Below are 72,089 nucleotides of genomic sequence, written 5' to 3' on the forward strand. Positions count from 1 at the left end.
CTACGCCGATAAACGACGAAAACCCTTGGAATTCCAGGTTGGAGACCGTGTCCTGCTAAAAGTCTCGCCCTGGAAAGGCATGATACGCTTCGGAAAGCGTGGAAAGCTAAATCCAAGATACATAGGACCTTTCGAAATCCTTGCTATGATCGGTCCCGTAGCCTACAAACTTCGTTTACCGCAAGAACTTAGCAACATTCATCCTGTCTTCCAAGTCTCGAACCTTAAAAAGTGCTTATCCGACGAGACTCTTACTATTCCTCTCGATGAGATTGAAATCAACGAGAATCTAAACTTCGTGGAAGAACCAATCGAAATCATGGATAGAGAGATCAAACGAACAAAACAAAGTCGCATCCCGATAGTGAAGGTTCGCTGGAATGCCAAGCGAGGACCGGAATTCACTTGGGAGCGCGAATATCAGATGAACCAGAAATATCCTCATCTCTTTCCTAATTCATGATTTGTATTCTATGTTCGAATTTCGAGACGAAATTCCCTCTAACGGGGGGATGATGTGACAACCCGAAATTTCTAACTTGTACATTTTTTTTATTTTTATCAAAGTTAGCCTTCATTTTTCTATCTTATAACGAAATTATGGGTCTATATGAGTGTTTTAGGCTTAGTATAACATGGATATGAGTCTTAGGAAGGGTTAGAAAGTGTGCAACATCACAAAATCGGGCCAAACACACCAAAGAAGGTGTGTGTGGCCGCACACCCGCGTGTGCGGCCAGCCAGCCGCACACCCGCATGTGCGGCCAGCCAGCCGCACACCCAACCGCACACGCCCTCCAGCCTCACACCCGACCCTATATATTGGAGGAGACCCCCCTTTATTCACTCTTTTCTTCTTTTGGCTGCATCCTACTCCCTCTCTCTACTTTCTCTCTCTAGAAACATCATCCAAGAACACTCTAAGGGCCTAAAAAACGTGAGGCACTCCATCATTCAACTTGTTATATTGGTAAGACACCTGAATCTAAGCCTAAAACTCATAGTGTTCTTCATGTTCTTCATCCTTTGAAGGTGTACGGCCGCACACCTTCATGAGGTTGCCGCACACACCCTAAAACTCTCCAAAGTGAAGAGTTTAGCCTCCATTCAATAGTAGAACCTGGTATTAGCACAAGAACACCTCAAGAACACCTCAAAATCGACATTTCGGACACAAATGAGGAGTGTACGGCCGCACACTCCTGTGTATGGCCGCACACACCCTCTGTACGGCCGCCCACTCCTGTGTGCAACTGCACACATAGCCTGGCCGCACACCCTGGCGGCACACCCGGCCGCACTCACAGAAAAGTCGAGTTTGGTGGCCTTACACTCAAATCTAAAGCATTACACTCATTTGGGGACTTTAATAGGTGTTTGTAACACCTAATTAAAAGTGTTTTCATGTCCCTAAGATGTGTCCATGTGTCTAATAGTGGCTATATGCCCTAAGTATAATCACATATGTGTTATCACATGTTAATAGGATCCACTCGCGTGCGAAACATCGGTTGACTCTCAACACTCGTAATCAATTGTGCTTTCAGATCCTACGTCAAACAGTGAGTTCATACCCCTTCATTTTCCGTGTTTTTAATGTTTCAGGGGGGGAATACAAGCCAAACTCAAAGTATTTTATTAAGTTCTAAACTTATTAATACAACCTAACGATTTCCATGTTTAATAACTTACTCGGATATTTTATCCCTTTTGTAACCTGTTGAGCATAAGGGAAATTATTATTTTGGAAATCTCACTACATATCTTTCAGAAAGGTTTTTACAACGCAGCTTTATATCGATTCTAATAAACTATAACGGGTATAGTTTGGGATAACTCTCTAGGCAGTCTCTACTTAATCAGATTTCATAAATGAATATATATAAACTATGGCAGATTTAGTTTATGTTATATGTTTTCTCAGAAGTATAAAGAACATTTATTCAAGGATAATTACTGTTTTATACTGATTTCTCGCTAGTAAACTAGATTATACAGAATTGTGAGGCGCTACTTCAATAATGTACCCTTAGGTGTATAGTGATAAATCCTTTTAGTATAACCAGAGTCTCTTGGAGGGAGAGCGTGAGATTTGTGAATAGATCTATTCGGGACTGACAATCCCACACCTGAACTACTAGCTACAGTTAGGCGGGCACGCCTGGGGTGATCAAATGTCATTTAGCTTAACGCCTGAAGAACGTTACAAAGGTCTCTCGGTCATATCAAGTATGGTTATACGACTCACAAAATAAGTATAAACAAACTCTGTTTACGGACTCTACTCTTCACTTGTTTTATTTTGATTAATAAAACTACTCTCATGTATATACTGATAGTAATCGTGGGTTTTCAAAATCTATATCTCTATCTCTAGTACGGATAACCTGCCTCTAGGGAAATTATAGGATTTTCCCAAGGTAACACCGTTATTTCTAAAACTGATGGTTTATTTTCTACTAATAGACACTCCTTCAAAAACCGCTTTTCATAAGAAAATATAGGATTTTCTTGAGAAACACTTTTCAAAGGATCAAAGAAACATTCTCTTCCAAAGATTAAATGCTTATGAACTCACCAGCTTTATGCTGATATTTCTAAAACTGCTTGTATTCTCAGGGCAACCATAGACAAGTATTTCTGCCAACTTTTGGAGAAGACGGAGCATTTTTGGAGTCACGTCTTTTACTTTTGCTATATACTGATATGTATAAATCCTGTTTCTGAACAATGTAAATATTCATATTATAATGTAATGGTTGTGTTTACTTCGCTTACTATGAAACAACTGTTGTGATACTACGCATGATGTAGCTCCGCACCGGAACGTTTCCGCCATCGGTTTCGGGGTGTGACAGTACTCGTTTGAATCCTTCAATTGATTGTGTTAGGTTCCTACTCCGACAAGGGTTAGCATCTCGTGATCATAACGAGAAGGAAGACTCAGATAATAAAGGTAACTTTCTTGAACTATTAAAGTGGTTAGTCGATTGATGTGATGTTGTAGATCGTGTTGTGTTAAAGAATGCCCCAAAAAATGCTCAAATGAAATGCGGTGAAATCCAGAAAATATTGTGCAAGCATGTTCAGATGTAATTTTAAATGTTATTATGGGAGAGCTTGGAAATGATTTTTTTTTCAATTTTAGTAGACGAGTCATGTGATGTGTCATGTAAAGAACAAATGGCATTGGTTTTGTGGTTTGTCAATAGAAAAGGTGAAGTTGTAGAAAGGTTTGTTGGCCTTAGAAATGTTAATGACACTTCAGCTTTGTCACTAAAGGCTACCATTTATGATAAGCTTTCAAAACAGAATTTGAGTCCTAGTAGGATTAGAGGACAAGGGTATGATGGTGCTAGTAATATGAGTGGTGCATTCAATGGATTGAAGACTTTGATTATGAATGAAACAAAATCTGCACACTTTGTTCATTGTTTTGCTCACCAATTACAGTTAGCCCTAGTGTTTGTTGCAAAGAATCACAAGACGGTTAATGATTTTTTTGATGTGGTTTCTCGGTTGTTAAATATTATTGGATCTTCTTACAAACGACGAGCTAAGTTAAGAAAAAAACAAGCAGATAAAGTTATAGAAGCATTAGCTGAAGGTATGGTTTATTTGGTTTATTTTCATTTGTTTATGCTAATTATTCGACTAATTTATTTTTATGTGGTTTATTTTAGGTGAGCTTGAGAGTGATACTGGTTTGAATCAAGAACTCGGTATTAAACGACCGTCTGATACTCGATGGTGTTCTCATTTTGCATCTTTATTAAATATCCAAACCATATATGCTTCCATTTGTGATGCACTTGAAGACCTTGGTGAATTTGATAGTGATAGTGATCGTAGAGATGAAGCAATTCACATCTTAAAGAGGTTAAAATCGTTTGATTTTGTGTTTTGTCTACATTTGATGATTGATATCTTGGGAGTGACGGATCATTTGAATACAATACTACAAAGAAAAGATCAAGATATCATAAATGCCATGAATCAAGTAAGTAGTTCAAAAAAAGCAATTTAAGAAATTAGGGATATAGGACGGGAACCACTTTTAGAGAAAGTTACTTTGTTTTGTGCTAAAAACGAAGTTAAAGTTGTGGATTTGGAAGATGAATATTTTAATGGATACAGTCGTCGCAGAGGTTCACATGTTAGTAATGTTTCTTATTACCAACTACCACATTGATTTATAAATTTATTGTGTTTTATCGTTAGTTATTAATATATATATATATATATATATATATATATATATATATATATATATATATATGTATATATTTTTTTAAGGTTAACAACTTGCACCATTATCAAGTTGATGTATTTAAGGAGGTGATTGATATGCAACTTCAAGAGCTGAACCATCGCTTTAATGAAGCAAACACGAATTTACTTCTTTGTATTGCTTGTTTGTGCCCAAGTGAATCTTTCAAAGCTTTTGATTTAGAAAAAATAATGAAAATGGCTTCACTTTATCCGGAAGAGTTTCCAACAGAATACGATCTTCGAGTTCTTGAAGTGGAACTTGGAAATTACATTAAAGATGTGCGAGAAGATGAACAATTTCATGATTTGAAGAGTATTGGAGACCTTGCCAAAAAGATGGTTGAAGAAAAGAAGCATATAATATTTCCTAAGATTTACCTTCTTATGAAACTTGCATTGATCTTACCCATAGCAACAGCAAGTGTAGAACGCGCATTTTCAGCAATGAAGTTGATAAATACTGATATACGCAACAAAATGAGCGATCAATTTTTGAGTGATAGTTTAGTGTCGTATATTGAAAAAAATGTTTTAAAAAGTATTGGTAACGATGCAATTGTGACAATGTTTCAAGCTATAAGACCTCGTAGGGTTCAATTGTAAGAACTTTATTATAACTATTGAACTGATGTTTATATATTTTAGTCATACAACCCGAACCGTCACCGCTAGTATTTTTTACACTTTCATATATTTTTTTTGTTTTATTTACATAAGGAACCACGTGGTTTTTGGTTTTAGATTCGCTACTGGGTGTGTAGATTTGTGTTTCTGTTATATATTGGTTCGATTTATTTGGGGTTTTTGGTAGTGGATTAATTTCATTTATGGAATGTGATGGTTGCATGTTGTTGTCTGTAATTTTATTATGATTGGCATGTTGGATTGGATTTGGGGACAAATTTATCCTTTAGTAATGGGCAGGGCCGGCCCAACACATGGGCGAGTGGGGCAAAGGCCAGGGCAGCAAGCTGGGAAGGGGCATCATCTTAGGCCTGGTACTTGTAGTATGTATAAAATTTAGCCCAAACTTAAATGTGGCCCAAAGCTTTGGAAATCCTTAATCAGTTCACGACATAGGGTGGGCGCTAGATTTTAGAGACGGATGCACGCCAGCCACTTTTGCACAATAGACGAGAATCGCTTCGATTCTTGAGCATCGATTGATTTCACTACAGCCGCATCATATATAGTGGTTTGGTGGAGTAGAGAGGACGTTAAGACTCAAGACGTCAGGACTCAAGACGAGACTCATGGCTACTTTCGATATCCAGGCTCCAGCATTCAAGATAAAAAAAATAGAAAAATCAATATCCCATCCTCTTTTTCCTTTGATTTATTTTTATCTGTTATCTAATCTGATTTCCTAAGTGCAGTCTTGCTAATTAATTAATTTCTGGAGATCGGATTGTCGGAGCTTCTCTGGAGACTTGAGAAGCGGAGATGGAATTTTGTAAGGTATGATTCATATTTCTGGAAAAGTGGAAATCAAATTTATGAAATATGGACTTTTGTTTCTTACTTCGAAAAATCTCATTTCTTTCTTATTTTTGGAGTTCATTAGTTTAATATTTCTTTTTAATTTCCTGTAAATTAAAGATATTTTTCTGGATTTGAAAGTTCCATTTTTTCCTAATTATTTTTTTGGAAATGAAAGTTACACTGTTTCCTAATTATGTTTCTAGTTACATTTTTCCTGGAATATTGTGTTCATTAGTTGAAGATTTGTAATTTGTCCTAATTACATTTTTCCTCATCTAGAAACAACTTTAGTTTTTAATGTACTAATTCTGTGTTGTTTTGGTTTTAACCCTGTTATTTTTTAGATCGTGGACTGGAGCATTGATGAAGCCAAAGAAAACAAAAGGAAATCACAAAAAAGGAAGAAGAACATTGAGTGTTCTTGATGCTATTTGGAAATCAGAAGGGGCATCTAGTTTTTCAAGGCCAATTAAAGTGCAATAAGGCACATGTGTTTAATTTTATGTTTTTAACAAAATATATTTGTGTCAAGGGACTCAAGATTTTTTTTTTTTTTACTTTGAATAGTGGTTTAATGTTAACAGTAAAAAGAATATTACATACTCAGATTCGATTTTGATAAGTGTTATAAGCAAAAGTAGTTGTTTTTGATTTTGTTACTATTATGGCCATGCTATTTCTAGTTTTGAAGTTATTGTTATTGTTACCAAAACTATTGAAGGTTCGGTCTTGATCCTATAAATTCTGACCTCACCGACTTTTGAAACACAAATGAGTAAGGTCCGGTTAACGGAAAGTGATTAATAAACCATGTTCTATATTCTTTTACCTACATGTTTTCTTAGAAAATATAAAACAGCGGCATAATTTTCTTATCTCGCCCTGGAAAACCATTGGACCGGCCCTGGTAATGGGGTAGTTGGATACGTGTTTGGTTTAGCAGATGGCCCCCCAACTAGCATCTATTAGTTAAGGTTTGTGGTTTACTAAATCATTGTTATTTTTTACACAAAATAGAACCTGAATGTATATTTTTTTTATTAACTTGTCACATTTTGATGGACGTTGAATGAAAATATCACATGGCTTATGTGACATCATTTCAAAATTTGTTGTGGTTTTTTGTTTACTAATTTTTTTAATTATGTGGACATTTAATTATTTTTGTGGATTTAATTACTTTATGTGGATATGTTTGTCGTTGTTACATATGGTATCACTTTAATGAAGTTTAAGTAGTTAACATATGACATTGTAAGATAATTTATATACAAAAAGTGATGACAACATGTAGATTGGTCTAGATTGATGCTTAAGCCGTTTGTGGAAAATGATATAACAAAAGTTTATAGATAGGTGGACGTGCAAAATGCATGTAAGCACATGAGGTTGTTGTGTTTTTTCTTGGTGTTTGCTTTCTGATATTTTTGCTCATCATCTTTGTGCTTGTCATGCTTGGAACTTGGTATCACAACATCGTGGTGTCTGTACAATGAATGGATGTTAGGTTTCTGTTATTAGTGTGGATGAAGAGTTAGATTTTGTTTTTACCTGTGTCATCTGTGTGTGATCGTTTTGCTGGTTCGGGCGGTTTCATGGGTGTCAGCGAGGTTGCACTTATTGTTCCACTTCTATCGATACGTCATGAAGGTGTTGCAGGTGTTTTTGGTGGTGAAACTGTTGTGTCTTGTGAGTGTTTCATGTCACCGAATGAGGTAATTGTGAAGCGTATGTTCTTTGCGGATGATAGTTTTGTGCATTGAATGTGTACATTTTTCATTGATCCTTTCAATTGTTGTAGTGGTCGTGGTACTGTTTCTGTATTTTCATTTAAATATTATTCGATTATTTGTTGGGAAGTAGCTTTCAGTAATGTGCATGCTGCTTCGTCTTAGATGAATATAGTCATTGTATTTGTTTCATCTGTCAGGATAGCAGAAATTTTGTACCCGTGAACAGGATAGTTATTTTGCAGACGGTGGTATTAGTAATTTTGAAAGAAAGTGTGACGGATGTGAAACTTACTGAACTTTTGGTTCATTAATAGAACCATCTAAGACACAAAACCATCTAAGACACAGAACCATCTGTTGCCTTTTCTATCTGTTGATTTACCGCATGTGGTACATGGAATGTGGTACCAAATATCTTTGAAAATAAAATCAGATAATGTGGCTTTGACGATGAAAAGTTTGTCCTTCAAAATGTTGAACATGTAAGTGAGTGGGTGTTAGTTTGAACGTGCATAATTAAAATAGGGTGTTATTTGTTTCCGCGAGTTGAGAATAGCCGAGTGTTTTCAACTGTTGTAGACTGATGGTGGTTGTAAATGCTCTACCAAGACGATTTGGATACTTGACTTCTAGATGAAATATCTTCACTGTTCTGAAAACTTTCTTGTTCATTCTAGCTGTCAGCCAGCTTCATCATTACCATACAAGCCTGTGGTGGACTACACCATACCTTTCTACAATTTAGAAGTAGTATCCAGGAAAGCACCCTGAACTCATAGGGTGAAGGCGATGAAGCTTTCAAAATTTTAGGGGCTCCTCTATACACGAGTTTTGAGTAGGTGGATTTGCCCTTCTATGTCGTTTTAGGTGAGTTCGGATTCAATCATTGACCGGAGATTGGGACAGAGTGGATGGAAACTAGCTGACTTCTTCCTGTTACTCATGCAGATCTGATTGAAGATATTGCATTAGAAATTGATACAAATTAACTTCCGAAGATTGAAAGATAGGTAATCCCAGTACGATACTAGTCTTGTTTCACTTCATCGAGTTAATGGCGGATAGCCCGCTAGGGACTGCTTGGCTTGTTAGCGAGAAAACGCATAAAAGAATGTCATTTCTCGATCGAGAAAATAGGCTCAAGTACATTAGTCCGTCGCTGCCATTTTGACTAGGTGGATTTTTCCTTCTAGTTGTCTTCTTTCTGCGGGATACCCTAGTTAGAGCAGTGAAACCTTTAAGGCAAGAGATGCGGTCAAGTCAGTTGCTAGAACTCCCAGATGCTAATAACTCACTAAAAGGGGTAGCCTTTCTTATCCCTTCTAGTTTAATCCTTTCCTTCCTATGTAACCAAGTCCTCCTATGAACCTATCCCCGCCTAAAGGATAGGATAAGATAGATTACAACTATAAAGTAAAGGTTGTCTTCGAGCAAGCTCTTAGCTTTCATCGTGAATGAGAAAGGAATTGAGGTTGATTCAACTCAAGCAGCTTGCACATGATTGTCTTGTGTAGTGTGTGATATTGATAAAAATCCACTAAAGGTATATTCCAGGAAAAAGAATCGTATGACAGCTGCCAATATGGGGCAATTGAATTCTATTTTTGGGAATTGGCTGAATCCACTAGGCCAAATCAATTAAATGGCAATTGGCTGGAGTTACCCAAATCAAGGGGTGGTTATCAAAGGAAGTGGGGAGCAATTACCATACGTAACCTTAGCAGCTACCATATTTAATATTAAGAATAGGGTATTATAAATAATAGGTTTACTTATCAGTTGATCATCACATATTTCTCATATTTATCTTTTCCTGTAATTGGAGACCTTGCCCCTCTCGAATCGGGCCATTTCTAATAAAAAGCTAGCCTACCTCTATTCTTATTAACCTTGTTCTTATCATTTGGTTCCGTTGCCGAGAAACAACATGGTGCAAACCTGGAATAGCGACAACAACCCACCCGATCCCATTGCCACTCAATTGGCTGCCATAGCAGCAAAGCTGGAGTCAATTGAAACAATGAAGGAAGATATAGCAGCCCTGAAAAAGAGGGAACAGTCCAGCTGGAGCAAGAACGACGAGGGGGAAAGCAGTTGGAGGGGTCGAATGCCACATAAACCCTACAACAAAATTGATTTCCCAACTTTTAGTAGCGGAGACCCACGTGGATGGCTGCTGAAAGCCGAAAAATACTTCAGGTACTATCAGATCCCGGATGAAGAAAAGGTGGAGATAGCTTCAATGCACTTAGAAGGAGATGCCTTGGACCTCTATTCATGGTTATCTGATGATCGTCCGATCACTTTCTGGGAAGAATTGGTCCAAGTGTTTACAAGAAATTTTGGCCCTGCTGAGTTTCAGAACCCTGATGAGTTCCTATGCAGCATTAAACAAACTGGTACAGTACAAGAGTATCGGCAGGAGTTCGCTTAAAGAACCTCTCGGGTTTCAAATTGGCCAGATCACTGTCTTTTAGGAGTATTCCTAAATGGCCTAAAAGATGAACTAAAATCAGATGTACGAATTCACAAACCCCGTACGGTATATAGTGCCATGAGCCTGGCTTTGGAATTCGAATCTAAACTCACCTGTCATCGATCTGGGAAAAATGTCTCGGGAACCCCAAATTCGAAACTCTCACAAGCAGATCCTAAACCGACCTCTTTTATCCCAGCCCAAACATCAAACCAATCAAGAAATGTTTCACGAATTTCCGAAAATGAGAAGCAAAATCGATTTCTAAAAGGGGAATGCTTTAGATGTGGCGAAAAATATGGACCGGGTCATCGTTGCAAAACCGGTACCCTCAAGGTTTTAGAAGCTGATGAAGCCGTTGAAGAATCTCCGACAACGGATCTAACTGATCTTGATTCTGACCAACAGGAGACTGCTGAAATTAGCTTACATGCTATTCTAGGAAAATCGCAACCTACCACAATGAAAATCCATGGTATGCTTCATTCTACAGAGGTTTTAATTTTAATAGATGGCGGATCTACACATAAGTTTATCTCAGATGTCTTGGTGAATGAACTTAATTTGGCGACTCAACCGGTAACGTCTTTTGGTGTTCAAATCGGTAACGGAGACCTAATTCGATGTGGTCAAATCTGCAAAAATCTTTCTGTACAGATTAATGACCTCAAGATCACTCAGGATTTTCATCCTTTCTCTCTTGGTGGAGCTGATCTAGTTTTGGGTGTTCAATGGTTAGCTACGTTAAATACGGTTCAATCTAACTGGAAGGAATTATTCATGACTTTTTCAATAGATGGAAAGCGATATAAGCTACAAGGCATTTCATCCGGCCCTCAGAAGTCATCCAGTTTCCAACACCTAGCCATTGAACCAGAAACTACCCCTTGTATACCCCTCCCATTGCAACTTGTTGTCAACCAATACACCACCATCTTTGAAGAGCCTCAACATCTACCCCCGATTCGATCACAAAACCATTCAATCCCACTTATGCCAAACTCCACTCCACCTAACATCCGTCCTTACCGTTATCCCTACACCCAAAAAAATGAGATAGAAAAACAAGTGGAACAGTTGATGGCCGCTGGTTTTATTCAACCAAGCACCAACCCTTTTTCAAGCCCTGTACTACTAGTGAAGAAGAAAGATAATTCTTGGCGGATGTGCATCGATTACCGAGCCCTCAACAAGATAACTATAGCCGACAAATATCCGATCCCTAATATTGACGAATTACTCGATGAGCTGCATGGTGCTACAGTGTTCTCAAAACTCGATTTGCGATCGGGTTATTATCAAATTAGAGTGGCAGCCCCGGATATCGAAAAAACAGCCTTTCGCACTCACTCGGGTCATTACGAATTCAAGGTCATGCCTTTTGGCCTAACTAATGCTCCTTCCACATTTCAGGCTATCATGAATGATTTATTTCGTCCATACTTGCGACGTTTCGTACTTGTGTTCTTTGATGATATTTTAGTTTATAGTCCAAGTATGGAACAACACAAATTCCATTTGGAACAGGCCTTAAAATTACTTCATGACAACCAATTTTTTGCCAAACTATCGAAATGTTGCTTTGGGCAAGAACAAGTGGTGTTCCTTGGGCATGTGATCAGCTCGAAAGGAGTTAGTGTGGAAGAAGAAAAGATATCAGCAGTTAAATCATGGCCCGTACCATCGACAGTCAAGGAAGTGAGAGGTTTTCTTGGGTTATCAGGGTACTACAGACGCTTTGTTCGTAATTATGGCGTCATAGCCCGTCCCCTCACTGCATTAACCAAGAAAGATGGATTTCTCTGGTCAGAAGAGACCCTTAAAGCCTTTAATGACTTAAAAAAGGCTTTGTTATCCACTCCAGTCCTTCGGTTACCCGATTTTTCAAAACCTTTTGTCATCGAATGTGATGCTTCATCGGATGGTGTGGGAGCAATATTATCACAACAAGACCATCCTGTGGCCTATTTCAGCAAGGGGTTCTCTCCACCTAACCGATTTAAATCGGCTTATGACAGAGAGTTGTTGGCATTGGTACTGGCGGTACAAAAATGGAGTCATTACCTGCTTGGTCATCATTTTTTAATCCGTACCGATCATTATACCATGAAATTTTTGTTAGAACAGCGAATTACCACAACTGAGCAGCAAAGGTTGCTACTTAAATTGATGCCTTATGATTTCTCGGTTATTCACAAAAGCAGGAAAAGAGAACAAGGGAGCTGATGCTCTATCTCGACGACCTCATTCAGGAGAATTGTTGACATTAATTGTGCCTTATTGTGTTGAGGTAGCTGAAATCAAAGCAGGGTATCAAACCGACCCATTTACAAGAGACTTGATTAGCAAACTACATGAAGATCCTTCATCAGTCACTGATTTTTCTCTTGCAAATCAGCTTTTGTTTTATCAAGGGCATTTGGTAATACCTGAAGTATCTTCCCTCAGACTAAAACTGTTACAGGAAGCACATGATACTCCACTTGGTGGCCATGGAGGTTTTTTAAAAACCTATAAACGATTGTGCTCTCGTTATTATTGGCTAAAGATGAAACAGGATGTAAGGGTTTTTGTGCAGCAATGTGTCATATGTCAACAACAGAAATACCAAACTCTGTCCCCCGCCGGTTTGCTTCAGCCCTTGCCCATTCCAAGCCAAGTTTGGGAGGATATTTCTATTGATTTTATCGTCGGTTTACCCCCATCAAGCCGTTTCGATACTATATTAGTCGTGGTGGATCGCCTAAGCAAATATGCTCACTTTCTCTGTTTATCTCACCCATTCACGGCTAAAGGGGTAGCAGCGATATTTTGCAAAGAGATTACCCGATTACATGGTTTTCCTCGCTCTATCGTCTCTGACCGAGACGTGGTTTTTCTTAGCAACTTTTGGCAAGAATTGTTCCGATTAAGTCAAACCAAACTGAAATTGAGCACAAGTTATCATCCTCAAACGGACGATCAAACGGAAGTCTTAAATCGTTGTTTAGAAGCTTATCTACGTTGCTTTGCTAGTGAACAACCAACCAAATGGAGTACTTTCATACCATGGGCTGAATATTCTTATAACACTGGTTACCATACATCCACTGGTACAACACCATTTACTGTTGTTTACGGCAGGGAACCTCCTTCTTTGTTTCCTTATGTTACAGGGGAAACCAAAAATGCAGAACTGGAACATCAATTACTTGATAGGGATGATATGTTGAAGCTCCTACGACAAAACCTCCAAAAGGCCCAAGACCGGATGAAAAACCAAGCAAATTTGAAGCGACCGGAACTCACGTTTCAGGTTGGTGATTATGCTTTCTTGAAGATTCAGCCCTACCGTCAAAAAAGTTTGGCCAAGCGCCGATACGAGAAGCTTTCTCCAAGGTTTTTTGGCCCATATCGTATTAAACGAACAGTAGGCCCAGTTGCTTATGAGCTGGAACTACCACCTGAAGCTAGAGTTCACCCAGTCTTTCACGTTTCGATGCTTAAACCGGCTCATGGCTCCTTTTCTTCAGTCCCAGCTGCACCTTTACCCATCACCAAAGACTGGGAAATTGACTGGCAACCAAGTTCTGTCATCACTCATCGTTGGGTTCGTGAAGCTGGCCACCCAAACTTAGAACTGTTGGTTTCTTGGTGTAACCGCCCCATCGAAGAGTCCACATGGGAAACTTGTGATTTGATAAAGGAGCAATTCCCAACTTTCCGCCTTGAGGACAAGGCGTTTTACCGGGAGGGAAGTAATGATAAAAATCCACTAAAGGTATATTCCAGGAAAAAGAATCGTATGACAGCTGCCAATATGGGGCAATTGAATTCTATTTTTGGGAATTGGCTGAATCCACTAGGCCAAATCAATTAAATGGCAATTGGCTGGAGTTACCCAAATCAAGGGGTGGTTATCAAAGGAAGTGGGGAGCAATTACCATACGTAACCTTAGCAGCTACCATATTTAATATTAAGAATAGGGTATTATAAATAATAGGTTTACTTATCAGTTGATCATCACATATTTCTCATATTTATCTTTTCCTGTAAGTGGAGACCTTGCCCCTCTCGAATCGGGCCATTTCTAATAAAATGCTAGCCTACCTCTATTCTTATTAACCCTGTTCTTATCATTTGGTTCCGTTGCCGAGAAACAACATGGTGCAAACCCGGAATAGCGACAACAACCCACCCGATCCCATTGCCACTCAATTGGTTGCCATAGCAGCAAAGCTGGAGTCAATTGAAACAATGAAGGAAGATATAGCAGCCCTGAAAAAGAGGGAACGGTCCAGCTGGAGCAAGAACGACGAGGGGTAAAGCAGTTGGAGGGGTCGAATGCCACATAAACCCTACAACAAAATTGATTTCCCAACTTTTAGTAGCGGAGACCCACGTGGATGGCTGCTGAAAGCCGAAAGATACTTCAGGTACTATCAGATCCCGGATGAAGAAAAGGTGGAGATAGCTTCAATGCACTTAGAAGGAGATGCCTTGGACCTCTATTCATGGTTATCTGATGATCGTCCGATCACTTTCTGGGAAGAATTGGTCCAAGTGTTTACAAGAAATTTTGGCCCTGTTGAGTTTCAGAACCCTGATGAGTTCCTATGCAGCATTAAACAAACTGGTACAGTACAAGAGTATCGGCAGGAGTTCGCTTAAAGAACCTCTCGGGTTTCAAATTGGCCAGATCACTGTCTTTTAGGAGTATTCCTAAATGGCCTAAAAGATGAACTAAAATCAGATGTACGAATTCACAAACCCCGTACGGTATATAGTGCCATGAGCCTGGCTTTGGAATTCGAATCTAAACTCACCTGTCATCGATCTGGGAAAAATGTCTCGGGAACCCCAAATTCGAAACTCTCACAAGCAGATCCTAAACCGACCTCTTTTATCCCAGCCCAAACATCAAACCAATCAAGAAATGTTTCACGAATTTCCGAAAATGAGAAGCAAAATCGATTTCTAAAAGGGGAATGCTTTAGATGTGGCGAAAAATATGGATCGGGTCATCGTTGCAAAACCGGTACCCTCAAGGTTTTAGAAGCTGATGAAGCCGTTGAAGAATCTCCGACAACGGATCTAACTGATCTTGATTCTGACCAACAGGAGACTGCTGAAATTAGCTTACATGCTATTCTACGAAAATCTCAACCTACCACAATGAAAATCCATGGTATGCTTCATTCTACAGAGGTTTTAATTTTAATAGATGGCGGATCTACACACAATTTTATCTCAGATGTCTTGGTGAATGAACTTAATTTGGCGACTCAACCGGTAACGTCTTTTGGTGTTCAAATCGGTAACGGAGACCTAATTCGATGTGGTCAAATCTGCAAAAATCTTTATGTACAGATTAATGACCTCAAGATCACTCAGGATTTTCATCCTTTCTCTCTTGGTGGAGCTGATCTAGTTTTGGGTGTTCAATGGTTAGCTACGTTAAATACGGTTCAATCTAACTGGAAGGAATTATTCATGACTTTTTCAATAGATGGAAAGCGATATAAGCTACAAGGCATTTCATCCGGACCTCAAAAGTCATCCAGTTTCCAACACCTAGCCATTGAACCAGAAACTACCCCTTGTATACCCCTCCCATTGCAACCTGTTGTCAACCAATACACCACCATCTTTGAAGAGCCTCAACATCTACCCCCGATTCGATCACAAAACCATTCAATCCCACTTATGCCAAACTCCACTCCACCTAACATCCGTCCTTACCGTTATCCCTACTCCCAAAAAAATGAGATAGAAAAACAAGTGGAACAGTTGATGGCCGCTGGTTTTATTCAACCAAGCACCAACCCTTTTTCAAGCCCTGTACTACTAGTGAAGAAGAAAGATAATTCTTGGCGGATGTGCATCGATTACCGAGCCCTCAACAAGATAACTATAGCCGACAAATATCCGATCCCTAATATTGACGAATTACTCGATGAGCTGCATGGTGCTACAGTGTTCTCAAAACTCGATTTGCGATCGGGTTATTATCAAATTAGAGTGGCAGCCCCGGATATCGAAAAAACAGCCTTTCGCACTCACTCGGGTCATTACGAATTCAAGGTCATGCCTTTTGGCCTAACTAATGCTCCTTCCACATTTCAGGCTATCATGAATGATTTATTCCGTCCATACTTGCGACGTTTCGTACTTGTGTTCTTTGATGATATTTTAGTTTATAGTCCAAGTATGGAACAACACAAATTCCATTTGGAACAGGCCTTAAAATTACTTCATGACAACCAATTTTTTGCCAAACTATCGAAATGTTGCTTTGGGCAAGAACAGGTGGTGTTCCTTGGGCATGTGATCAGCTCGAAAGGAGTTAGTGTGGAAGAAGAAAAGATATCAGCAGTTAAATCATGGCCCGTACCATCGACAGTCAAGGAAGTGAGAGGTTTTCTTGGGTTATCAGGGTACTACAGACGCTTTGTTCGTAATTATGGCGTCATAGCCCGTCCCCTCACTGCATTAACCAAGAAAGATGGATTTCTCTGGTCAGAAGAGGCCCTTAAAGCCTTTAATGACTTAAAAAAGGCTTTGTTATCCACTCCAGTCCTTCGGTTACCCTATTTTTCAAAACCTTTTGTCATCGAATGTGATGCTTCATCGGATGGTGTGGGAGCAATATTATCACAGCAAGACCATCCTGTGGCCTATTTCAGCAAGGGGTTCTCTCCATCTAACCGATTTAAATCGGCTTATGACAGAGAGTTGTTGGCATTGGTACTGGCGGTACAAAAATGGAGTCATTACCTGCTTGGTCATCATTTTTTAATCCGTACCGATCATTATACCCTGAAATTTTTGTTAGAACAGCGAATTACCACAACTGAGCAGCAAAGGTTGCTACTTAAATTGATGCCTTATGATTTCTCGGTTATTCACAAAGCAGGAAAAGAGAACAAGGGAGCTGATGCTCTATCTCGACGACCTCATTCAGGAGAATTGTTGACATTAATTGTGCCTTATTGTGTTGAGGTAGCTGAAATCAAAGCAGGGTATCAAACCGACCCATTTACAAGAGACTTGATTAGCAAACTACATGAAGATCCTTCATCAGTCACTGATTTTTCTCTTGCAAATCAGCTTTTGTTTTATCAAGGGCGTTTGGTAATACCTGAAGTATCTTTCCTCAGACTAAAACTGTTACAGGAAGCACATGATACTCCACTTGGTGGCCATGGAGGTTTTTTAAAAACCTATAAACGATTGTGCTCTCGTTATTATTGGCTAAAGATGAAACAGGGTGTAAGGGTTTTTGTGCAGCAATGTGTCATATGTCAACAACAGAAATACCAAACTCTGTCCCCCGCCGGTTTGCTTCAGCCCTTGCCCATTCCAAGCCAAGTTTGGGAGGATATTTCTATTGATTTTATCGTCGGTTTACCCCCATCAAGCCGTTTCGATACTATCTTAGTCGTGGTGGATCGCCTAAGCAAATATGCTCACTTTCTCTGTTTATCTCACCCATTCACGGCTAAAGGGGTAGCAGCGATATTTTGCAAAGAGATTATCCGATTACATGGTTTTCATCGCTCTATCGTCTCTGACCGAGACGTGGTTTTTCTTAGCAACTTTTGGCAAGAATTGTTCCGATTAAGTCAAACCAAACTGAAATTGAGCACAAGTTATCATCCTCAAACGGACGATCAAACGGAAGTCTTAAATCGTTGTTTAGAAGCTTATCTACGTTGCTTTGCTAGTGAACAACCAACCAAATGGAGTACTTTCATACCATGGGCTGAATATTCTTATAACACTGGTTACCATACATCCACTGGTACAACACCATTTACTGTTGTTTACGGCAGGGAACCTCCTTCTTTGTTTCCTTATGTTACAGGGGAAACCAAAAATGCAGAACTGGAACATCAATTACTTGATAGGGATGATATGTTGAAGCTCCTACGACAAAACCTCCAAAAGGCCCAAGACCGAATGAAAAACCAAGCAAATTTGAAGCGACGGGAACTCACGTTTCACGTTGGTGATTATGCTTTCTTGAAGATTCAGCCCTACCGTCAAAAAAGTTTCGCCAAGCGCCGATACGAGAAGCTTTCTCCAAGGTTTTTTGGCCCATATCGTATTAAACGAACAGTAGGCCCAGTTGCTTATGAGCTGGAACTACCACCTGAAGCTAGAGTTCACCCAGTCTTTCACGTTTCGATGCTTAAACCGGCTCATGGCTCCTTTTCTTCAGTCCCAGCTGCACCTTTACCCATCACCAAAGACTGGAAAATTGACTGGCAACCAAGTTCTGTCATCACTCATCGTTGGGTTCGTGAAGCTGGCCACCCAAACTTAGAACTGTTGGTTTCTTGGTGTAACCGCCCCATCGAAGAGTCCACATGGGAAACTTATGATTTGATAAAGGAGCAATTCCCTACTTTCCGCCTTGAGGACAAGGCGTTTTACCGGGAGGGAAGTAATGATAAAAATCCATTAAAGGTATATTCCAGGAAAAAGAATCGTATGACAGCTGCCAATATGGGGCAATTGAATTCTATTTTTGGGAATTGGCTGAATCCACTAGGCCAAATCAATTAAATGGCAATTGGCTGGAGTTACCCAAATCAAGGGGTGGTTATCAAAGGAAGTGGGGAGCAATTACCATACGTAACCTTAGCAGCTACCATATTTAATATTAAGAATAGGGTATTATAAATAATAGGTTTACTTATCAGTTGATCATCACATATTTCTCATATTTATCTTTTCCTGTAATTGGAGACCTTGCCCCTCTCGAATCGGGCCATTTCTAATAAAAAGCTAGCCTACCTCTATTCTTATTAACCCTCTTATAGTACTTTCGGCCGATGTGGGATCATAACAGATATATTTCCTTTGTTAAGTGGAAGTGGGAACTATCTAAGATCTGTTATCCATCCCTTTCTTGGGCATAGTCAAAGACCTTGCAACTAAGGGCTTCAACCGATGCCTTCAAGCTTACCTAACTTGGTTCTAGTGTTATGACTGGCACTTTTGGATGGCATCTTCCTGATTAAACAAAATATGTAATGGTTTGTTTATATTAGAGGCAGTGAATACAAAGTGATTTAAATTTGTGACAAAATTTACATGTTTGTCTACAACAATGAACCATCTCTCATTTTTCCTGAAGCTGGATGTCCATCTCTGTATAACCCAAAGTTCGATCGGTTTTCCTAGTGAACCGAGATATAGCTTTGAAATTCTATCCACTTCTGACGACATGTTCCTGTAAATGAGAAAAGATGTAAAGTGAATACTGTACAATTTTAGTTGTTAAACATAAAAAAAATAGTTATGAAAGTTAATAGATTTGTGGATGGCATCTATCTTGAATATATTGTATGAACCTCACGTATATCAACCATCATCAATAAATCCCTATATACAATGTTTTTGGTGTTGTTCAAAGGCAATATGCCTTCTTGCTCTAACAGATTTTTTATCGAATCTGGTGACGGCGGCTCTCGATAAAGCAACATATAGTTGTTTGTGTGCAAAGACAGATTGCGAGAGGTATAATCCTACCTTTTTCAGAGACTGACCTTGGCTTTTATTTATGGTCATTGCATAGCAGACCTTAACAGGAAATTGTTTTCTACTAAAAGTGAAAGGTAAATCTGGACTATTGTGGACAAATCTTATTCTTGGAATGTATACTCGCTTCCCAACAGATGTATTTTTGGTAGTAAACTATGTGATGGTATTCCAGAAAATTGAAGTTTATTTAAATACTCTTGTGGGTACAAAGTATCTAGGTCTAACGTATCTCGACTCTGTGACTTTATAGAGTCATAACTATTGTATATTATCTCTTCACCAATTGCTTTTGATAGTATTAAGGTGTTCACCCTATCAGCGGTTCCATTTTTTGGACAGATGATGGCCCTTACAGATAATTCATCGGGTGATGGGTTGGCAATTATATCTGATCCGTATACAAAATCTATAAGGTTGTTCAACCCGTTGTCTGTTGAGTGGATGAGGATAGAATCAGGTATTTGTATGAGGCTCGTGGTATCCGGATCATTCATATCTGGCGATCCCATGTTACCGTTTCCATTATCAAGTAACCATGAAGGGAATTGTGATAAGCGACAGACATCAGTTTCTGAGTTAAATGAGTATGGCAAAAGCATATTGTCGTGTAACGTGACAACAATGAAGTGTGCCCACAGGTATGAACTGGGTAAAGTGAGTCTAATTATTTGTGATTTTCTGCTTTTGGGCTGGATGGGAAGCGTTTGACGGAAGTCGCCACCTAGCAGCATTGACATCCCTCCAAAAAGGTGGGCATCATCTTCTAATACATCTTTCAAAGACTTGTGTAGAAACTCAAAACAACGACGATCGCTCATTGGTGCCTCATCCTATATGATCGTGGTAGTCTTCTTAATGAGTTCTGCAAGTTGGGTTTTCTTTTTAATGTTGCAAGACATCTTATCGGTAAGATCAATAGGAATGACAAACAGAGAATGTGCGGTACGACCGGATGGTAGCAAAAGCGAAGCGATTCCTAAGGCTGCAACAGCTAGAACAATTTTTCCTCTGGATCTGAAATAGGAAAGGATAGTTGTCCATAGGAATGTTTTCCCTATACAAAGATTAGCAACTGTTTCTTCTGACATTTTACGTCAACAACATGTTGATAAATTTTCAATTGTTCTAGATTCAATTGTGATACCATGACTGTATGTTGGGAAAGAAGTAATTTCGTGTTGTAATTAGCTTCCTCAAGTAAAAGACGGTTTCTTAGCATGGAAAGAACAGATGGGCATGGCATGGGTAACTCAAAATCCGTTAGTGATTTTGATGGTGTTGATGCGAGTAGTATCCTTTGTATCTCCAGAAGCACCTGTTGTTGTTGCATCTACGGTACTTTTGGAAACCTGAGGTGTCAGAAGTGTATGCGTATGTTATGTCATCACCTATTTTTGACTTTGCAATCTCCCACAACAGAAGTGGGCTTCCTACTTCACAAAATAGAAGCAACTGGAAAAATAATGAACGTCGCTCGACCAAAGTTGCACAGGTGGCTACCTCATTGAAAGTTGTTAGCCACTCCTTGTCATCGCCAGTCAGCCCTAGAGCCTCACACGCATCTCGAAATGTCTGATGTGTTGTTCCACGAACGGTTCAGATATCACGGAAGGACTTACATCCCTTTTGATGACACAACAAAATTCGTAGATAAAACAATTCCCCAGCAGTTGGATGTACATACGCAAGGCGACCAATACCTGTGTTAATTGTGACCGTATTTTCTGTAATGAACCTATGAATCCATCCTTTACCGGTCTTGTCCCATCGATATTTGCTTGGATATTCAGTGTATGTGAGATGATCTACATGTTGATCTCGCTGGTTGTTCTGCATCCACTCTATCAGTGTTGTGAAACTAAAACCTGGAATGTCAATAACAGAACTCAACTGAGTGTTCTCTTTAAAAACAGTAGACTGCATCCCTTCCAGATGAACAACAAGAACTTGAACAGGTGGATGACGTTCGTGAATGGGAAAATTAAGGATTCTCCATGCTGCCTCATGTGGACATATGTAGCGACCATCAAGGAAGCTTTTGATCTCATCGACCACAACCGGTGGAACAGAAGAAGAAGAAGAAGAAGAAGAAGAAGAAGAAGAAGAAGAAGAAGAAGTTTCTGTTTCAGATCTTTGAAGAGAGAAACGTACACGCTCAACACCCTTCGATACGTATTTGAATAGATATTTAATCATCATATTCCACCCGCAATGTTAGACATTGTTGGGGTTGAAACACACTTTTATTCAGAACTAGAACAAAAGAGAAGAGCTTACACGCTCAATATTACAAGAAAAAGAAACAACCCTCTAATACTCACTCTAAGTATTACACACTACACTCTCTGTTTGTGGTGTCTTACAACTGAGGTTAGAGCCTCTATTTATACTTAAACAAGCCTACAATTACTACTGCTACCATTTATTGTGTTCATTATGTGAACATACGAAGTTGCCATTTGAGTTCTTATTGTCAACATAGATAGAGGTGCAACTACTGATGTCAGGTTCATACCAAGTCTGGTTTACACTCACATTCTCCCCCTTAAACCGAACTTGGCTAGAGATTCGTCACGCCGATCATGTTTCGCATTTCACTATGTTTCACGTATGCTAAAGCCTTTGTAAAGATGTCCGCCCGTTGATCCTTCGAGTTGATATATTCCACTATAATTTGCCCACGTTCAACACATTCTCGTATTAAGTGATAACGAATGTCAATGTGTTTGCTTCGACCATGAAACACAGGATTTTTCATCAATGCGATTGCTGACTTGTTATCGACATATAAGGTGATAGGCATAATATGATGTCCCGTGAGCTCCTTCACGAGATTAGCAAGCCAAATGGCTTGACATGTTGTTGTTGTAGCTGCCATGAACTCGGCTTCACACATGGACAAAGCAATAGTCTTTTGCTTTTGGGATTGCCAAGTTATCGCATTCCTTCCCAGATAGAAAATCATTCCACTTGTGCTCTTGCTATCAACAGGGTCACCTCCAAGATCACTATCGGTAAAACCAACCAAATCTTCAATTTCACGACCTCTTCCATAGTTGATTCCATAATCAACAGTTCCTTTTACGTATCGCAAGATGTGTTTCACAACTTGGAAATGCAAAGTGGTTGGTTCCTCCATGAAACGACTTGCAATTCCAACCGAAAATGACAGGTCTGGTCGAGTGTGAGTCAAGTACCTCAAACAACCTACCACTCGCCTATATTCAGTTGGATCAACTTTTTCACCATCTTCATCCTTCTTAACCTTCAACTTAGGTTCCATTGGTGACGTTGTCGGATTGCAATCCAGCAACCCAAATTGCTCTAAAATCTTCTTTGCATAAGCCGTTTGTCGCAAAGATATTCCCCACTTCTTTTGCGAAACTTCGATTCCAAGGTAGTAAGAAAGTAATCCCAAGTCACTCATTTCGAATTCTTTCTTCATTTGTTCTTTGAATTCGACAACATCATTAGTGTTTGACCCGGTAATGATCAAGTCATCAACATAGACACCAACAATAAGAATTTTGTCTTTTGAGTTCCTTTCGTAAACAGCTGGGTCTTGTGAACTTTTTGTAAAACCAAGCCTTTTTAAGCTTTTATCCAAACGAATGTTCCAAGCTCGAGGAGCTTGTCGTAGACCATAAAGAGCTTTATAAAGCTTGAACACCTTGTGACTGTTTGCTTTATCAACATATCCTTCTGGTTGGGTGACATAAACCTCCTCTTTAAGATCTCCATTGAGAAAAGCCGATTTGACATCGAGATGGTGGAGAACCCACCCATGTTGAGCTGCTAAGGCAAGAATGAGCCTTACGGTGTCAAGTCGTGCTACCGGTGCAAAAACTTCATCAAAGTCGACTCCTTCCTTTTGTACAAATCCTTTTGCTACAAGTCAAGCTTTATGCTTCACCACTTTTCCCAAGTTGTCTTTCTTCACTTTAAACACCCATTTCAAACCGATTGCTTTGTGTCCGGATGGCAAATCGGTAAGTTGCCATGTCTTGTTCTTCTCGATTGCATCCAACTCTGTTTGCATAGCCTCCTGCCATGCCTTAGAGGTTACCGCCTCTTTAAAATTCAAGGGTTGATCCGCTGCAATCATCAACAATTCTCCGGGTTCAAGGAACACATTTTCGGTTTCAGAATAAATATCGGTTAACGGACGCAATCCCCTTGGCCCAATCTCACTAGAAGGGCTTTCCATATGGGGCGAGGTTGAAGAAAACGGGGCTGAGACAGGAGTATGTGGAGTTGGTTCAGGCTCGTCAAATTCAGCATATGGTTGTCCAACTTGGATAGCATCGATTCCTGGACTGTTTGGTTGTTCCAGATTGATTTCGGGGTCATTTTGAGGTGTTTCGAGGTGTATTTGGGGTTGTGGTTCAATTATGTTAAAGGTCTTAGGAGTCGCCATCTCTTCTTCTTTGTTTTTGTACCAATTCCATTCTTCTTTTTCGACAAAAACAACATCGCGACTAACTCGCAACTTTCGGTCTTGCGGATCAAACAAACGGTTGCCTTTAGTTCCATCTTCCACACCTAAATACACCATCTTCTTACTTCGATCATCAAGCTTCTTCAAGTGACCACCTACAAGTTTAGCAAAAGCAACACAACCAAAAACTTTTAGATGTTCAAGGTTGGGCTTTTTGCCAAACCACGTTTCATAAGGCGTCTTGTCGGGAAGTACTTTTGTTGGCAGGCGGTTGAGAAGATAAACTGCATGTCTAACCGCTTCTCCCCAAAACTCTCCCGGAACATTTCTACCTTTGAGCAGACTTCTTGCCATGTCCATAATGGTCCGATTTCACCTTTCTACAACTCCGTTCTGTTGAGGCGAATATGGTGTCGTAAGATGCCTTTGAATACCATTTTCTTCACAAAATAATGAGAATTCTTTTGAAGTGAACTCTCACCCTCGGTCCGTTCGAAGTGTCTTTATTTTATAACCCGAATTCTTTTCAACCATCAACTTGAACCGTTTGAAAGCGCTCAAGGCTTGAGACTTCTCCGATAGCATGTAAACCCACATCCACCGGCTAAAATCGTTTACTAAAAGGAGAAAATATTTACTCCCTCCAACAGACGTAGGTGTGATCGGACCACATAAGTCCGCATGAACAAGTTGTAGAGGTTTTTGAGCCCGAAAAACTGCATGATCCGGGAAAGGAATTCGGGTTTGTTTGGAAAGAACGCACCCTTCACATACTTGGTTTGGGTGCTCAATCTTTGGGACTCCGATTGCCATATTCTTTTCGGACAACTTCTTTAAGGCGAGAAAGTTAACATGACCGAGTCTAGAATGCCATATCCAAGCTGGTTCGTCTTTTGTTGCTAAAAGACAAGTCGGTCTACCGGTCCTTAAAGGAGTTTTATATAACCGGTTTGGGGATCGTTCAACTCTCAAAAGTAGAGTTTTGTTTCTGTTAAACAATGTCAGATCCGACCCATCCATTATGACCCGACTCCCTTCCTCCGTCATTTGTCTAAGACTAATAATATTGTTTTTTAGACTTGGAATGAAATATACCTCATTAAGGAGTCTTTGGTCGCCATTTTTGCTATCGAATAAAATCGACCCTTTTCCCAAAATAGCGACGGTCGAACCATCCCCAAATTTCACATGGCCCGTAACGTGCTCATCTAGTTCGCGAAACTTTGAGCGGTCTCCAGTCATGTGATTGCTAGCACCGTTGTCGAGATACCATACCTCAGACTCGACTCGACTTTCTCCCGATGCAAGAAGATTAACACAAATCTTCTCTCTTAGAGACACTTTTTTGTGTGCATATTCTTGTGAGGTTGCCATCATTAAAATAGGCTCTTCTTCGTTGGCTTGAGTGAGGTTTGCCTCCTCACCTCGATTCTTGTTTGGACACTCCGAAGCATAATGACCAAATTGTTCACAAGTAAAGCATTTGATTTTACTTTTATCCTTTCGAGAAGGATTATGGTCATTTCGATTTGTATTGTACTCGCGACCACCTCCTTGGCCACGTCCACGACCTCGGCCTCGTCCCCGGCCTCGGTTACCATGTCCTCCTCGTCCTCTTGAAGTGTTTGACGAGTTTCTCTCGCCAGTTTGCTTCGAACGAGATGCCCACTCGGCATGTGTAAGCAATAGAGAAGGTCCTTCTTCTTTTTCTCCATAGCTTCGAAGTCTCTCTTCATGGGTCTTAAGACGACCCACAACTTCTTCCACCGTCATATTCTTCAAATCTCCGAATTGCTCGATCGATGTTACGATTTGTATAAATCGTATCGGTACGGCTCGCAAAAACTTCTTCACAACCGTAATTTCTTTAATCTTTTCACCTAGAGATCGAATACCGGTTACGATAGTATTCAATCTCATGTAAAAATCATCTACCGATTCACTGTCTTTCATCCGGATCACCTCGAAGTCACTTCTCAAGGTTTGAGCTTTAGCCTCCTTGACCCGATCGGCTCCCATGTGCATCATCTTGAGCGTTTCCCATGCTTCTTTAGCTGTGTCCTTCTCAGCTAACATCAGAAGTACGTCCTCTGGAATTGCTTGATAAATAGCCGCAAGAGCCATCCGATCTTTACGTTCGTCCGTTTCTGCATTTTTAATTACATCCCATACTCCTTGTGCTTGTAAATTCACTCGCATTTTTATGGCCCACACCGCGTAGTTCATCTTCGTGAGCATTGGATAGTGTAACGTAACGCTACCGTCTTTCCCGGTCCTTTGAAAACTTTCAACTCCGGCTTGAGAAGATGACGAGGTTGGTGTAGTCATTCTTGGCATATACTTGGGCATACAAGAGTAAGAATATATATATATATATATATATATATATATTTTGAAGTATGGGGACCAATATGAACTTTTCAGAAGTTCAGGGGGCAAACAGAACTTTTACAGAAGTAAAACATGGGCTAAATTGAAAGTTTTCTGAAAAACGGGACCAAAATTGCAATTTTTCTGAAAAACAGGGGCCAAATTGCACTTTTCGGAAGAACAGGGGCTAAACTGCAATTTCCAGAACTTTGTCAGCTGCTGATGTCACTGCTACAGTGTCGTCTTCTCCGGCGAACCCTGGTTTTTCCGGCGACTTTTCCGGCAGATTTGACTAACTTTGACCGGTGATTTGGAGGCCTTCCGATGGTCAAAAAATTAAAAAAAATATATTTTCGGAATCCTCAGAACGAGACCTTTCCAACAGTATACTCCGAAATTGTTTTTGAGACAAAAAAATTTCGACCAAAAAACAAAGAATGCTTCCCCCGGAGCTTAACCAATCTCTGATACCACTTGTTGGGGTTGAAACACACTTTTATTCAGAACTAGAACAAAAGAGAAGAGCTTACACGCTCAATATTACAAGAAAAAGAAACAACCCTCTAATACTCACTCTAAGTATTACACACTACACTCTCTGTTTGTGGTGTCTTACAACTGAGGTTAGAGCCTCTATTTATACTTAAACAAGCCTACAATTACTACTGCTACCATTTATTGTGTTCATTATGTGAACATACAAAGTTGCCATTTGAGTTCTTATTGTCAACATAGATAGAGGTGCAGCTACTGATGTCAGGTTCACACCAAGTCTGGTTTACACTCACAGACATTGATGTGAGCATCAAAATGACTGCATGACCGTTTATTGTACGGTACCACATAACCATTCTCGTCAATACTTGTGAACGAACTGAATGGTTTTGGAAACCGTTTTTTACACTGGTCGTCTTGCATGCATGGAGCACGAGTATTAAACAAACCGCATGGACCATGTAACATGCACATTGTAACTATCCTATACAGCACAGGCTCCAGTTTGGGATCGGGCAACTCTACAGTTATGTAATTATCTACATCCCTACTTTCGTGAATCTTAAAAGTTGGTGCAACCCAAAGCAAAGTGTGGCAATGTGGTAGGCCTCTCTTTTGAAATTCGATAGTGTACATATATGCGCATGAAAAAAGGAGACACATACAATAAATAACGTGAAAATTACACAGATATAGATGTAACGAAATATGAACAGGGGAAGATAGTCACTTACAGCCGTCGACATCCCCAAAAGTTTTGTCCTCCTTAAGAAAGTTAATAAAAGTGTGTACCTTTATCTTGAACACCCTAGCAATAATATCTGGTCTATTATTAATGTCATGTTGACCAATGGAATCCATGTATCTTCTGAATTCAGGCCACCGGACATTACAGGTGAAGGTGATCAAATATTGTCGCTTGCCATGAACTCTACATATCACCAACGCATCCTGGTAATGTTTATACATGTACCTCGGTCCACCGACAAAGGATGAAGGAAGGAATACACGTTTACCGATGACACGGTTGTCCGTGTCCCCTTTAGATAACGCATCGTAAATACCAGTAATGTACTCACTACGCAAGTGTTGTCGGTGGTGTTCAAAGTAGTTAAGCATGGACTCCTACAGGTGTATGCGTAAACCAAATACTGATGAAAAAGACGTCGACTACGTATAATAAGGGAATATATATGACATCGTTCATGAATTTGATAACTATAGATAACTTACATATAGTTTGACAAATTCCTATCTCCCGAGTTAGAATCAGATCGTAGTTGTAGTATAGGACACCAACCATCCTCACCGTATGGAAATAAAAGTGGATATTGCGAAGGCATATAGCTTACGTGAAGCTTGCTTATCCGGTGAGCCAAACCTGATTTTGAAAATACAACAATATCAAAACCGGTCTCATTTACATCGTCACCAACAATAATACACCCAAAACTTCCCGGAACCGGTGGCCCATATCTTCTGTCGGAGACAGAACTAAATAATCTAACTCCATATGAATCCAAATTCATGGAATGATCCATCTCCTTCGATGTTCTAAAGGTACACATGTATTTATTATGTGTATTCAACATATGACTTAAGGATTCAACCACCTCGAAAGAAAGCACCATATCATCCTCACCACAGAATGAATGAAGCATGTTTGATATCTCATTCTCTGTATCCCACATATATATTTGCAGAAATTGTGGAGGCTTACCTACTTCTGGATGAAACGACCCAATCCAATGTGAAATCTAGCCCGAAACTTTAAAGACGTACGACTAGCGACTATTATTGATTGACTCATCGACCTGTGTAGCAAAGAAAGTCATCGCAAACATGGAGTTATACGCTCTCACATTACGCATAAAGTGATCATTCTGGAAATAATCCATAAGCAACCATGGTGGGGGAAGAGGGTATGTAAGAACAACAGAGCCCGATTTGCAGCACTTGGTATACCGCGGATGATCAGCACGAGATAAGTACAACACTCTTTCCTCAAACCAAATCAATGCCCCACAATAGTCACATACACAAGAACAATTTCTACAATCATAGTAAATAGGCAAAGAGGTTACATATAACAAAAAAAGATTTATGCGAGAACGACGGGTTCCCGATGAGGAAGACGAAGAAGCCCGTTTACGCTTATTAGGATACATGAGATGAAACAGAAAATAAAGACATAATTTGCAGAAAACAAACCTAAAGCCAAAATCGCATATGTAACAAAGAGGGTGAAACCTATGCAAGCAGACATTTGAAAATCAACTACAAACCACAATAAACATACCCAAATCGTAAACAGAAAACCAGTGACGATTTTGACTAGGTGCCCGGTGTGGCACCGGCAACACCTAGTTTCCGTGTATGTAGTGGAAATTTTTTCAAATTTTTTTTTACCTATTGTGTCACTACGTAAAAAAATTGGCAACTACGTAAAAAAAAATTGACACTCTATTGAATCAACCAAGCCCAAAAATATATTTATAACTTAGACTTATCAATTAGTAGTCCAAAAAGTCTATTAATTTTAGCCAAAAAAAAAAAACAATATAGCCCGATGACATTTGGATAGTTGCATCTTTTGATCCAATTGGGAGAATGGCCTAATGGGAGTCGGGAGACAATTAATCAATAATCGACAGGAGCAAAACGAAACAAACAAAAAAAACATCGAGCTATCGAACACATGGAGTCAAGAACGGATGCACACGCACGATGACTTCACTTACGACAGACACGACTCGACGACTTCGCTTGGTGCTTGATGCTTCCATTGCTAATTCCTTCTAATTTCTTGAGTGTCTTGTTGATTGAGTAGCAAAAATCGATTCCCATTTGTTCAATTCGACTCTAAGACCTAGCTAAGAATGAAACAAGTAAGTGTTTGAAATTTGAAATTTTACCAATTTGTTCGGGTTGAAATTGAAATTGCTATGTTTTTATCTTGAATTGGTGAAATTGCTATGTTTTTATTGATGTTATTGACTTACTGATTGATTTGGTGAAATAAAATTGCTATGTCTTATTGTCTTTATTAAAGTTCAATTTTGATTTGGTGTAATTTGTATGTTTTTATTGAAGCTATTGGATGATTTGGTGAAATTATTAGTTATTTAGCTTAATGTTGAATTGTAGGTTACCATTGGTGGTTTTCTTACCAAAAGACCAAGACCTAATCCTAATGAAAGTGGTGAAGGATCTTCCCAAACACCAATCACCAATCAATCAATTCCTTCAGTCTCTAATGCAATTCCACAAATACCATGCTCTAATGAAACTAATGATAATGTTTATTTGAAAGATCTTCCAAAGGACCCGACAGATAGGCCAAAGATTACAAGTTATGCCTCAAATATAATAGATGATGTAAGAAGACAATATTTGCTTCAAGGACCTTGTCAAATAAGGCTACCCAAGTTTCCAAAAAAGAAAATAGGTGATAGATTAAGAAGCTTCGTTCCTTCATGGTTTAACAATTTTTATTGGTTGGAATATAGTGTGAAAAAAAGCATATTGTTTATATTGTTATGTATGTAGACCTCATGGGACAAAAAGGAGGACGATAAGTTTGTTTCCCAAGGTTTTGATACTTGGAATAAAAAAATGCATTTCGGACTTATATGGGTAATGTTGATAGTTTTCACAACAAAGCAAGAGAAAAGTGTGACTTTTTATTGAGAGAAAAACAAGCTATTAATGTAGTCTTGAGGAGGCAAACCGAAGCGGAGGACCATAAATATAAAGCGCAATTACGTGTTTCTATTATGGTTGTTAGACTTTTATTGAAAACCGGTTTACCGTTTCGCGGTAATGACGAGTCGGTTAACTCGGAAAACAGAGGGCTTTATATTGAAGTGTAAAAAGCCATTCGAGAGACTAGTGAATATATTTTCAACAATACTTTAGAAAATGATCCTAAAAACAATCAACTTATTTTCCCTACAAGTCAAAAAGAACTTGTGCAATGTTTTGCACAAGAAGTACTTTTGAGTATTCGTCAAGAGATTGGTCAAGATGTATTCGCTTTATTGGTTGATGAATCTAGCGATGTCTCAAAAAAGGAACAAATGGCTATTGTTTTGCGATATGTGGATAGTCTTGGCTTTGTGAAGGAAAAATTCATTGGAGTTGTGCACATGAAGGATACATCCTCTTTGATACTCAAAAACGCCTTAAATGAAGTACTTACAAGTAATAAGTTGAGTTTTAGTCAGGTAATTTATTCTTTACTTTTTTGTTACTTCAATTTAATTTAATTACCTTTGTGTTATATTATATATATATATATATATACATATATATATATATATATATATTAATTTTTTTAATAGATAAGAGGACAAGGTTATGATGGGGCTAGCAATATGCGAGGGGAATTCAATGGTTTGAAAGCTTTGATATTACAAGAGAATGACACAAATTTTTATGTACATTGCTTTGCACACCAACTTCAATTGGTGGTTGTAGTTGTAGCAAAGAAGCATGATGGTGTTAGTGACTTTTTTGAGCAAAATTCGTTGGTGGTTAATGTTGTTTGTGCCTCGTGTAAAAGAAAAGACTTGCTACGGGAACAAGCAAGAGAAAGGGTGCAAAAAGGCTTGTGTAGTGGTGAACTTGAAACAAGAAGAGGGTTAAATCAAGAGACTACATTTGTTCGGGCGAGAGATACAAGATGGGGTTCACATTTCAACACACTCACAAGTTTGATGAAGTTGTTTGCGGATGTTCTTGTAGTTTTAGAATTTGTGAAAGTGGATGGAGGGTATTTGGCAAACCGCCAACAAGCATCCGAAATCTTAGCATATTTTAAATCTTATGAGTTCGTGTTTTACTTATATATGATGTATGACATTTTACGCCTCACGGGTACATTATCAAAGCAACTTCAAAAAAAAGATCTAGACATTTTAGAAGCAGCTTCGATGGTTAGAGGGAAAATGGACGCATTGCAATTTTTAAGAGACATGGGGTTTGCTAGCATTTTGCCAAAGGTATCCTCTTTTTGTCAAACACACAATATTGCTACTCTGGAAATGCAGGATTTTTATGTTGGTGCGAGAAACCATACGACCACAAAGACCAATGGATTTCATTTTGAGGTTGAAATCTTCAACACGGTGGTGGATATGCAACTAACAGAATATCGGGATCGATTTAGTGAAACAAGCACCCAATTACTAGAATACATGGGTGCTTTGAGCCATTGTGATTCATTTTCACAATTTGACAAATCAAAGTTGTTAAAGTTGGCGAAGCTGTACAAGTATGACTTTGATGATTCGGATTTGATAGATCTTGAAGGACAACTTGAGGTATTTTATCACTCTTGCATCAAAGATGAGCGTTTTACCACTTTGAAAGGAATTTCCGAGCTTTCTCGTTTGATGGTTAGTACGGGAAAACATCGGTCTTATCCTTTGGTTCATAAGCTTTTAAAGTTGGCTTTGATTACCCGTAGCAACCGCAAGTGTAGAAAGATGTTTTTCGAAGATGAAGTTCTTGAAGACCGACTTGCGCAACAAGATTGGCGATGAGTTTTTGAACGACGCGTTGTTTTCCTATGTTGAGACCGAAGCACTTGTGAAAGTTGAGAATGAAAAGGTAATGGAACGGTCTCAAAAGATGTATGTACGAAGAGGACAAATTTAAATTGTAATAGATGATAGATTGTTGTTATGTTTTTAACTTTTATGTAATGGATCGTTTATTTGTATTAGACGTAATGAATTATTTTTTGGTTTTATATTATGTTTGACCGGAAAAAAAAATTTGGCAACACCTACTGTCAATTCCTACGGCCGTCCCTGCAGAAAACGACAACACAAATAAATGGAGCGACGAAAATTGACGGCGGCAACAGCGTAGAACGGTATAACGACGAAATTAATGGCGAGATAGAAAAAGGGAATGGGAATATTGGAAAGATTGAATTATTCGGAAGTGAAAATAAAAAATATTACTTTTTTTTTTCAAGTGGATCCAAAAGTAAACATGCGGATCCATGTGGATCCAAAAGGGGGAATGAAATGTGGCAAAGCCTGTAAAATAAAGAAATGACTCATCCATATGGGGCAAAGTAAAAGAAATGAAAAGTAAAGGACAAAAATCATAAATAAATTGAAAAAACACGGGAATGAAAAGAGGAAAGACGCAGGGAGAGATAGGAAGAAAAGACAAAAACAGTGTGGTAAAAACATGAAAAGGTGGAAGTAAATTGGTAAAAACATGAAAAGATGGAAGTAGACTGTTCCTGAACATATTATCTTTTTCATTCGTATATTAATAACTAGAAAGGTCAGGGATTTTGATTTGTGTCAGTTAAACTTTTGTAGGTTTGTTTTAAAAGATTGTAAAGTCTGTTCTACTGCAAATAATCGTAATTACTTACATTATTATTGATCCCTTTATAAATCCATATCTATAATACATAGACTCCATAAAAGTATAAATCCATATCTATAATACATAGACTCCATAAAAGAAAGTTTGCACCCGACACAAAACTTTTGTTAAGTAACTGATCTAACTGCAAGTTAAGTAATTTTTACTGGAAACACATTTTACCCATTTTTATTTCAAGAATTATTAAACCAGAAACCTTCAAAAGGTTAATTATATTATCTACATCAATCTTAAAAAATCATCAAAATAAAACATGCGTATGAACACTTCAAATCCAAAAACATAAGAAGCAAACATTTTTCAAAATAGGGAAAACATCAGAATATATGACCATTTTGTCCTTTCACGTTAATGTAGTTAAATAAAATGATGATATAAACTAAAAAAATTATGGCATTACAGCAGGTAATTGAACATTTTCAATTTACATGTTATGTTCATGTAGTACACATATTTATTCCTATAAACTCAAAAAATAATAGCAGGTCAAACATCACTAAATTTAACTTAATACATATTGAATAATGTCTACTTGCAACTTTGAAAAAAAAAATACTGTAACTAACAAAATCATGCTAACTACATATTTCTCTCTACTACTAATAGTGTGCAGAGTAACATAAGTAAAAATAAGAAGTACCCAAAATGCCCCTCTCACCCATAGATTGATGGTTTCTTTCTTCTATCCCAAATACATTTTTCATCTCTTGCTATGCTTTTTGCTGGAAAAGCACGTCCCCTGAATCAAATACAAAAAAATAAAATTATAAGATAAAAAAACCAAATAATGTTGAAATTTAAAAGTTTGATTAAACCATGTATGAGCTTTGTATATGTAGATAATCACACCACACCCTTGTTCTTCATTTGGGAAAAAGACCACCGTTACATCAAAATTTTATCATCTTGTAAAAAAAGTCTCCAAAAATGAAGCCCAAATTCTATAAAATATTACCTATTATTATGGAGGTCTAACGCCAAAGCATTAACATTTTCTCTCCTTAAAATCTCAATTGCTTCCTTCACAACAGCTGGAATTGCAAAAAGTAGTTTGTTAGAAGTTAGTTTAGTAAAAGAATTAGAAAAAGAGTCTTATGAGATATACCATAATCATTTTGGTTGAATGGTGTTAATTCGATGTATCCAATGTTTGAGGTACATTTCCCTATATGTTGTCACGTGTTTCACACACTCTTGACTTCCCTGAATTTAATGAAATGTTTTCCCTCATGTCCATTTTTTCTTATATTTAACATAACTTTATATACATGTGGAGATTATAATTGATTTAAATGAAAGGGAGAAAATGGATATACATGAAGATAACTGATTTATCTCGGGCCTACTTCGTATCTTTAATTGTATAATGTAATATAATCCTTCATGCTTCTAATAACTGAAGTTGTCATTTTGTCACCATGAAACCACAAAGTAACTACTGCTTAGCTTCAACTTTCTTATTCTGTCACAACCTGTCATAATTTTTTAGATTGTATGTATCTCAATTTACAAAAAATGTTTTATATATAAAAAAAAATTATGTATCTGTAATTCTCTCCAAGAAATAATCAGATTATATAACAAAAGAAACAAAAACTTACCTTACATTTTTTGGAAAATACAATGTCATACTTGAGTAGTGTTCTCAAAGTACAGTTCTCAAAGTACAGTAGGATAATATATGCATGTATCTTCAATGATGAAGATAAATTAGACCAATAATAATAATAATAAAAGAAGGTAGTTATTACTTTTTTTTGTGTTTTTTTGTTATATATTCTGATTATTTCTCACCAGCAATCACAAACTCGGCTCTATGTGCACAGTCTACAATTTGATGTCTGAAAAAAAAACCCGAATCCAAAGAAAGGTAAAGATCCAATATTTTAATGAAATTAGAAAAACTCAAATTAGAAAGAAGGGTAAAGATTCAATCTTTCTATGAAATTAGAAAAAAATAAAGGCGAATATTCAATCTTTTTTATAAAATTATGCATGAAAGATAACAAATTTATATAAAATTAAGCTTTACCTAATAAAAAAGATCCGTGTAACAGAACATACTTCCATATTTCATAAGACATGAGGTTTGAGACTCAACAACCACATCATCTCCCTCAGACTTGCATTGATAAATACTTCATACAACAGAATCTGCAACAGTTCCTGCAGCTGTTACAACAGCAGCAAAACCACCAGATGTACATGATATAGGTAAAAGCACAATGATATTTTCTACATAATTTCTTAGATAATGTTATTAAATGTTCACAATTCTTAAACTTTTAAAAAAGTGTAATCAACATCCCACTTCCAATGTTTATATATATATATATATATATATATATATATATATATATATATATAGGGCTAGGTTATAATGTGGATGGACAACTATTGTGTGGACGTGTGGATAATGCTATTTTATGAAAATTACTAAGAAAATATGTTGTTTAGTAATGTGAATACGCTCAATCTCACAGAACTATTGTTATTTTAATGGATTCTCACCAATTCTAATTCATTTTTGTTCTCATTCATCGTTTTTTATTTATTTCAATTCTTACAGAATACGACTCAATAAACATCCTGATAATATTCTGACAGAATGAGAATAATTAAAAAAAGTGTATAATAACCTTATAGACGATTTAATTAGTGAAGATATATATATATATATATATATATATATATATATATATATATATATTGTAGCAATTTTATTTCATTTCTTTCTACTTCTTAAACTCAAAAGGTATAATGGTAAGACCATTTTGATGAAGAGAAACTATGCTTTTAATGGTTTACCATAAAGTGGATTCACTAATATAAATTAATCTATGTAATGGTAAGACCATTCAAATTTATGCATGAACTGGGATGAAAGTAAGTACCAACAGTTAAAGTCTTGTAGGAGATCAGTTGTGTTGCTTGTTCTTATCAGTAGGGAGATAGCTCGTGCATCCTACTACCTCCATTACCCACTGAGCACAATAATAAGTTATAGTAAAGATTAGCACAGGTAAGATGACCAACAATGCTCATTTTGATAAGTAAAAAGTACAATTATGGGTTGAATTCTCTGTCAAGCATTTCATCAAACAACTTATACGCATCATAAACTTATTATTGAACGACACTTATGTATGGTTTCATCATCCAACCAACCTTTGATAACATCCAACTTCAAAGGAAAAAAAACCATGTCGTTAAAATAGATAGTTCCATTAATGAAAAAGAGTAAGAAGAAACATAATCGTATTGATGATGTCGCTCCCTAAAACGATTCGGTTCCTCTGTAACACCAAATATAAAGATGGATTGTGTGTAAATCCACCCAGATGAATGAACCCTATGGTTTTCGTAGAGGAGATATGGAGAATCAAAGAAAGTGGCGGGAACAGAAGGGGGAGATATCGATGGAGATGGCGACAAACAGTCAATCGTCTGATGGTGCTTCACCGTCTTCTTCTTAGCTTAGATCAAATTCTGCCAGTATCGACGTCGTCGACGCCCTCAACACGGCCGCTGTTGGAGAAAGGTTGAAGAAGTTGGAGGAATGAGCGCTGGGAAGAAAGACAAAAAAAAGGGCCAAATTATTAATGAAAGAACTGGACGACTTCTTCTCTACAGAATGATCAATAAACCTCTAAAAGTTAAAAAAGATGTCTCGGCATTTCATTTCAGGAAGTTCTTTTAAAACAATTTTTTGGCAAAAACAAAAATAAACTTTTGAAAAGTCATGAATTTGTGACTTTTTACAACTTTTGGGTTTTTAGCTTTTGAAAAGTCAAAAGATAAACCAAACACATTTTAAAACTATCTTGTAACATCGTAAATTTTCAAACCAAATTTTTCATTATAAAACACATAAAACTCATATATCATATTTCATAAAACCATAAGTGTTTCAAATGTCAACATAAATTCCCAACAAAAGTCAAATCCCAGAATCCTCAACATAATCATGAACAAGTGTGTACAATCACGTCGGCGCCTTCTCGTGATCCTGAGAAGTACCTGAAACACATAACATATAACACGGTAAGCATAAAACTTAGTGAGTTCCCCAAAATATCACTCATATCTCATTGGCCTCTCATGGCTATACTCAGATAAGACCCTCTGGTCAAATGTGTCTCAGTGGGACCCTCTGGCCCCACAACTTAGATGGACCCTCCGGTCCCTCAGCTCAGCAACTCGATATAATACACAACATACATATCACAAAACAAATAGCAAGATATCTCAATACACAATATATGCACATAAGACCCTCTGGTCACACATAGGTTACCACTCAAGGTAAGTATAGTGAGAATACTCACCTCGTAAGCTAGCAAGTAAAAGTCTCGTACTTGGGAATCTCGAACTAGCCTTCACCTAACACATTAGATACATATCTCTAATCAATACTCCACTCATACTCAATTACACCAAAGGTTGTTCTCTCATTCTCTCTAACTCTTGGAATGTGTAAAAGACCATTTTACCCCTCCATGGTCCTCATTACTTACGTTGACCAAACCCTAAAGTCAACATAAGTCAACTCGAGTTCCAGTTTGACCTGACTCGCCGAGTGCACTCATGTGACTCGTCGAGTCCAGTCGTTCCTCAGAAGTCTTTGTGAGGATCCAGCTCGTCGAGTTAACCCCTAACTCGCCGAGTAACAACATAGCCGGCTCATCGGGACAAACCCTAACCGACTCGTCGTGTCGGTTCCTCGACTCGGCGAATCTATTCAGACTTTTTTCTCATTCAGACGATTTCAAGGCAGAAAACCTTCTCAAACTCTAGATCTACACTCTCATGGCTCAATAATCACGTAAAGTTACATACTTTACATCCATGCATGGCACTTAGGGCTAGAAATGCGGAAGCTTTTGGACTCTAGGGACCTCACATGGTCCAAATCTAAACTTCAAACCCCAACATGAACTCACAACGCTGAATAAAGCGGAAGCTTTTAGACTCTAGGGTTTTTCACTCAAGATCATCATAATGGTTGAATAAAGCGGAAGCTTTTGGACTCTAGGGACCTCACATGGTCCAAATCTAAACTTCAAACCCCAACATGAACTCACAACGCTCTAGATCCACATAATAGATAGAAAAAGCCCTAAACTCCCAAAATCATGAGATCTATTTAAACAATGAGAATGGTGCAAGCTTTATACCTTTCCTAGAAGCTCTGAGATGAAATAGCCACAAATCTAGCAGCTCCTTCTCGTGTCTTGGCTTGGAGTCCCTTTCTTCACTTCAAAAGATGCACCAATTGCTCAAAGTTAGCACAAAAACTCTCTCTCTCTCTCTCTCTCTCTCTAAGCACACAGGCCAATTAGGGTTTACTCTCAGGGAAGTATAGCCGCAAATGAGGCTATAAGTGCCTTTAAATAGGCTCCAAACCCGGGGATTTAGGGTTTCTCTTCAAAGCGTCTACTCACCGAGTCGGCTCTTGGACTCATCGAGTAGGTCATTAATCTCACGTGGCACATCGCGACTCTACTCGACGAGTTGAAGCACCGACTCGTCGAGTAGCTCAGTAGTCCTCAAAATAATTAAATAAATAAACAATATACTTGAAGGTCCGGGTGTTACAATTCTCCCCCACTAGAATCAGACTTCGCCCTCGAAGTCATGATCTGGAAATAATTCTGGATGCTGGTCTCGCATCTCGGACTCTGGTTCCCAGGTCAACTCGGACCCTCTCCGATGTTGCCACTGGAACTAAACCAGGGGTACCTCTTTGTTCCTCAGAACCTTCACCCTTCGATCCATGATTGCAATCGGCCTCTCAATGTAATTCAGTCTCGCGTCCACCTGAATGTCCTCTAATGGAACTACTGCCATCTCATCGGCTACACACTTCCTCAGCTGATACACATGGAAGGTGTTATGAATCTGGCTCAACTCCGCAGGTAGCTCCAAATGGTACGCTACCTTACCCACTCCGGCGGTCACCCTGAAAGGGTCGATGTATCGGGGCCCTAGCTTGCCCCTCTTCCTGAATCGGATCACCCCTTTCCACGGGGATACCCTCAGGAGGACAAAATCTCCAACCTGAAACTCAAGCTCGGATCGTCGCCTGTCTGCGTAACTCTTCTGGCGACTTTGGGCCGTCAATAACCTCTGTCTGACCTGCTGAATCTGCTCAGTCATCTTGGGCACTATCTCAATGCTACCCATCACTCGCTGCCTCACCTCTCCCCAACCGATAGGAGTCTGACACCTACTCCCATAAAGAAGCTCAAAAGGAGGCATACCAATACTGGAATGGTGGCTGTTGTTGTAAGAAAACTCAACCAAGGGCAGATATGTGTCCCAACTTCCATCGAAGTCCAATACACATGCTCGAAGCATGTCCTCGAGCGTCTGAATCGTCCGCTCACTTTGCCCGTCTGTCTGAGGGTGGTAGGCTGTACTGAAGTGCAATCGCGTACCCAACTCCTCATGAAACTTCTTCCAGAACCTGGAAGTAAAACTCACATCCCGGTCTGACACTATCGATGTCGGCACTCCATGCCGGATACCACCTCTCTTACATATATCTCGGCCAGTCTCTCTGCAGAAGAACTCTCACTAATAGCAAGGAAGTGAGCGCTCTTCGTCAACCGGTCCATAATCACCCAAATCGTGTCGACACCTCGCGCGGTCCTTGGCAATTTGGTGATAAAATCCTTGGAAATATGTTCCCACTTCCATTGGGGAACCTCCAGTGGCTGCAACTTGCCATGAGGAGGCTGGTGCTCGGCCTTAAACCGGCGACATGTCAAGCACCTCTCGAATACCCAAGCCACGTCCCTCTTCATACAGGGCTACCAATAATCTCTCTTCAGGTCCAAGTACATCTTAGTGGCTCCTGGATGGATCGAGAATCTCGATCTATGTGCCTCCTCCATCAGGATACGACGAGCTCCACCAGTATAGGGCACCCAAATCCGCCCTCGGAAAGTCATAAGCCCACGACTGTCTGTCATAAACTCAGACACCTGCCCAATCACCCGCTCCTTCTTGCGGTTCTCCGGTCTCATAGCCTCCACCTGGGCATTATGAATGGTATCTAAGACTGGAGTCATCACCGTCATCCTTATACACACATCTCGGATCGGAGCGCTCTCGGCTCTACGGCTCAGGGCGTCGGCTACCACATTAGCCTTGCCCGGATGATACAAGATCTCACAGTCATAGTCTTTCACCACATCCAACCACCTCCTCTGTCTCGTATTCAGGTTGGGTTGATCCATGAGATACTTCAGGCTCTTGTGGTCCGTGTATATAGTACACCGAACGCCATAAAGATAGTGACGCCAAATCTTGAGGGCGAACACTACCGCCCCTAACTCCAAATCATGGGTGGGATACCTCCTCTCATGAGGCTTCAGTTGCCTCGACGCATATTGTCACACCCCAAAACCGGAACGGCAGAAACGTTCTGGGGTGGAGGACGTCATGTCAAGTATCACAACATATGCAGTATAATAATCAAAGTACAACAACCATTGCATTAATAGTAACAATTTTTACATAGGTTACATTTAACAACAACATCAAAGTATATATAGAAAATAACATAAGCTACAGCTTGGTACTAGGCTGACTTCGCAAAAGCTCCCGGAGTGTACCTGTCTACTGATGACCTGATAAGACAAGTTATTTTGAAAGCGAGTATCAACATTTTAATGCTCGTGAGTTCATAAGTATTTAATGACATTGGTATAAATACATGTTTTTCTTCAAATTAATCTCACTAGATGATGGTGATATGATTTACAAAGTATTAGTATTTCTCCCAGAAAATCCTATATTTTCAAATAAAGTTAGTTTTCTACCAAAACTCAATTGTTTTATGTTTAAAGAGTATTTTCCCCTAAAGGTACTATCATTATCAAAATATAGTTTATACTTTAAGGAACATGTGAGAAGATCACAAGCAAAAGTAATAGGGAAAATACTATTTTACCTCAGCAGTAACGTTGCTGACTAAAAGTGAATAAAACATAGACTCCAGGTGGTATCGAATGAACCATACGCCTCGGAGAGTCTACAGGAATGAAGTATAGACTACAGGCGGTATTAAGTGAACAATACGCCTCGGAGAGTCTAAGTGAATGAAATACAGACTCCAGGCGGTATTAAGTGAACAATACGCCTCGGAGAGTCTAAAGGAATGAAGTATAGACTCCAGGCGGTATTAAGTGAACAATACGCCTCGGAGAGTCTAAGTGAATGAAATACACACTCCAGGCGGTATTAAGTGAACAATACGCCTCGGAGAGTCTAAGGGAATGAAGTATAGACTCCAGGCGGTATTAAGTGAACAATACGCCTCGGAGAGTCTAAGTGAATGAAATACAGACTCCAGGCGGTATTAAGTGAACAATACGCCTCGGAGAGTCTAAGTTAACCTTTAATCCTAAGTAGGTCAGTTTAAAGGTTTAATATGAGGCCTAGTATATAACTAAGAAAATATATTATGATGGTTTCATATGTAGAAAATACCGTGATAATACTTATTACCTTAAAGCCATGAATTATAAGGTAATAGTAAAGATACTCGTAACCATACTGATTGACGGATGTAAACACGACGACCTGCTGGCATCGAAATGAATGTGACATTTGTCACCCCTTGGCTTGGTCGGCCGAGACTGTAGCTAGCAGTCAGGATGTGGGATGGTCTATCCCGTATAGATCTATATACACAATGCCCGCTCTCCCTCCAGGAGACTCTGATTACCACTCGACAACGGTGAAATCCGTGTCATGAGGATGTATCTCGTGTTTTGATTTCTATATACCTTTCTTTTTACCATAAGTACAAGTTCTTAGAATATAGATATAACTAAGTTCTCCTTCATGAAAGTTATGGTTGGTTTCTAAACTATACCTATTATAGTTTACTCGAGAGGTTATCTAGATGCCTTTACTACCCAAAGGTGTTGAACTGGAATAAGAGTATTAACATCTAACCAGATATACATAATATATAACTAGGACTTCAACGACACTCGGACAAATAACCGGATGCTCTAAGTCCACAACCAAACAAGGAACATGAAGTAAAGCGGGTTATCAGTCCTAAGTCCTTCAAACCCTACTTATATAACTATATCTATATAGACATGAATCTATCAAGAATATAAGTTTAAAAGACTTTGATAAAAGCTTGGTAATTTAAAAGAGACTTCGATACTTTAAAAGAGATTTGAAAACAAAAGATGAAAACCTTTAGCTGGATAAAACAGTTTAACATACATAAATCTTTTTGCTATACAGTTATTAATCACATGTGGTTGATATAATAACTTTATAGTTCAACTTGTATTCCCCCCATAAAAGCATTTAAAATCATTTAAAAAGGTTGATTAAGGGGTATGAACTAACCTGAAGTGGGTGATTCGGATGAACGGGTGGTATAGGATGCTAAGTGTCAGGTGAGGACTTGAACACACACGCGGATCCTATTGAGCATGCAATGATACATTTATGTATCTAATTAGTCATTTAATAACTAATTAAGCAAGTAAAGACACTCAAATAGATGAAAACACTTTGTTTCAAGTGCTAGGAGTGCTAAGGGTTGCATCTTAAGAGAGTATGGCCTCACATTGGAGTTTACTCCCCATATGGTAGCACCATATGGGTTTACGGTTCTGGGACCATTTCCCCCATGAGTTTACGGCCGTAAACTCATGGCAATGGTGTTATTGGGTGTTTTAAGGTCCTAAACCATACAAGGAAGTAAGCTAGACTCGAATCCAAGGCTTAGGAAGTGACTAGGGCTCGAAATGGCCCTTTGTTGGAGTTTACGGTCCTTGGACCACTCCTTGGGAGTTTACGGTCGTAAACACATGTGTTTACGGTCGTAAACCCATGAGTTTACGGCCGTAATTCCATGGTTACCCAACCATTTCGTGTTTTGGTGTTTCTAGCTCATGCATGCAAGGTTCTAGTCCTTTATACAAGCCATAGAAGGTGTTAGGGGCACCTAAACCCCACTTGAAGGTGTTTACGGTCCAAGAAGATCTCCTTGAACCGTAAACACATATGTCCTTGGGGATTTTGATGTTCTTCAAGGGTTTAACATGTATTCTAAGCAAACAACTAGTTAGGAGGAGTGTACTTACTTATGGGAAGCTTGTAGGAGTGTTTAAGGGCCAAGAACACTAGTGTGTGTTCTTGGTGTTTTGAAGAACACTTGCAAATCTAAGAAAATAGGAGATTTCCATGGATGAAATCGAGTATAAACACTAGATAAAGTGTTATATGAACAAATCAAGGAAGGAAACACTTACGTTTTTGAAGGATTTGGAAGATGATCTTATGATAGTTGAGAGAAAACTTGGGTGTTCTTGAACTAGGAAGTGGGAAAGTGAGCCAAAAATGACTAAATGTCATATTTATACTCTTTAGAGTTTACGGCCGTAAACTCCATGTTTAGGGCCGTAAACTCCAAACTCTTGGAGTTTTGAGACTTACGTGATGCACGGCAACCTCTAAAGTATACTTCCTTTTATTTGTTCGCTTGACGAGTATAAAATAAAAACACCCAACGGACTAAAAACCAGCCAAAAACGTACTAAAATGAATTTGGATTTAATTTGATGTGCTTGACCGCGGAGTTTATACAAATGAAAATTTCGGGTTGTCACATCATCCCCCCGTTAGAGGGAATTTCGTCCCGAAATTAAAGTTCAAGCACACGCGTAGATACAATTTAGCGAAGCAAAAAGATGTGGATACTTTAGCTTCATCAGATCCTCTCGCTCCCAAGTGAAATCAGGTCTTCGCTTGGCGTTCCAGCGAACCTCCACTAGCGGGATACGGCTTTGCTTTGTTCGCTTGACCTCTCGGTCCATGATCTCTATAGGTTCCTACACGAATTTGGGCCCTCATTGATTTTGATCTCGACGAGTGGGATTTTGAGAGTCACGTCGGACAAGCACTTTCTCAAGTTGAGATGTGGGATAGATTCGGATGGAAATTATGGAATCCCTGAAATAGTTGAGGTCCGACGGAAACTGGACCAACTCTTATCATGAATCTTCGGTGGTCCTAAGTTTTTGGGAAGATGGAATGTTTCAGTACTTAGAACGTAATGTACTTCCATGGTTAGATCATCACTTGGCGTGATCGCCATTCTGAAGTTCCACAAGTTCTCTCTTACTGGAGTACAGTCTTCCGGGTTGGTTCTTAGAAGGCTCAGGTCGTCTTCGGATTCGTATTTCCTACTGATTGGTTTTCGGAGGTTTTCTGGATCATTGGAGGTATTGGCTATATACTAGCATCTATTGGTTACGTGGCATCTATCTCGACCCTGTGCAAAATGGACCTGCACTTCTGACTCTCGAGGTGTTTCTAACAGAAACTCTCAAAGTCAGCGAGATAGAGGGTTTTTCCAGACGATGCTTAGAAAATTGCAATTTTTCTCATCGTCTAATAGATGCTTTCACAGTATGATCCCTATTCGGAAAGAATCATTCTCTTACTTGCTTCGCTGTTTCATGGATAGCAGTCTCAGATCGGGGCTAGGTTCGTCCTAAGAGATTTTCCGAAGCGCTTGACTAATTCAGGAGGTGGTTCCACTATCTCTTTCGGGATAGTATTCTTTGGAACACCTAGTAGTCTAACAAATCTCTAAGACTTGCACCATTCTCCATCGCGTCTGCTCCCTCCAGTTTGTAGGAAGCGCGTGTTCTTGTATAACCCATCGACTAACATCTAGACTGGTGTCGAGTCTACAATCTCTTTATGATCTGGGTTATAAAGCTTAACACAACTTACCATCTACTTTATTCAAGTATTCTTGGTTGCGGAGGTAGTCATGTGGTTCTTAGCATCCTAGTATTAACTTTGGAGAATGCAGTCTATCGTCTATAGGGCGACGGTGACTTTTCTCGCATGAGGAGGCATTGTATCCTAGGCACTCCTCGTCTGTATTTGGATGGACGAAGTGCCTGAGTAGTGCGAGTATCCCTTGCAACTACTCTTCCGGTGTTACTGAGTTTTCTCTATCTAGATTAAATCTAGATAGCATAGGGTTCCGTCACTCAGAACCTCTAACTTCCTCATCCACTATTCTCAGAGTTTAACCTGTCACAGCTTTCAGGCTTTTGGGCCCACTGCTGAGATGCTTAATTCGTGGAATTAAGCGTGAATGGATGGTCGTAGTCAATGTTTTTGACTCTTACGGCTTGAATTACTTTTCCTAACTGAGGGTGTTAGCTACTACGTTGGCTTAACCGGGATGACAACAAATTTCGAATTTGTGGTCATTTTAGTAGCTCAACCTACAGTGGTTCTCTTGACTCCATCTCCTTTTCTATGGGATAGGATGAAGGGTCTTATTATAAGGTTCGTGGTAGACCTCATACTCGGCTCAATCACTAATACTCGGTGTATGCAAGTCGTATATAATTGAGATTTACAGGATGTTCAGATGTGTGGCCCCACCCCAAACCCACAACCATACAAGGAACAGGGAGTAGGGAGGAAGCACCCATCTTAAATCTTATCGATCTAAATCATATACCACTCTAATGCATATACTCAGTAGTAGTAAGTTAATCCCATGAGTTCTTTCTCTTGGTTCACGAACCTGGTTGTGCGGTGCTAATGGTCTTTCTGGGGGATCTACTGAGTAGGCCTCGGGCGGTTATTGTCTTCCGGAATATCTGCAGTGCCTTTCGTTTCTGGTTTTAAAGTCTAACGGGGTTGGTTAACAGCACACGGTACCCCTCTCCTGGGTACTTCTGAAGGTTGGACGAGAGATACGACTGACGGTTCGCATTAGGTTTTCCTTATTAGGTTCGAAAGAATTTTCATTCGATGCTCAGGATACGGTGAAAGTTCTTTTACATAGCACCAGGAATTCTCGCATGGTTGAACCAAGTCAAGCCATGACTGACGGTAGTGTCGAAATTTACAATCGTCGACACGATATGGAATGAAGATCGATAGGACCATGTGCTGAACAGGGCACACAAGTTCTTAGCGTCTCGGGTTTCGTCCACGGCATCACTATCGTGGATACTTGGACCGACATGGTTGACGCTGAACTTTAGGGGTCCTGATGTTTCGGAATAATGTACTTTTCATGAATGAATTTCTCGCGAGGCCTCTCTATAACCGCCTAGTATACACTAGTCATGTATAATTAAGATTAAAAGGACTAATGACTGAGCGACCCCGCCCTAAATCCACAACCAAACAAGGAACAGGAAATAAGGCAGCATCACTCACTCGTGGTCTATCAATCCCAATTATACATGGCCTTAACACATATGCTAAGCCATCATAGCTTTACTTGATGGGTTTTTAAGTGTTACAACAGTGCTGCGACTTTCACCTTAACGAGGGAGTAATTACAATTAGAATGGATTATTTTAAGTATTCGATTAGCTACTTAAGGTTTGAGAAACGTACCAAAATTCTACCGGGTTCTTGATGTTCCCCTAGGCATTAGGGTTAAACTCCTCCTGCGTCTTTTTCATTTCCTTCCGTTGGGCAGTCCCTCTTAAAGTGCCCAATTTCACCACATAGGTGGCATACTGGACTGGTCCCAACATTGGTGGTTGATGTAATGAACTCAACCGGGGTTCTACAGAAGCGAGCGGTATGCCTCTTCATGTTGCACCTAACACAAAAGAGTTCCCGACAGATACCATGATGATGGTAGTTACACTTGCTGCAGCGGGGGAGGTTTCCTAGGTATGGTCTTCCAGGTGTCGAGGCAGAAGGGTTGACAGAGGCATAAACCACTTCAGCTCATTGTCCTTTGGAAGGTCCTTGAGTCGAGGTACTTCCCTCCTCGTTCTCAGACTTTCTTTTCAGTGGATTAGGTTTGAGTTCTTGGGTGGCTGTGCACACGGGTGTTGGTTGCTGCTGTCCATTGTTATAATCGGGATTCCCGATAGGGCTCCTACTAACATTGGCGTTGTTAGCATTCAGGTGAGCCATGACAGCTGCTACGGCTGCGGAAACTGCAGCTTGGAACGTAGCTTCATCGATTTGAAGAATCGGTGTCTTACCAGCGGGTTGGTTACGTTTCTTTGGAGGCATGGTTTTTCCTACACGAAAAGGAACACAAGCTGATGAGAAACGATGGTTAACCCTAGACGTATCTTTCTTTACTATGATAGGCATAAATTTTTCCCGCGCCCTGATTTATGGTTATCTGAGCGTCGACCTACATCCCTATGATGCAGTCTGGGTAACAGAGTAGGAGTAAGTGTGTCGGAAAGCCATAAAATGGGTGTCGTTCCTACTAAGTTATCTTTATATTGGAGAGGTTCACTCTCCGGCTTTGAAAAGATTTGAGAGAAGTTCGGAACGAAGATCACGGAAGAAAAGGCTCATGAAAACTTATGGCTAAAACACTCTCAATCGAGGTTTTATGATCCGATCTATTTATATTAATCGCGACGGGAAAGACAATTTGCCTAGCACATAGTGTGAGTAGTGTAATCACTAACTCACTAAATTGTATTATTTTATGGATTATTAGCGTGACGTTAAAGAGGTAGAAACACCTTTCGGGCTCCATGCATTGGCTCCCTCTGTCCACCTCTTATCCCTGACTGGAACAAGCGTTGGTTTCCTCCGGGTATCTAGATAGGGTTCTCTGCCCTCGTAGACATATTGAATTTCTGCTCCGCCTTACTTCTGATTCTGACTCTGAGTGTCATCACTTCATAATGGATGACTGGAATCTCGGAAGTTCAGGCGAATTTCCCACCGATGTCCCTAAAAGGTATAGGCACATGGTGATTTCAATAGCCTCGTCCCTGTTCATTTATTTCCTAATTGGAAATCTTCTCAATGAACCTCTTCTGGGTCTTTATCGACTCCTCTGCTGGTTACTGGAGTGGATAAGGCTTCCTAAAGTGGTTTGTGCGAGAATGGGAATGTCTAAAGAATTTTAAGAGATTATTAAAACATTTTACTGGGTGATCCATATCGAGTCCGGCTACACTTACATAGTGTACACAAATCATATATAACTTAGATCTGATAGGCCTTCGAATATGTGATACTACCCTATATCCACATCCAAACAAGGAAAAGGAAGTAGAGCGAAACCACACATTCTTAGCCTATGAGATCCTCACTATATATAACCTTGGGAGTATACACTCTGTAATCATAGGTCTATCAATAAGGATCTCTTTTAGTTTCCACGCAAGGTTATCTATGGTTCCCAAAATACCCCTATAGTATTTTAATTACATGTTTGATTCTTAACTTCTGAACATGCTTTTGGGTTTATTGCGAGTCTTTTAGTATCCTAAAATACTCCTATAGTATTTTAACTTTATGTTTGGCTCTAGCATTCCTATTTGGTAAGTTTCAGATTTGTTGCAACACCACCATCACTCCCAAGCACACGTTAGTCGCATCTCGAATAAATATAGTTGATCAGGTTATATTTATTCCAGCTTACGATTACATAACTGCCCAGGTTTGACGGTAATGCTCAACATCCAAAGACTTTTATTCTTGTTCTTTTTGTGATACTTGTTCGGGTTTTTATATTCTGGATGTTCTTATACTTTCGTAAAATATGGTTATATTTTAAAGTATAATTCTTGGTCAGAGTATTTTATCCCATTGTATTTATAGGTTGTATATCTTTCATGATTTGATATACTAAGCTCACTATAAACCTGGCTCTAATACCAATCTGTCACACCCCAAAACCGGAACGGCGGAAATGTTCTGGGGTGGAGGACGTCATGTCAAGTATCACAACATATGCAGTATAGTAATCAAAGTACAACAACCATTGCATTAATAGTAACAATTTTTACATAGGTTACATTTAACAACAACATCAAAGTAGATATAGAAAATAACATAAGCTACAGCTTGGTACTAGGCTGACTTCGCAAAAGCTCCCGGAGTGTACCTGTCTACTGATGACCTGATAATACAAGTTATTTTGAAAGCGAGTATCAACATTTTAATGCTCGTGAGTTCATAAGTATTTAATGACATTGGTATAAATACATGTTTTTCTTCAAATTAATCTCACTAGATGATGGTGATATGATTTACAAAGTATTAGTATTTCTCCCAGAAAATCCTATATTTTCAAATAAAGTTAGTTTTCTACCAAAACTCAATTGTTTTATGTTTAAAGAGTATTTTCCCCTAAAGGTACTATCATTATCAAAATATAGTTTATACTTTAAGGAACATGTGAGAAGATCACAAGCAAAAGTAATAGGGAAAATACTATTTTACCTCAGCAGTAACGTTGCTGACTAAAAGTGAATAAAACATAGACTCCAGGTGGTATCGAATGAACCATACGCCTCGGAGAGTCTAAAGGAATGAAGTATAGACTCCAGGCGCTATTAAGTGAACAATACGCCTCGGAGAGTCTAAGTGAACGAAAACAGACTCCAGGCGGTATTAAGTGAACAATACGCCTCGGAGAGTCTAAGGGAATGAAGTATAGACTCCAGGCGGTATTAAGTGAACCATATGCCTCGGAGAGTCTAAGTGAATGAAATACAGACTCCAAGCGGTATTAAGTGAACAATACGCCTCGGAGAGTCTAAGTTAACCTTTAATCCTAAGTAGGTCAGTTTAAAGGTTTAATATGAGGCCTAGTATATAACTAGGAAAATATATTATGATGGTTTCATATGTAGAAAATACCGTGATAATACTTATTACCTTAAAGCCATGAATTATAAGGTAATTATAAAGATACTCGTAACCATACTGATTGACGGATGTAAACACGACGACCTGCTGGCGTCGAAATGAATGTGACATTTGTCACCCCTTGGCTTGGTCGGCCGGGACTATAGCTAGCAGTCAGGATGTGGGATGGTCTATCCCGTATAGATCTATACACACAATGCCCGCTCTCCTTCCAGGAGACTCTGGTTACCACTCGACAACGGTGAAATCCGTGTCATGAGGATGTATCTCGTGTTTTGATTTCTATATACCTTTCTTTTTACCATAAGTACAAGTTCTTAGAATATAGATATAACTAAGTTCTCCTTCATGAAAGTTATGCTTGGTTTCTAAACTATACCTATTATAGTTTACTCGAGAGGTTATCTAGATGCCTTTACTACCCAAAGGTGTTGAACTGGAATAAAAGTATTAACATCTAACCATATATACATAATATATAACTAGGACTTTAACGACACTCGGAAAAATAACCGGATGCTCTAAGTCCACAACCAAACAAGGAACAAGAAGTAAAGCGGGTTATCAGTCCTAAGTCCTTCAAACCCTACTTATATAACTATATCTATATAGACATGAATCTATCAAGAATATAAGTTTAAAAGACTTTGATAAAAGCTTGGTAATTTAAAAGAGACTTTGATACTTTAAAAGAGATTTGAAAACAAAAGATGAAAACCTTTAGCTGGATAAAACAGTTTAACATACATAAATCTTTTTGCTATACAGTTATTAATCACATGTGGTTGATATAATAAATTTATAGTTCAACTTGTATTCCCCCCCCCCCCATAAAAGCATTTAAAATCATTTAAAAAGGTTGATTAAGGGGTATGAACTCACCTGAAGTGGGTGATTCGGATGAACGGGTGGTATACGATGTTAAGTGTCAAGTGAGGACTTGAACACACACGCGGATCCTATTGAGCATGCAATGATACATTTATGTATCTAATTAGTCATTTAATAACTAATTAAGCAAGTAAAGACACTCAAATACATGAAAACACTTTGTTTCAAGTGCTAGGAGTGCTAAGGGTTGCATCTTAAGAGAGTATGGCCTCACATTGGAGTTTACTCCCCATATGGTAGCACCATATGGGTTTACGGTTCTGGGACCATTTCCCCCATGAGTTTACGGTCGTAAACTCATGGCAATGGTGTCATTGGGTGTTTTAAGGTCCTAAACCACACAAGGAAGTAAGCTAGACTCGAATCCAAGGCTTAGGAAGTGACTAGGGCTCGAAATGGCCCTTTGTTGGAGTTTACGGTCCTTGGACCACTCCTTGGGAGTTTACGGTCGTAAACACATGTGTTTACGGTCGTAAACCCATGTGTTTACGGCCGTAAACTCATGTTTACCCAACCATTTCGTGTTTTGGTGTTTCTAGCTCATGCATGCAAGGTTCTAGTCCTTTATACAAGCCATAGAAGGTGTTAGGGGCACCTAAACCCCACTTGAAGGTGTTTACGGTCCAAGAAGATCTCCTTGAACCGTAAACACATATGTCCTTGGGGATTTTGATGTTCTTCAAGGGTTTAACATGTATTCTAAGCAAACAACTAGTTAGGAGGAGTGTACTTACTTATGGGAAGCTTGTAGGAGTGTTTAAGGGCCAAGAACACTAGTGTGTGTTCTTGGTGTTCTTGGTGTTTTTGAAGAACACTTGGAAATCTAAGAAAAGAGGAGATTTCCATGGATGAAATCGAGTATAAACACTAGATAAAGTATTATATGAACAAATCAAGGAAGGAAACACTTACATTTTTGAAGGATTTGGAAGATGATCCTATGATAGTTGAGAGAAAACTTGGGTGTTCTTGAACTAGGAAGTGGGAAAGTGAGCCAAAAATGACTAAGTGTCATATTTATACTCTTTAGAGTTTACGGCCGTAAACTCCATGTTTGGGGTCGTAAACTCCAAACTCTTGGAGTTTTGAGACTTACGTGATGCACGACAACCTCTAAAGTATACTTCATTTTATTTGTTCGCTTGACGAGTATAAAATAAAAACACCCAACGAACTGAAAACCGGCCAAAAACGTACTAAAATGAATTTGGATTTAATTTGATGTGCTTGACCGCGGAGTTTATACAAATGAAAATTTCGGGTTGTCACACATATGCTATCACATGGCCCATCTGCATCAACATTGCACCCATCCCTGAGATAGACGCATCGCAACAGACCACAAAGTCCTCCACTCCCTCCGGAAGGGCTAGCACTGGAGCTTCGCACAATTTCTGGCGAAGAGTCTCGAATGATGCCCGCTGCTCAGGCCCCCAAACAAAAGTAACGCCCTTCCGGGTCAACTTGGTGAGAGGAACGGCAATCTTGGAGAAATCTCTGATGGCCAAGAAATCTCCGATGAATCTCCGATAGTAGCCGGCCAATACAAGAAAACTCCTGATCTCGGATGGGGATCTCGGCACCTCCCATCGCATAATCGCCTCAATCTTGACCGGATCGACCAATATCCCACTCTGATTAACGAAATGTCCCAGGAACTGGACCTCTCGTAACCAGAAATCACACTTGGAGAATTTGGCATATAGCCTCTCCGACCTTAAAACTCCCAAAACCTCTCTAAGATGCTCCTCGTGCTGCTCTTTGGTCCTCGAGTACACAAGAATATCGTCGATGAACACGATTACCGATCGATCCAACATGGGCCTGCACACCCGGTTCATGAGGTCCATGAACGCCGCCGGTGCGTTGGTGAGCCCGAAGGGCATCACCACAAACTCGTAGTGCCCATAACGAGTCCTAAAGGCCGTCTTCCGAATATCCTCCTCGCAAACCCTCATATGATGATATCCGGACCTCAGATCAATCTTGGAGAACCAAGATGCCCCCTACAACTGATTGAACAAATCGTCGATCCTCGAAAGTGGATAACGGTTTTTGACCGTCAACTTGTTTAACTCCCGGTAGTCAATGCACATCCGGTGCGAACCATCTTTTTTCTTGACAAAAAGGATCGGAGCTCCCCACGGTGAGCTACTCGGTCTAATGAACTCTTTCCCCAGCAGCTCCTGGAGCTGAGAGGATAACTCCTGCATCTCTGGTGGCGCAAGGCGATAGGGTGCCTTGGCAATAGGCGCCGCACCCGGAATCAAATCAATCCGGAACTCCACCTGCCTCTCAGGAGGCACACCCGACAATTCCTCGGGGAAAACATCTGCAAACTCACACACTATCGGAACCTCAGAGATAGAACTCGGTCTCCCTGCAGTAACCTGCGTATCCATCACATACGTCAGAAATCCCATACAACCCTGCTGTAAACTCTGTATCGCTCGGGCAGCAGAGCAGAAAGTTGATCCAGACCTAGTACCATCGCTGTACACCATAATTACTCCCCCACTAGGGTCTCATATAGTCACTAACTGACGCTCGTAGTCTATCACAGCTCCAAATCGACTCAAACAGTCCATGCCCACTATGACACAGACATCACCCATAGCGATAGGTACCAGGTCTATCGGAAACTTAACATCAAAAATCTCCAGAGTACACTCACGGATCACGTCAGTAGCAAAAACCGTATGCTCGTCGGCTATAGAAACCCTCAGAGGTCGACTCAATGCCTCACGTCGGATACTGATGTGACGACTAAAAGCTACAGACACAAAAGATCGACTCGCACCCAAGTCAAATAACACCAAAGAAGGTACAGAACTCACAAGAAAAGTACCTATACACAACACAATATAAGCACAAAATATCTCGGCCAAGCTCAATCTCCCTCCTCCTGGCATTGGCCTGAAGCTCGGCCAATGTCCTGTATGACGAGTTCGCCACGAACTCTCGTATATCCCTCCTCAGTATGCTCAAATATCGGCTCACACGTGCCTGCTCAGTGGACACATGTTCAGGGAAAAACATCGCCCTCTCGTGAAACATCCTTGAAATCTCAGTCGCTGACTCTGTCTTCTGCTTGACAGACGATAACTCTTGTGCCAAACATTCCCTCTCCACCGGGGGAACATACTCGTCTCAGAACAATTGAACAAACCTCTCCCATGTCACTGCAGCATGATCTTCAAAGGTAAAGCTGGCTGTCACAAACTTCCACCAGTCCTTCGCCCCCAAGCGAAGTTGGTTCAGCGCAAACCGATCTCTCAAGTGATCTGGGCATGAGCATGTGTAAAAACACCCCTCGATATCAGAGATCCATCTCATCACAGCAATCGGATCCTGTGTCCCATCAAACTCTGGTGGCTTCGTGTTGCTGAACTCCCGGAACAACAACGAGTTACCTCCCTATGGCCTAGCAGCAGAGATAGGTGTAGTGGCGGCAACAGCAGCAGCCTCAGTGACAGCAACGTATCGCTCATCAAACGTCTCAATCAGGGTGGTCTTGATAGACCCAAACATCTCGGGAATCTCTGCTCGGATGGCTGCGGCCACCTCCTCATGAATCATCCTCCGAATCTCATCATCACTAGTCCCACTGCCTCCTGGGTTGTGGCGCGTACCCACCATGATGTCTCTGAAATACAACACAAAATCATCAGAGACTCGCTCGAGCATACTCACACTCAATCACCCATCCCTACTTGTTCCTTAGCTTCCAAGGGATTCTTACTTGGGTTGCATACAGATCTGGGGTTTCCAGTAGTACGGGCCCAATACTACCTTCCACACCCGGTCTGTAGTCACCCCAAGTCCTCCTCCTAGGATTCTAATTCCCAAGTACTCTATATCCCTCGAATATCAGACTACTCTCGTCTCAGAATTCTCTCTCTAAATGCTACTGCTCACTACTCTCATTAGCACATACTCAAAACACATAATCGGTAACAACGACTCCTAAGCTAAGGCATCACAAATCAGGCAACCCTATCCCTAAGATATGAAATACCTAGCTCATTCTCTAGCATGCATCACTATCATTTCATAATTATCTCATAACACACTAAGTAATGGTATTTTGGGAAATCACCGTTCGGGCTCTGGCTGATTGTACACACTGCTCCATCTCGATTTCTCTTAAAACTCTTTCTCTTTTTTAGAAAATTCATTTCTTTTTGAAATTTTTTTCTCAAATCCTTAGTTTGAGTCCAGACATACCCGAAGGTGTATCCGAATCCCTCAAACCAAGGCTCTGATACCAACTTGTAACATCGTAAATTTTCAAACCAAATTTTTCATTATAAAACACATAAAACTCATATATCATATTTCATAAAACCATAAGTGTTTCAAATATCAACATAAATTCCCAACAAAAGTCAAATCCCAGAATCATCCACATAATCATGAACAAGTGTGTACAATCACGCCGGCGCCTTCCCGTGATCCTGAGAAGTACCTGAAACACATAACACTGTAAGCATAAAGCTTAGTGAGTTCCCCAAAATACCACTCATATCTCATTGGCCTCTCATGGCTATACTTAGATAAGACTCTCTGGTCAAATGTGTCTCAGTGGGACCCTCTGGCCCCACAACTCAGATGGACCCACCGGTCCCTCAGCTCAACAACTCGATATAATACACAACATACATATCACAAAACAAATAGCAAGATATCTCAATACAAAATATATGCACATAAGACCCTCTGGTCAGACATAGGTTACCACTCAAGGTAAATATAGTGAGAAGACTCACCTCGTAAGCTAGCAAGTAAAAGTCTCGTACTCGAGAATCTCGAACTAGCCTCCGCCTAACACATTAGATACATATCTCTAATCAATACTCCACTCATACTCAATTACACCAAAGTTTGTTCTCTCATTCTCTCTAACTCTTGGAATGGGTAAAAGACCATTTTACCCATCCATGGTCGTCATTATTTACGTTGACCAAACCCTAAAGTCAACAGAAGTCAACTTGAGTCAACAGTCCCAGTTTGACCTGACTCGCCGACTGCACTTGTGACAACCCGAAAACTTCAATCATGTACACTTAGTCAATTCAATCAATATTCAACTTGTTTTGTCGATTTCTGGTGCTATTCAAGGGTTCATTTAAGTGTTCTAAGCTTGCATTTGACCAAGGTTGAGTTTAGGAATGAGTCAGCATGTTCCATAGTGAGAAAACCGGGCCATACACACCTCTTGGAGGAGTGTACGGTCGTACACATGGGTGTGCGGCCGCACACCCACTCCCTTGGCAGCACACTCACTTTTGGGCAGCACTCTCACCCCTATATAAAGGGTGGACTCCTTTCCCCTTCATTCTTTTCACTCCTTGGTAGCACACTACTCTATTCTCTCAAGTTTCTCCAACTTTGAACCTTCCAAAGCTTCAAGAACGTGAGTACTTCATTCTCTAACTTGCAATCCATGAAAGACCACCTTATCTAAGCCTTATGGGTGCAAAATCTACATGACCTTTGTGTTTGGAAGTGAGTGCGGCCGCACACCCTCTTAGGGTGGCCGCACACTCTTAAAACACCCTCCAAAGTGAGAGTTTGACTTCCATATTCGAGAAAGACATGCCCCTAGCCTTGTTGTACCTTGGAAATGACATTTTTAGACATTTTGGTGTGGGGTGTACGACCGCACACACCTGTGTACGGCCGCACACACACCTGTACGGCAGCACACTCCAAGTGTGCGGCAGCACACCTAAGTGTGCGATCACACACTCACTCTAAGACCATAAACTCACTTCTAAGACCCTAAACTTGTACTACAACTAAGTTTGGACCAAGAACACTTCATGGATGCAAGTGTAGGCCTTGAAAAAACCACAAGAACACCTCTCATCTTGAGTGTACGGCCGCACACCCATGGCCGTACACACCTTTAAGGTGGCCATACACTCCCCCCATGCAACCCTACAAGGTCCTAACACTTAGTGCTAGTAGATCCAAAAAATCTAGAGTGGTTTTCCATCACTTATAGTGGTGAAATACCTTCATTTGACTAGTTTATGTGTCATGGCGTGTTAATTAGGATCGAATCGTGTTCAAGGCTTCACTTGAACACCCAGTTTTCCATATCAATCCTTCAATCAAACCACTTACCCGAGGTGATTTCATACCCCTACATTTTCCGTATTTTTAATGTTTTCAGGGGGGGGGGAATACAAGCTAAACATAAATGTTTTCAAAACTCATGCAAATCTCATACTTTAACCCTTTTGTACTGTGTTGAGCATAAGGGGCGTTTTCACTAAAATTACATAAGTTTTTCCGGACACGCTATTCACTACGTTATACATGCAAACTATAATCGGTATAGTTTGGGATTTTCTAAACACAACAAGTACAGAAACCTTCACTGCTAAACCTATGCACTAAGACAGAAATAGTTTACAGTTTACCTCACTATTTTATCATAGTATTCATAACTGTAATTATCACTACATACGGTATACATACGGATTTTCATTACGGTAGAACGCTACAACACTACATGTAAACTAGATTATACGATACTGTGAGGCGCTACTTCAATACTGTACCCTTAGGTATACAAGGATAAATCCTATCATAGTATAACCAGAGTCTCCTGGAGGGAGAGCGTGAGATTTGTGAATAGATCTATTCGGGACTAACAATCCCACACCTGAACTGCTAGCTACAGTTAGGCGGGCACGCCTGTGGTGTACAAATGTCATTTAACTCGACGCCTGAAGAACGTTGGAAAGGTCTCTAGTCATATCAAGCATGGTTATACGACTCACATTATGTATATATCACCTTTTAGTTTACAACCTGGCACTCTTCAACAGTTTTATTTATACTAAATAGAACTAATACACACTACAACTGGAGAACTTTCAGGGTTTTCAAACAGAACCGAACATACAATGGTTTCACGAACGAAATACTTATACATCATGATTAGCACTAGCTAGTCACATGAAGTATTATTTTCGCACATCACTACAGATTTTAGTAACAAACATCCATGGTTTTATACAGAATTGAAAACACTACATTCTCATTTAAGAAAATATCGGATTTTCTTGAAACTACACAAACACTTTTACAACTCATCAACAAGTTTTCATTCCAAAATCCCGCTTATGAACTCACCAGATTTATGCTGATATTCTTTCAAACTGCTTGTATTCTCAGGAAATCAGTAGACAGGTACCTGCTGGATTTTTGAGGAGTTGGAGCAATAAGAGTTTTATGTTTATACTTTACAAAGCTATTTGATGTAATTCAAACAAGTTTCAGACAAAGTTTCAAACTGATGTAAACATTTTTATTTAAGTATTCATTGTAATGGTTGTGTCGCTATGATTGCTATTATTCATTGGTTGTGATGCTACACATGACGTCCTCCACCCCAGAACGTTTCCGCCATCACGGTTTCGGGGTGTGACAGATTGGTATCATACCCCTTGTTTATAGCGAACTAGTATACCGAAACTTACGTGGTATACAACTATAAACACTAAGGGGCCTAAGTGCTCTACACTAAAAGTATACTTTCAAAAATATAAGTATTTTTATAAAAAGTATACGAGCATGCATACATAACAAAATTCGTGAAACTAGTAGAATAAAACAATAAGTATTTGGATGTTGGAACGCTACGGTTAAACCTGGGCAGTTATGTCATCATGCCTAGGGTGAATATAGTCTGATCAACTATATTCAGTCTAGACATGATCAACATGTGCTTGGGAGTGACTGTGGTGTTACAACAGGCCTAAAACTTACCAAAATCATACCACATAAAATACTATAGGAGTATTTTAGCTAGAGCCAAACTCAATATACAGAATCACTCTAAGTGTTGCTACCTCTTCTTCCTTAAGCGATAACTTACTTGCATTAGTAACCTTTTTGTGGTTATTGCTAGGATGAGATATATCTTGTTCATATATCTTGAGGACTTACCATCCTCTTCTTCCTGATTGTTTCTAGAGAAAGATGCCTCCCCGACCAAGACCCATCAGAAGAAACAACAACACTCCGCCACCACCACCTCCTCGGTTCGATCCTGTCATGTTTCAGGCAGCAGTTACAGCCGCCGTGACTGCAGCAATGACACAAGTGAATGCTGGTGGGGCTGGAGGTGGAACCGACCCACAAAGACAAGATGGAAGTCAGGGACATCAAAAGGAGTGTTCCTACAAGGACTTCATGACTGCAAAACCCAAGTTTTTCGACGGAAATGGAGGTCTCATCGCTCTGACTCGATGGTTCGAGAAGATCGAATCCATCTTCGAAATTTGCGCTTGTTCTGAAACAAACAAGGTGAAGTTCGCCGCCTGCACCTTCACCGACAGAGCTTTGACCTGGTGGAATGGTCGAGTCAAAACCCTAACCCTACCGGTGGCTAATGCCATGGGTTGGGAAAGACTGAAGGAACTCATGCTTGCAGAATACTGACCGAGGGGCGAAGTACAAAAGTTGGAACACGAACTCTGGAACTTAAAGATGAAGGGTTTCGACATCGCTGCCTACACCGCGAGATTCTGTGATCTGGCTCTCCTCTGTCCGGGAATGGTCACCCCGGAAAGCAAGAAAATCGAGAGGTACATTTGGGGATTGACGCAACCAACCAAGGGGAATGTCTTGGCTGCTAGACCGACTACATTTGAAAGCGCCAAGGATCTGGCACAGACCCTGATCGATCATGGAATCGATCTGGATGTTTCATCAGCGGTCGCTGAGCCGCAAAAGGAGAGTGGTGAGAAGAAGAAGAAATTCTGGAACAAACACAATGGTCAGTCTTCGCAGGAGCCCTCCAATAAACAACAAACAGTGGCAGTTCATGCTGTTACTGCTCCTGCTGCTGCTCCAGCTACTGTTCCAACCACCCAAGCTCCTACCAGTGTTTATGCCGGGAAACTACCTTTGCGCAACAAGTGTAACTTCCATCACCATGGACCCTGCCGTGAGTTGAGTTGCAACAGTTGTGGAAAGAAGGGACACACAGCTCGATACTGCAAGGTGCCAACCCAACCAACCAACCAGGCTGCGGGAGCAGGTGCTGGTCAAGCTTGTTATGGTTGTGGAGAGGTTGGGCACGTCAGGAGAAACTGCCCCAAGGCAGCAACTGGTGGCAATACAGGAAGAGTTTTGGCGATGGGCCAGGAGGAAGCGGTCGCTGATCCTACCGTTGTTACGGGTACGTTCCTCCTTGACAACTCTCATGCATGCATTCTTTTCGATTCTGGTGCGGAGAGGAGTTTTGTTAGCCATGCATTCAAACATCTAATCAAATGTAAATCCCAACCTTTAACCGAAACGTTCACCGTCGAGATGGCTAATGGAGAGAAAGAGATAGGCTGTACTCTTACCTTAGGCAATCATTCCTTTCCTATCGATCTTATGCATGTATCTATTAAGAGTTTCGATGTCATTATCGGTATGGATTGGTTGAGTCCCAATCGTGCTGATATCCTTTGTTTCGAAAAAGCCATTCGCCTCAACCTTCCCTCTGGCGAAACCCTCATGATTTATGGTGATAAACTCAGTTCGAACCTTCGTATCATCTCGTGCATCAAAGCCCAGAAGTACCTGCGGAAGGAATGCCATGCGTTTCTAGCTCATGTTGTTGATGAGACACAAAAGGGTAAAGACCTCGGGAGCATCCCCGAAGTCTGCAACTTTCCTGATGTCTTCCCTGAAGACCTCCCAGGAATTCCTCCCGAGCGTCAAGTCGAGTTTCGTATCGACTTGATCCCCGGAGCTACTCCTGTAGCTAAGTCTCCATACCGTTTAGCGCCAGCGGAGATGCAAGAGTTATCCAGCCAGCTCAATGAGCTCATCAGCAAAGGGTTTATAAGGCCGAGTTCCTCACCTTGGGGAGCTCCGATCTTATTCGTGAAAAAGAAAGATGGATCCTTTCGGATGTGCATTGACTACCGAGAACTGAACAAGCTGGCCATCAAGAATCGATATCCCTTACCCAGAATCGATGATCTCTTCAACCAACTTCAGGGAGCCAGTTATTTCTCAAAGATAGATCTAAGATCAGGGTACCATCAGTTGCGAGTTCACGAGAATGATGTGCCCAAGACAGCATTCCGAACTCGCTATGGACACTACAAATTTGTAGTAATGCCCTTTGGTCTGACCAACGCACCGGCAATATTCATGGACCTGATGAATCGAGTGTGCCGCCCTTTCCTGGACAAGTTCGTGATCGTGTTCATCGACGATATACTTGTCTATTCTCAGAGTGAGTACGATCATAAACAGCACTTGAGGTAGATGCTGGAAACATTAAGGGCGGAGAAGCTATATGCAAAATTTTCAAAGTGTGAGTTCTGGATCAGGAAGGTGAATTTCCTTGGTCACGTGGTTAGCAAGGAAGGTATACACGTGGACCCTTCCAAAATCAAAGCGATAGAGAATTGGTCTGCACCAAAGACACCCACAGAAATCCGGCAATTCTTGGGTCTCGCGGGCTATTATCGCAGGTTTATCCAAAATTTCTCCAGCATCGCTAAGCCTTTAACTACCCTGACACAAAAGGGGTAACCTTTAGTTGGGGAGTCAAGCAAGACACTGCGTTTCAAACATTGAAGCAGTCCCTATGCAACGCACCTATCTTGTCCCTGCCAGAAGGGACGGAAGATTTCGTGGTCTATTGTGATGCATCCAATCAGGGCCTAGGCTGTGTGCTTATGCAGCGAGGAAAGGTCATCGCCTATGCCTCGAGGCAGTTGAAAACACACGAAGTCAATTACACAACTCACGATTTAGAGTTGGGAGCAGTGGTCTTTGCGTTAAAGATCTGGAGACATTATCTCTACGGAACCAAGTGCACTATCTTCACCGACCATAAGAGCTTGCAGCATATCTTTGATCAGAAGGAGTTAAACATGAGACAACGACGATGGGTAGAGCTACTCAGTGACTACGAGTGTGAAATTCGTTACCATCCCGACAAGGCCAATGTGGTAGCAGATGCCCTCAGCCGAAAGGAGTATTCAGGGCGTAAGGTGAAGGCACTAACAATGACCATCCATTCCCCTCTGTCCGCGCAAATTAGAGAGGCTCAGCTGGAAGCCTTAAAACCAGAAAACATATTGGATGAATCCTTGAGGGGAATGGATAAGAACTTAGAGGTCAAGGGTGACGGAGTTTACTATTTCATGGACCGTATCTGGACCCCGAAGTGTGGCGGTTACCGAGAAGTTGTCATGAACGAAGCTCACAAGACGAGATACTCCGTTCACCCAGGGTCAGATAAAATGTATATGGATCTCAAACGACTCTATTGGTGGCCAAACATGAAAGCGGAAATTGCAACCTTCGTGGGCAAGTGCTTGACTTGCGCCAAGGTAAAGGTGGAATATCAAAAGCCCTCAGGTTTACTTCATCAGCCAGAGATACCTGAGTGGAAGTGGGAAAGGATAACGATGGATTTTATCACCAAGTTACCCAGGTCTCCGTGTGGGCACGGTGTCATCTGGGTAATTGTCGATTGGTTGACGAAGTCCGCCCACTTCCTGCCAATCAAAGAAAACTTCAAGATGGAGAGACTCACACGGATCTACATTCAAGAGATAGTTCGCCTTCATGGGGGTACCTGTATCCATTATCTCCGACCGAGATAGCAGGTTTACCTCGAGATTCTGGCAATCACTACAGAAGGCTCTTGGAACTAAATTGGATATGAGCACGGCTTATCATCCGCAAACTGATGGACAGAGTGAGAGAACAATTCATACATTGGAAGATATGTTGAGAGCCTGCGTCATCGACTTCGGCGCGTCATGGGACACTCATCTTCCTTTGGTTGAATTTTCCTACAACAACAGCTACCATACCAGCATCAAGGATGCACCGTTTGAATCCCTCTATGGCCGCAAGTGCAGATCCCCTCTGTGCTGGGCTGAAGTGGGTGACACGCAGCTAGTCAAGGGTCAAGTCCTTGACAGCACTCTCACTGGTCCTGAAATTATTCGAGAGACGATTGAAAAGATCGTGCAAATCCGAGAACGATTGAAAGCCTCACGAGATAGACAAAAGAGCTACGCCGATAAGAGACGAAAACCCTTGGAATTCCAGGTCGGTGACCACGTCCTTCTGAAGGTCTCACCCTGGAAAGGCATGATACGTTTCGGAAAACGTGGAAAGCTAAACCCAAGGTACATTGGACCATTTGAGATCCTTGCTAGGATCGGTCCCGTAGCATACAAACTCCAGTTACCACGAGAGCTCAGCAACATCCATCCTGTCTTCCACGTGTCGAACCTAAAGAAGTGTCTGTCTGATGAGACACTTGTGATTCCTCTCGACGAGATCGAATTAGGCGAGGGTCTACACTTCGTGGAAGAACCTGTCGAAATCATGGATCAGAAAGTCAAACGTACGAAACAGAGTCGCATCCTGACAGTGAAGGTCCGCTGGAATGCCAAGCGGGGTCCTGAATTCACTTGGGAGCGCGAGGATTCAATGAAGCAGAAGTACCCCCATCTCTTTACAAGTTCATGATTGTACTTTATTATTGAATTTCGGGATGAAATTCCCTCTAACGGGGGGATGATGTGACAACCCGAAAACTTCAATCCTGTACACTTAGTCAATTCAATCAATATTCAACTTGTTTTGTCGATTTCTGGTGCTATTCAAGGGTTCATTTAAGTGTTCTAAGCTTGCATTTGACCAAGGTTGAGTTTAGGAATGAGTCAGCATGTTCCATAGTGAGAAAACCGGGCCATACACCCCTCTTGGAGGAGTGTACGGCCGTACAGATGGGTGTGCGGCCGCACACCCACTCCCTTGGCAGCACACTCACTTTTGGGCAGCACTCTCACCCCTATATAAAGGGTGGACTCCTTTCCCCTTCATTATTTTCACTCCTTGGCAACACACTACTCCATTCTCTCAAGTTTCTCCAACTTTGAACCTTCCAAAGCTTCAAGAACGTGAGTACTTCATTCTCTAACTTGCAATCCATGAAAGACCACCTGATCTAAGCCTTATGGGTGCAAAATCGACATGACCTTCGTGTTTGGAAGTGAGTGCGGCCGCACACCCTCTTAGGGTGGCCGCACACTCTTAAAACACCCTCCAAAGTGAGAGTTTGACTTCCATATTCGAGAAAGACATGCCCCATTTATGCTGATATTCTTTCAAACTGCTTGTATTCTCAGGAAATCAGTAGACAGGTACCTGCTGGATTTTTGAGGAGTTGGAGCAATAAAAGTTTTATGTTTATACTTTACAAAGCTATTTGATGTAATTCAAACAAGTTTCAGACAAAGTTTCAAACTAATGTAAACATTTATATTTAAGTATTCACTGTAATGGTTGTGTCGCTATGATTTCTATTATTCATTGGTTGTGATGCTACACATGACGTCCTCCGCCCCGGAACGTTTCCGCCATCACGGTTTCGGGGTGTGACAGCACTCATGTGACTCGTCGAGTCTAGTCGTTCCTTAGAAGTATTTGTGAGGATCCAGCTCGTCGAGTTAACCCCTAACTCGCCGAGTAACAACATAGCCTGCTCATCGGGACAAACCTTAACCAACTCGTCGAGTCGGTTCCTCGACTCGGCGAGTCCATTCAGACTCTTTTCTCATTCAGACAATTTCAAGGCAGAAAACCTTCCCAAACTATGGATCTACACTCTCATGGCTCAATAACCACGTAAAGTTACAGACTTTACGTCCATGCATGACACTTAGGGCTAGAAATGCCAAAACACACCTTGAAAAGGGTTTTTCACTCAAGATCATCATAATGGCTGAATAAAGAGGAAGCTTTTGGACTCTAGGGACCTCACATGATCCAAATCTGAAGTTCGAACCCCAACATGAACTCACAACACTCTAGATCCACATAATAGATAGAAAAAGCCCTAAACTCCCAAAATCATGAGATCTACTTAAACAATGAGAAAGGTGCAAGCTTTATACCTTTCCTAGAAGCTCTGAGATGATATAGCCACAGATCTAGCGGCTCCTTCTCGTGTCTTGGCTTGGAGTCCCTCTCTTTACTTCAAAAGATGCACCAATTGCTCAAAGTTAGGACAAAAACTCTCTCTCTAAGCACACAGGCCAATTAGGGTTTACTCTCAGGGAAGTATAGCCGCAAATGAGGCTATAAGTGCCTTTAAATAGACTCCAAACCCGGGGATTTAGGGTTTCTCTTCACAGCGCCTACTCGCCGAGTCGACTCTTGGACTCGTCGAGTAGGTCATTAATCTCACGTGACACATCGCGACTCTACTCGACGAGTTGAAGCACCGACTCGTCGAGTAGCTCAATAGTCCTCAAAATAATTAAATAAATAAACAATATACCTGAAGGTCCGGGTGTTACATATCTTTTGTAAAAAGCTAAAAAATCAAAAAAGACTTTTGTCAAAAGAACTTTTTAGCATGAAAAGTAATCCCAAACACCCCCGAGGTGAGATGCAGACAGGCAGCGGTGCATTTATCAGAAGAGATAAAGAAGAAGCGGTCGACAGCAATCCAATCCCCATTGACGTAAAGAGTCGGTTCCATTGGAAGCTGGGCAATGAAGAATTTTTCCAAAAATAAATAATTTTGGTATAATAAAGTATTGTTCCTAGGAAACACTATATATATATATATATATATATATATATATATATATATATATATATATATATATATATATATATATATATATATATATATATATATATATAAAGAACCCAAAAAGGTTAAGAACCATTTTTTAAATGTTTTCATTAAGAGCATTTTGGACTTATCAAATATTAATATTATATTAAACAGACTTTATATTTCCTAATTTATAACTAATTGCCACTCGTTGTTGGACAGTCGCCGGACCGCCACCAAACCACCGTCGGACCACTGTTTGACTAATAGTAAATTTATTAGCATTTTCTGATTATATTCACAACTTAATAAAACAAATATTGTAGTTCTCATTTCTTTGGTAATTCTTTTTAATACATACATTTTTATTTTTGCAGCCAAATATACAAAATTTTAATTAAAAAAATAGATTTATGTCTTGATAAACTCAATCTTCTCTTTTTTCTAAATTGTAGATTTCTTTAAAAAAGTATACCGTGTATAAAACATATTCACAGTTTAAAATACCATATTCATAGTTTAATAAACATATTAATTTTGTAATACACAATTTAATATATCCATGCATACATTTATTCATATTTTAAAACAAGTTTATATAAAATATATAACTTAATACAGTCCATTTTTAGTTTAATACATAAAATTCGCAACATAACATAATACAATCAACTATACACTAATTCACATATTTAAAGTTAAACCCAAACTCTACCACCACCACCAACTACCGAACGCCACCACAAACCACCTGTGTCACCTTCACCATCATCCTTCCTTTCAGATCTGTATATATAAAATCATTGATTGATAGCTTAAATAGTATATTCACAATTTAATATACCAATTAAATTACTTATTTAGAGTTTAATGCAAAATAATTATAAATACTAATACATTCTTACATATTTATACAACACGAAAAATAAATATGTTCAAATGAAAATTAATACAAACATCCATACATAAATCATTAATATTTAACATAAATTTATTAATAATTCACATCTTAATACAGTCAATTCACAGTTCAATACATAAAATTCACAGCTTAATATATAAAATTCACAGTTTAATACAAAAAATTATACATTCACAACCATATTTTTAACTTCAAATTACACATACACCTTCATATTTATATGCTAGTGCTTCTTTCAAAGTTTATTTATGCAAATATTCACAATTTAAGTTTTACATACATTATTCAAAATTAGATAAAATGATATATGTGTATAGTGTTTCTTCAATCTTATATTTCAGAAGCAAACAAAAAATTTATAAAAAAAATCACAATTTAATACCAGTCATTTCACATGTTAATACAGTCAATTCACAACTTAATACACTAAAATTCACAGATTAATATAGTCAACTCATAGTTTAAAAAGAAAATTCACAGCTTAATGCAGTCAATTCATTGTTTAAAACACAAAAATAACAACTTAATATAAGAAATTTACAGCTTAATGCAACCGATTCACAGTTTAAACCACAAAATAAACAAGTTAATACAGAAAATTCACTTTTTAATACAAAAAAAGTATGCATTCAAAATCATATCATCAACTTAAAAATTTTAATACTATCAATTCACAGTTTAATACAATTAATTCATAGTTAAATATACAAAACTCACAACTTAATATAGTCAATTTACAGTTTAAACAAGAAATTCACAGCTTAATGCATTCAATTCACAGTTTTAAACACAAATATCATAGCTAAATACACAAAATTCATAGTTTAATACACAAAAAATATACATTCACAACTAAATTCACAGTTTAATAACTTACCAAATTTCATTGAGGCATTTCATCAAACACCTTGTGTGCATCTTTTTTTCAGAACTTTATTTTGTAAACACCATCAATGTAAACACCATACACACACCAGATCTAACCTGAAAATGGACAAACACGTCAGATCTGATGTCGATTTGGTGGTGTTTTGACCAAAGATAAGAGTGACTGAGACGGAAACGAGTTATAGATGAGAAGGAGGCGACACATAACAGATCTGGTACAAATCCGACAAACATTTCGACGTGATGGAACATATCAGAGAAAAAACAAGTTCAAGAGTTCTGAAACAAAACGAGATCAAGATTAGCACATGTAGGTTGAGACGATGACTGCGATTTGTGGTTTTTGATGCTCCGACAACGACACAAACGGTGGGGGATCAGATCTGATGTAGATCCAACGATGGAATGATGAAATAGAAAGAAAAACCTTTGTATAATAACAACAACTTCTCATATATACATCATATTTGAATTGATCTGGTGTAAATGAAGATAAAGGTAGACTCAAGTGATTGCTTGAATAAAGAAGTAGATCTGGAGGTGGTCGGACATCTGGAGGCGACAAAGAGCTTCATACTCCGTCGCATCTGTTATTCCGGCGAAGCAGATCGAAGAGTTTTTCTCGTGCTTCATCAGATCTGAAACGTTGGAGATCTGGAGAAGAAGCATATTCAGACTTCAAAATAGAGTGTAATGTTTTTCTAGGTGTTCCAGCAAAGAAAAGCGGATGATGGAAGGCGATAGTTGGTACTGGTGAGATAGATAACGGTGGAAGGTGGCGGTGCTCGGTGTTGATGGCAGATCTGAAGTCGGTGGTTCTAGATCTGAAGGTGAATGCACCAGATCTGAAGGTGAATGCTTCAGATATGAAGGCGGCGGCTCCAGATATGAAGACCGTTGTATTTCGGCGACGGCGACGGTGTCGGCGGTGATGCCGACGATGGTGGTGGTCGGCAACGGTAGGATGTAAGAGAGAGAGAGAGAGAGAGATGAGAGAAAAGTTGTCTTGTGAGATAAGATTGATCAAATATGTAAAAAGGTGGTTCTTATGGTTCTTAACTTTTTATGGTTATATATATATATATATATATATATATATATATATATATATATATATAATTTCATACATTTTAGATATATTTATTTTAGTTAACGTTTGGTATAACTTTACAGGGTGCTCATTCTCTCTTCCAAATGTCACGTGTTCCAATTTAAAAGTCATGTTATACCATGTCTTTTAATTGTTGCAAGGCTTGCAAAGTTTTTATTTCCAACTAAAAAACCTTGTGGCTATCATTGGAGGATTCCAACTAAATCAGTGAAGGATTCCAACTAAAAAACCTTGTGGCTATCATTGTATTTGTTGTCTAACTAAGTAAATATATGGAAAATACATTTGTTATTTATTAAATAAGAGTAATTTTACATGATGATGATGAATAACAATGAAAATTTGATATTTATGTTGCATATAAGAACGTTTATACTTTATGAAACGCTTTTATGACATAAATATCATAATGATTAAACTTACAAACAAACTAACAAGAATTTTAATTGTGTCTTTGTAATTAAATTCTTATCAAAATCCAGAGTAATCCTAAAAGATGATTTAATGGAAGTTATATATCTTTTTAGAACGACACCCCAAATAAGTAACAAATCATTGGAACAAAGTACGATGAAATTGGTGGTTAAGGGAACAAAGATATCCACACATCCTTATAACGGGGGACGGAGTCACGGCAAAAAGATGGAGAGGTACCTCTGGTACCTCCAAGACACCACACCCTCCTTAATGGGTTGGGAGGGTTAAAAGTTGTGGGTTGTTTTTGATGGGTTTTTATAGATTATCAAAAACATGTAAAGCGGAAAATCTTAATATTTCCGTTCACATGCAACTTATAAGGATCTATGTTTTCTCTAATTGATAGCAATAAACTATGAACATCAAGAACCCTAAGGGAAACCCATTATAATCGAAATATACATATGATTAGGGTTACATACTTTTGATTTGTTGTAGTAAACAAATCACTTCAATCCATTGTATTTGTTGATCTTGGAAAGCTAGCACCAAAAGGATGATGCCTCTAATGGCTCACACCTAAAACCAAAAACCCTAAAATGAGGAAGAAATATGAGATATGAGGGAAATTGTGTTCCTATGCTTATAGGTAATTTGGCCAACGAATTTGCAAGCCAAGGGGTCTTAATTATAGTTTAGGTAACTTGCACGCAAAACAAGATTTGAATTAATTAAATAATATATTTAATCTTATTTCAAATCATTTCCTTTTATGCAACCAAGAGGCTTCTAGAAACCCTAGGAAACCCTCCAAATTGTCCATACCATGGAGGGTTCTAGAATTGCTTCTTTTGATCAACTATTGAACAATTAAAATTCACCACTTGCACATTTAATTAGTTCCAATTAATCCCGAATTAATTACATATTAATTCTGATTAATAATTGATCAATTATAACTGATTTCACATTAATTTATTAATCATATCAATTAACATATCAATTATTTAACAATTGATGTCATATTAATTTATTAATCACATAATAAATTAACAAATCAAATTTCTTTTTCCAATTAATATATTATTCACATAATATATTAACAAACCATTTCCCCATTTCCAATTATCTTATTAATCATATATTAATCTAATAAATTATACTTCTCTCTCCTAATATCATTTCTAGCTAATTCTGGTCATAAGGGCAACCCAAAAAGGAATTTGCTTCTAATTACAAGAAGATATTAATTTAGTTATGAGCTTAAACACATTAATCCAACAGTCTCCCACTTGGATAAGTCTATAACTACAATTATAAGTATAACCTTGAACTAAACAGCAAAGAGTGCTTTCTAAAGCCACCGCCGATGGTCATGTTGGCCCTAAGATATAGGATCATACCAAAATATTTTAAAATCATACCAAAATTAACCGGATTCTTATGACATAATAATTAAAAAAAAAATCATAATCATCTCTAATATATAAAAATAACATTTTTCTAATTAGTGTCAATTCCAAAGATAGTTAATTTCTGTTTTGTTAAAGGTACGTATATATTTTCCTGTTTATTTCAAAAGTTTCAAAAAAGTAGTTAATCGATTTCATGTAATTTGTGACAACAAAAATCGAAATATATGAATACATATATTTGATATAGGTACAAAAAAATAATAGAAAAAAAAAATATAAAAAGCGAAAAAAATGTACTAATCTTCTACTGTACAACAACGGAAGTTTGAAGCAGAGAATGATGATGAAAGTTATAAACAATAAAAATGATGTTGTAGGAGAAGGTTTGAAGAAAAGCAACGATTGAAAATAAGTGCGAGCCGCAAATTCAATGATGAATCGTATATGTATGTGATAATTTGAATCTAATTTTTTGGTATTAATGGTTTCCTAATAAAAATAGATTTTATATTAATTGTTTATTAATATAAACAGATTTATATTAATGGTTGATATTAATGCCTTAATTGAAATGACTTGTTACTAATAAGTTTTTAAAGTTGATCATATTAAAATCTTTATAACCGGAAATTCAAGATTTAAAATATGGGAAGATTTTATTGGAATTATATATATTCCATTTGGGGAAGATGATGTCATCAATTTGATCTAAGGGTAGAAAACATAGGATTGAAATACAATCAATGGCCCAGATTGTTTAAAATGATGTCATAATGTTTCTCTTTTAATAATATTTAAAGATATTCTTTCAGAATGACTTAAAGAAGAAATCAATGATTGATCATACAAGAGAAAGACTTGAGATTGAGTTCAATAACAAGTTACATTGAAGAAGATTAAGTGTAAACAAATCGATTATTTTGACCATTGAAAAAAAGTAAGTGTATTTGTTCAATAATTGTATGCTTAAGAATGCTATTCTTAAGAATTTTATTCATTTTGATGACATTTTGTTAGAATATATACAATTATATTGAAATGTATCAGTCTGTAAAAATATATATGAATTTGTATTTACGTTCGAATGTGTATGAATATATTAGAATGTTGTTATTATTCAAATTCAGGTTCAAGAATTTTATTATTCTTCATTAATATTCTAATAGAACATCATTCTAACAGAATAACATTATGACATAATTAAAACTGAATTAATTAAAAAAAAACAGAAGTCAAAATTAAGATAATCAAAAATCCATTGAAATCCGAAAATTTCTTTTTTAAATTTATGTTTCCTAATTTGAAAGCGATGGAAATGTACATTTTTACCCTTCTTTTAATTAAGTGGTATTATTCTATTTTTTTAATTTAATAATATGGATAAATGTCTTTCTTAAATTAGCTAAAATGATTGGTCCATAATCATTGCTACATCCACACAATAATTAATTAGAATACAATAAACTAATCATATATATATATATATATATATATATATATATATATATATATATATATATATATATTAAGTGTTCGGCGACAGGAGCATTTAACTTTTAGACTAAACAAAACGCTCCAAACCAAAAGCTATAGAAAAAGTTTTCAACAAAACGCTCTGCAATCAAACGCTACTTGCTATCAGCTAGTTTTGCCAACTCGTCTTTACCTAATTTGGGTTTTTTTAGAACGGCAACCTAATTTGAGTTTTACTCACACTTCATAAAAATCTTCTTATTTTCTCATAAAAAATATTACTTTGGTAATTTATCTACTAATTACTTAAATAGTTATGAAATTCAAAAACTCAAAACAACTAATTATAACCAAACAAAGCCTAAAAACACAAGATGCCAAAGATATTAAAATTAGTTAATCAAGGGTGTACTTGCCTTCGTCTTAATTATCTTGGTCTCCAATCACCATTATATCAACTTAC

At 39.1% G+C, this 72,089-nt stretch overlaps 3 protein-coding genes and 1 long non-coding RNA gene across 4 annotated transcripts; 3 read left to right on the plus strand and 1 right to left on the minus strand.

Annotated features, from left to right (window-relative positions):
* Positions 1-3,183: 3,183 nt before the first annotated feature.
* LOC145130099 (uncharacterized) lies at positions 3,184-4,875 on the plus strand. The gene is made up of 3 exons (XM_079064953.1): positions 3,184-3,607; positions 3,684-4,000; positions 4,336-4,875. The coding sequence occupies exons 1-3, from the start codon at positions 3,184-3,186 to the stop codon at positions 4,873-4,875; spliced, it is 1,281 nt and encodes a 426-aa protein (XP_078921079.1).
* Positions 4,876-5,334: 459 nt separating this feature from the next.
* Positions 5,335-6,408, plus strand: LOC145133563 (uncharacterized). The gene is made up of 2 exons (XR_013718624.1): positions 5,335-5,730; positions 6,099-6,408. It is a non-coding gene; the product is annotated as an uncharacterized LOC145133563 (long non-coding RNA).
* A 12,526-nt stretch (positions 6,409-18,934) lies between these two features.
* Positions 18,935-20,313, minus strand: LOC145130101 (uncharacterized). Its single transcript, XM_079064954.1, has 3 exons — positions 19,691-20,313; positions 19,046-19,184; positions 18,935-18,964 (listed from the first exon to the last, which is right to left on the minus strand). Exons 1-3 carry the CDS (start codon positions 20,311-20,313, stop codon positions 18,935-18,937), a joined length of 792 nt encoding a protein of 263 aa, XP_078921080.1.
* Positions 20,314-31,516: 11,203 nt separating this feature from the next.
* LOC145130102 (uncharacterized) lies at positions 31,517-32,344 on the plus strand. Its single transcript, XM_079064955.1, has one exon. The coding sequence runs from the start codon at positions 31,517-31,519 to the stop codon at positions 32,342-32,344; it is 828 nt and encodes a 275-aa protein (XP_078921081.1).
* Positions 32,345-72,089: the final 39,745 nt, after the last annotated feature.

Source organism: Lactuca virosa, chromosome 8, assembly GCF_052849685.1.
Source record: "Lactuca virosa cultivar CGN04683 chromosome 8, Lactuca_virosa_CGN04683_v6, whole genome shotgun sequence".
NCBI lineage: Eukaryota > Viridiplantae > Streptophyta > Magnoliopsida > Asterales > Asteraceae > Lactuca > Lactuca virosa.

Excerpts from the sequence above, each read along its gene's own strand:
- LOC145130099 (XM_079064953.1), top strand. The coding sequence starts at position 3,184 with ATGGCATTGGTTTTGTGGTTTGTCAATAGAAAAGGTGAAGTTGTAGAA. Across the intron at positions 3,608-3,683 it reads TATAGAAGCATTAGCTGAAG|GTGAGCTTGAGAGTGATACT; the intron begins GTATGGTTTATT and ends GGTTTATTTTAG. Across the intron at positions 4,001-4,335 it reads TCATAAATGCCATGAATCAA|GAGGTGATTGATATGCAACT; the intron begins GTAAGTAGTTCA and ends GATGTATTTAAG.
- LOC145130101 (XM_079064954.1), bottom strand. The coding sequence starts at position 20,313 with ATGAGCGATCGTCGTTGTTTTGAGTTTCTACACAAGTCTTTGAAAGAT. Across the intron at positions 19,185-19,690 it reads GATACTTTGTACCCACAAGA|GAACATGTCGTCAGAAGTGG; the intron begins GTATTTAAATAA and ends TCTCATTTACAG. Across the intron at positions 18,965-19,045 it reads TCATTGTTGTAGACAAACAT|GAAGATGCCATCCAAAAGTG; the intron begins GTAAATTTTGTC and ends TTGTTTAATCAG.
- LOC145130102 (XM_079064955.1), top strand. The coding sequence starts at position 31,517 with ATGAAGTTGTTTGCGGATGTTCTTGTAGTTTTAGAATTTGTGAAAGTG.